This window comes from Cucumis sativus, chromosome 3 (assembly GCF_000004075.3).
Source record: "Cucumis sativus cultivar 9930 chromosome 3, Cucumber_9930_V3, whole genome shotgun sequence".
NCBI classification, from domain to species: Eukaryota; Viridiplantae; Streptophyta; class Magnoliopsida; order Cucurbitales; family Cucurbitaceae; genus Cucumis; species Cucumis sativus.
In genome coordinates, this window is record NC_026657.2 from 37,171,324 (window position 1) to 37,236,443 (window position 65,120).

Sequence of the window (65,120 nt, forward strand, 5' to 3'; positions counted from 1 at the left end):
TCACTCAGATCTCAAAATATGTCACTTTCATTCCCACTACTAAACTATTTTCTGCTGAGTTAACTGCACAGTTATTCTTTAAGCATGTCGTGAAGTTATGGGAAGTCCCAACAAGCATTGTGAGCGATCGGGATAATAGATTCATTGGTACCTTCTAAATTGAGTTATTTACTTTCTTGGGGATAAGCTTGAACATATTCTCAAGCTACCACCCTCAGATTGATGGCCAAATTGAACGATTCAATTGTATGCTCAAGAAATATCTATGCCATTTTGTTGATGCGAGATAAAATAATTGGGTCCAGTTATTGGATGTGACTCAATTTTGCTTTAACGCTCAAACCGGGTTGTCAACGAAGAAGAGTCCCTTTGAGATTGTAAGTGGAAGACAACCCTTACTGCCTCATATTGTTGACCATCCTTATGCAGGAAAAAATTCACAAGCACACAACTTTATGAAAGAATGAAAACAAACTACAGATATCACTCAAGCTTATTTAGAGAAAGCCTCTAAGCGTATGAGAAAGTGGGCTGATAAGAAGCAACATCCTCTCAAGTTTTGTGCAAGAGATCCTCAAACCACCTTATCTGTATGTTTTATAATTTGTTTAGTCTTTTGCTTTTCTTTTGTTGTCACTGAACTAGAGTGTGGTGTTTCGGCATTTTCATATGCAAGTATATCAAAGCTAAAAATGTTTAAAATGTACTTTAAAGGAGACATAGTAGTTGAATCCCCGACCAAGCCTTATTGTACTATTTGCAGTCTAAGCTTTCTTTGCAATTGACAGTCTTAAGTGCGTTCTTTAACGATGTTTTCAATGCTTTTCTTTCTCTCCTACATTTTATAATAAAACCAATTTCTCTCAAAACATGAAGGGAGACTACATTGTACCGTGAGTTTGTCTGCGACTTTTGAATTTCATACGGTTGACTTGTTCATTGAGTTAGAACAAGTTCACACAATTGTCAGTCTCGTGTTTGAAAAGTTGTGATTGTGACACCGTGGAGCACCAAAGCTCCACGACGCTGCAAGGCAAAAGCCAAATGGCTTTTTTTACACTTCTAGACGTCTCGGCTTGCTTCGGTATGTAGATACACTTCGCCTTGTGTCTCACGTAAGGTACGATATCTCTCCTAGTTAGTGTGCCAAATGAACTCGCGTATTGATCAGAACAACAAGTGATTAAATCGCATGGTTAAACACAAACTGAAAAACAGAAAACAGGTTAGGAAAATAGTTGAGTCACGGATCATGCTCTCTTTAAGGCGTTTCACAGCTCTGCTCTTTTTGTGCAAATAGTTTGATCGCCTCGTCGACCCCAGGATGAAACAGTCTCGTTCTTTAGTTAGCTTTGCATCCAGACTAATTGGAATTCACAACACTCAAGAAGACATTGTATTGCTCGGTATCATAAAGAGAACTTTGGGAGAGTGTAAAGTCTTTTTTTGTTTTTTAGGTGAATAATGGAACTGTATATATAGAAATGGGGAGGCAACCAACAGTAACAAAACGTAGGAGGCCATCAACGGTCACAATGTTAACGACCAATTACTTTAGAAAATAAAAACGATTTTACCAATTAATTATATAACCGTTTTGGTTTTGAAAAGTCAAAGAAAACCGTTTATAATAAAGAAAATGTATGTATTATTATTTTATTTCTCCTTTCCCCTCCTCTCCACGCCCGATGAACGCGCGACGCATCCATGTGCAGATATGGGCATATCTACATTTGTCTATCTCCTCCCTCCTCTCAAAACTTGGGTACCCGTAGGCCCAAACCCATGAATGGATCTATGAGTATACGAGGAGACTTCCACATTGCTACCGAAACAATGTAGGAATGCAAGTTTTGAATAAAATAATAATAAATATTTTCTTCATTAAATTTTTCATTAACACATGATTCTTTGGTAGACATTTATAATTGTGTGACTTCGTAATGGCCCAAATTAGCTATGAAATGACATCAACTCCAAATTACATTATAAAATGCTCCTCATAAAATATCAAAATAAAAACGTAAAATCACTCAGCAAACTTGCATTAAGCAAAAATAGATAACATATTTCACATTATTGCTTACCTTTTAGGAGTGTCTCTTTAAAAATTGAAACACCCAACAAAAAGAATAATTAGCTAATGATTCATACATATGTGCATTGAAAGTAGGAAAATTGTGATAAAGAAAAAAAAAGTGGGAAGAAACATAAACACAATTTTCAAAAATAAAAAACAAAAAAATCAAATAGCTACTAAAAAAACGTCTACATTTTTTTAATATATTTTCAAATTTATTAGATTATGAACGCTACTTTTATCCACACGTTTCTATGTTTGTTATTTACATACTGCTGCGTTGTTTTCAAAAATTCAAATAAAAGGATCCTATGCTACCACTTCCTAATTATTCTATCTTTCTTACTTTGCTATTTTTATTGTTTGCTAAAATATTTTTCCTGTCTCTTAATTTAAGAACACACATAACAGTTATATATGAATATTCATTGGATAAACTAAATCAATTGATGAGAGAAGGAGAGTCAGTTTTCATATTTCCATTTCCTATGTAATTTTTCTTTTGAGAGAGACGTACGTATTTTCCTACCCTTTCTTGATTTGAGCTGGCATGACTACTGAATTAGGGAATGTCAATCTTATCTTACATATAGTGAGATATAATCTAGAGATATACTTGAGGCCTATGATCCTCATATTTTGAAGGTTATTAGTATGCTTCAACCTTTAGACCTTGATGTTTTAGACCATGTGCAGAACAGAGAAAGCTAATTCAGCTAAAAGCACATCTGACAAACCCTCTTGAGAATAAAAAATCGTAGAAAATAATTTATAAAAGGGTTGTTAGTCTAATTTATAGATTAAAAAGAAAGAATAATTATGACCTGAAATAATTAGTAAAAGTGTAAGGAAGCGCACCTAAAGAAGAAATGAAAGTGTGATCGACGGAGAAGTTAGGAGAGGAATGAGATTATCTATTTTAGAGGGGTCATTTTCCAATCAAAACGGTGGTGTCCAACCCTAAAGATTGATTCAATTCATACATTTTAATAAGCCATTTAGTAGAATTTTCATTAATTTTTTTTGGTTAAACTATCATTTTGTTTTCTATACCTTGGAGTAGGTTTAATTTGAGACCTATCTTTAATATTTATCCAATTTTAATTTCTACACTGTATAATACTTAAATTTAATCTTTAATAATATTTTTTTGGGTTAATTTTTTTATTTATAGCACTTTTATTATAAATTTTAAAAATATATTAAAATATTATATTATATTGTATGAAAATTATTATTATTGTTTAATTAATTTTAATAAAAATTAACTTGAATAGACTAAATTTAAAATTTAGTTAGAGTATACTAAAACTGAAACGATTAAAAGAATACAAACTAAAATTAAACCAAAAATAGTATTTTTTTAACCTAATTTTATCATGTTTATCATCCTTAAATGTATATTTTTAGTCTGAAAACTAGGCAGATTTCTAGAACATTTACTAAACTGAAATATACATGCAAGACCACAAAGTATGGGCAATTTTAGAACTTCACTCGAGTAATGTTATGTGTAAAATTGCGTTAGAAATAAAGTTCAAAACTACAAGTTACTTTACAATAATCTAAACAATTGTCACTACATAAAGGTTCAAGTCAAGAGACACATCTACTTAAGCATAACATTATATAAGTAGAACATTATATTAAATAGACACTGTTCAATGAAAATGTTTTCAAAATTTTCAAGTGGAGGATTGATAGTAAAGAAATTTCAAGTGGGGAATTGTTGAATGAAAAATTATTTATGCAAGAATACCAAACTATGAGTTATTCTTTATGCGATGCAAGAATACTAAACTATGTGATAGCTATGTTTCAAATAATATGTGAATGAAATCTTCAGAGTCTTTCGTGTTTTAGTTTTCAACCATGTAAAATTGATATGACCTTGCGATAATATGAGATATGCGAGAGAGAGTTATATGAAACGTCTTAAAGAAAGCGTGATCCACGACTCAACCATTACTTAACTATTCTTTGTTTTCCAGCTTTGCATTATGACCACTAAGCGTTTTGTCTACTTTACGAGACAACCAGTACGCGACTTGATTACGCAAGAAACAATACCTTAAGCAAGATACCGGGTAACGTACAACAACAGAAAATGCCATAGAATTTAATTGTGACAATATAAATGCAACTGAATTTGTTAAAAAAATTAATCAGGAATATAAAGAAGTGTTGATACTAAATAACTACTTTCTACCCACTACTTTCATGTTAAGTTAGTTTTAGCCTTTCATGACTAAAACTAGTGTGTGGTATCTACTAACAATCTAAATATAATGTACCTCACTAAGGGTCTGTTTGAGTTGAATTAAGAAAAAAATATTTTTTAAAAACTTATTTTTGTTTAAACTTTTTAAGATATTTTGAATGACTTCCAAACACTTAATTTTTTTTCAAAATAACTTAAAAATGTAATTCAAGCACACTATAAATTGGAGATCAATTTATTTTTGCATAAAAGAAAGATAAATACCTCCAATTTACTTTAGAATGCCGGTTGAATTGAGGACAAAATAAAAATAAGATCGTAAAAAATAAAATTTAATTAAAAACTATAGAAAGAAAATAAATTTAAAATTAGGATTTAAACCAAAAAGGTTGCATCAAAATTTAAATTATATTAGAATGCATATTTCAAATTAGACGTTTAAAGAAAAACGAGTGATGTAAAGAAAGCATGTGGCACACTCGTGTAGCATACAACTTGTGTTCGTGGGAGAATCAAAACAATCTGCCCGACGTAAACGGAACGGAAATCTAGCGAAGATCGCTAATTCCCAAATGCGACATTTTCCCAACGTCATTGGGCAAGGAATGGAGAAACAAACGGCGTAAGAACGGCGTCCATTAAACATATTTTCTTTGCACGCTACGCAATTTGCCCTTTAAGCAACCAACTATTGTCGAAGATACTCATGTTTTTCTTAACCAAAATTCTAATTGCTTCTGTTTTGTTATTAATTATTTTCGTTAATTACAAATTATTTCATTTCTCATGTTTAATATATATAAAAAGAAATTTCAATTTTATCGTATTTAATGCTCCCATTTTCGTAAAACTTATAGAATTGTTTTAAATTCTGGTATATGTATGCACCATCCTTCTTAATTTAATCTAATTTATTTAAAAAAAATCAATTTTGATTCTAAAACTTGTTATGTTTGGGTTAATTTGAATAAAAGTTTAAGGTCAAAATAGATTTTTTTAAAAAGGAGCATATTTTAGTAACATATTTTACACAAAGCAAAAAAGAAAATTAATAAAATTTATTTTGTGTATTGGACTTAATGTAAAAAAATAAGAAAATCAAACCTACCGTAGAAATGAAGAAAAAAATCACTTTTGAAAGTGCATTAGGTGCATGTTACAAGTAAAAAAAATATTTATACAAAATCAACAAAAAAAAATCAATGCAATTTTTGTGTGTATTTGGGTTAAGGTACAACTTAACTAAAAAAAATAAATTTGAATATAATTTTTTATTGTTGAGGCTTACAAACAACAAAAGTTTACACAAATGTAAAGAAATATTAGCACATTTTTCATTTTGTATTGGGTTTACGAAAAAAAATTCATACCCATGAAAAAAATTTCCTCATATTGGGGTTAACGTACAAAAAAAATTACACAGATGAAAAAAAACAAATTTTTTTGTCATAATCATTCCTCCAAACAAGGATTATAAATAATTTCTCATATTTCTCCCACTTAATCCTTCTCCAAAACCAGGATTGTAATAATTCTTTCATTCATGATCTCCATTCCCAAAGCTAGTCATATATATTGTATCATTATTCTTTTTTAGGGTTAATCGCTTTCATGGAAAAAATGTGTATTGAATGTTTTGAGCTTAGGGTTTGTTTAAGCCACAACTTTCATGTATTAATATTGAAAATTCTTATGCTTGTCGCTGAGACTTTTGATTCAGTAGCTATTGTAGAACTTGAGAGGAGTTCAATATTGATATTGTATTTAGGGGGAGTCTAAATATAGGTGAATGTGAGTGGATCTCACTCCTAGAGGAAGCCTAAGCACATTGTATTGAGAGGATCTCATATTGAGTTTGAAGAAGCATTTTTGTGAAAGTGAGGGGAAGTTTAAATTCAAGGAGAGCCTAAATTTAAACGTTGAAGAGCAAGTTGTATGAAAGTCACTGAACAGGGAGTTTGTTCGATAAGTATTTTTATTGTAATTGCTAAACTCTTTATATAGTGCAGTTTTATTCCATCGGGCACACTACACTCCATACGTGATTTTGTGCCGAATTGGGTTATCAATAATTGTGTCATTACTTTTATGGTTGTTTTTCTAAACAATATCTTATCAGATATACTGCCTATGACAACATGCTTAATATTCTGTCTTATGTCAAATTTACCTATTATTTTTTCACAAACAATCTCACAAAGTGACATATTATCTTAAAAAATCTTTTCCCTAAAACCATCAAAGCCACCAGACATAAAAGGAAGAATGGACCTAAAACACTCCACCAATCTTCGAGAAGGAAATAGTCCATGAGACATTAATCACAAATCATTTTTCATATAATTAAAGGATATTCTTACCGTATTTGTAGAACATTTTAACTGACAGAATGACAAATAGCAAATGACACAAGCCACACCAACTTAAAAAAATAAATGTTGAATCTCTAACATATTGAGTTAACTAAGCATGTAAAAGATGGTTAAAGTTCTCATTTGGAGTTTACTTATTTTTTGTTGTCTGTGGTTGTCAAATGAAGTTATTTATAAGATTATTCTTCAAATACTCATATGAGGTTAAAACCTAACGTCAACTATACCAAGAATGATTGAGGCCCTCAAGGTTGTGAAATGTTATTTTATATATAGTTGGTATAATTTCTTCAACTCAACCGGTCAACTTGAAACTCGGAAGTCGAATTTTTTCTGTTTTAATTTTCCCTGGGCTTTAGAGCCTCTTCGTAGACTTCATACCTTGCTTCAAGAAGCTCCACAATGTTAAAGTTAAATCTTGAGGACTAATTTATCAATAATTCAAATTGGTCTGATATTTCTTTTAATGTCGAAGGTTTGGTAGTCACCATAAAATTGTTGCATAAAAGAAAGAGAGTAGATTTTCCACCTGGAGTCGTCACTTTCAAAAGCTTTGATAATTTAGAAGTACAAAATCAAAGGTTGGAGATGAACCCAAAGTGTCCCTTCTTGCAAAGAAAATTATGTATTGTATTTATGTTATGTCTTTTCTAATAATTAATGGCTGATAGATACAGGATTACATTCAATTAATTTTAAAATTGTATCATTTTAAAGTACAGTGTAAAATAAAGTGGAATATGTACAAAGATCCAAATAAATTACTATCAAAATAAAAAATGATTTCGAAGCACTAAATTGAGAAAATTTGAAAGAATAATGAGGAAAATAATATTTAATAATTTGGCATTATGAATTGTTTAATGCATTTTGGAATGGATGAGACGCTGGGAGTGGGCTATCCAACAGCCAGGACAGCCGGAGGATGACAAGGCGAAAAGGTGGGGACATCGGCCACATGCAACCAATAAACTTCCTCCAATAATTCATCGTGACGCTACCAAATCATTAAATTAATATTATCCTTATCATCAAACTTTTAATCACTCTCTCCTCACTTTTCTTTCCCACATTTTTTCTCCTCTCCAACATAACGTAACACACGACGCTGGATTCAACCTTATAACCAAAAAAAGAAGAAGAAGAAGAAGAAGAAGTAGTAGTACCCTCCCCTTTGAGAATTTATATTGTTTACATTTGAAGATGCCAAAAATGAATATTTTGAGACAAGGGTAAAAGTGGGGAAATTAAATGCAAAGTTACTTTTCTGCCCTTTACTTTTCTCTCACCTTTTCAACATCTCTGCAACCAGTCACTTCCCTTTCTTTGTAGTTCTTTTTGTCTTGCATGATTCACTGAGAGAGTAAGGAAGAAGAAAAGGAGTTTAAAAAATGGGGTTTCTTAAGGAAGATGAAGAGATGAGAAAAGTGAACAAGATGAAGATCATAACGATTTAACAAGTAGTCTACATGCATTCTTCAAAGGTAAATTTTTTTTATTCAACATTCAATTTGAAAGTAGATTCAAGACAAAATATGAACATATTTTTTGATTTACTTCTCCATTAATTTATTCGATACATTTTAAGATAGTTCATCAACAAATTTTTCTATCTAATAGAAACATGAACGTGGGATATATTAGGTAAGTTTATTTTCTGGACGGGGGCACATGCTTAGATGAACAAGTAGCAATGCACAGTGGGTAAGATGTCACATTCAAAATGAATTTCTTTCTTCTTCTTTTTTTTTTTTTGTTGAATTATGAATTGAAAACGAATGAAAAGAAAAAAAAAGACTAAAATAGTTTTGCACTAAAGATCTACAAATATAAAAAACATTATAAAGATTAAAATAGAATCTTGGGAAAATTAATTACACCGGTAGTAGTTTTTTTAATATTAGTTTCAGAAATAGTAAATTGATATTAAATCATCAAAACATATAATAATCTGCATTGAGTTATTAATGAAGTGTAGAGTTAAATAATTATAGTCTTTTATGTTTTAAAATCAAATAATTAATTTGGTAAGATTCGTCAGTGATCTTACATTAAAAAACAACTGTCTTTTCCAGCTCTGATTGGGTGCATGAAAGTTAATTAGACAGTTGTTATAACGAAATTTATTCATTAAATAAAAAATTAATCCATATAATTTAAAAAAGATTAAAATTTAATGAAACTTATTTTCAAAATCAAACCTCCTTAAATTCAATTTAATAAATAATAGAGGTCGAAAATCTACAAATAAAGAAAACGATTTAGGGCATTCTTCGTCCACGGGTGAAGAACAATATTAAACGACACGTCTTCAAGCTAATTTGTAAATTTAATCAAAACGATTTTATGTAATCCATTTTTTATTTCATCCGAAAAAAGCTCATACGCTGTAGCTGAGCTGAAAAATAGGCACATTTATAAGCAAACTGATAATGCTACTGCTCACAATTCTCATTTATACACACACACACACAATAGTCGTAGCTTTTTGTAGTTGATAGGTTGTGACTTGTGAGTCTGACCATTTTTGGTGAAACGTTCACTTCAGGCTTACGCTTACAATTCAATGATTAATTCTTCTCCTTTTTCGGATTTCAACTACTAGCTACCATTAAACCACTGGAGTAGATCAACATTCCCATTTCAGTTTCTAGCTTGAAGAGTAAATTAAATCCATGGAAACTTTCTCGGTTTCCAGTTTCCTGTTCTTTGTTTTCTTGGCTGCATTGCTTGGTTTTCGATCCACACAATGCACTACTGTGACTTATGATAAGAAAGCCATTCTCATCAATGGCCAAAGGCGAATTCTCATTTCTGGTTCCATTCACTACCCTAGAAGCACTCCTGAAGTAAGTATCTCTCTTCTAATTTTGAACTCATTCTGCAATCGTTTAAGCGTTTCACTCATATTTAGCTTCTCTTTTCTTCGATTTGGTACTGGTAGATGTGGGATGATCTTATGCAGAAGGCGAAGGATGGGGGATTGGACGTAGTTGATACTTATGTCTTTTGGAATGTTCACGAACCTTCTCCTGGCAATGTACTATCTCATAACTCATTTTATGGATCCAAAATTTGGTAAATTTTGTGGTTAATTTGTTTGCTCTCACTTGACTTAGTATGATTTTGAGGGGAGGTACGATCTCGTACGTTTCATAAAGACGGCGCAGAGAGTGGGTCTTTATGTTCATCTCCGTATAGGACCTTATGTTTGTGCAGAGTGGAATTTTGGGTACACTAAACTTCTCCCCTTGTTTTTTATTGTCAGTTTATGAAGTAAATGATTGAAATCAGATGCAGTATTCTTTTCATCTCTCTGTTATTTCACTTTGTGATAAATGATACTGACATAGTATTTATTATTGATGACACTTGACAATTTTTTGTTTATATTTTATTGTATAGTGGATTTCCCGTTTGGTTAAAGTATGTTCCTGGAATTAGCTTTAGAACTGATAATGGACCTTTCAAGGTTAATTTTTCTCCATTTATTATTAGCTGATTCTTAAAATTGTTCATGGAAATTACTTGGGACTTTCACTAGCAGCTGATGAAGTTTACAGTTCGTGGTTCTTTTTTGGCTTTTTGTTTCTAGATGGCAATGCAAGGGTTTACCCAGAAAATTGTACAAATGATGAAGAGCGAAAAGCTATTTGCCTCACAAGGTGGCCCTATTATCCTTTCGCAGGTATGGTCGAGAACCTTTAGTGACATCTCCATCTAGGGTGATTACAATCAATGCTATGGATGCCGTTTATAAGTGAGCACAATAAAGTGTATTTGGCTGAGAAAGGGTCCCCAGAATAAAGAGCTACTCTGCTGTGAAGACGATTGGAATTGAATTTTGTTTAAGAAATTAACTAGCTTAGTTGGATAATTGTTTGATTTTTTTAAGATTGGACTTATAAACACTGCTTCTATCTATGAGTTTCTATTTTTTGGTATTTATAATGTTTTCAAAATTCATACCAAGTTCTAAAATCTAAAAAATATTTTTGTTTTAAAATTTTGGTTAATAATTCAAATTTTCTTTATGAGAAATGAAAATAGAAATTGAAACACTAAAAATAAAATAGAAAGCTAAAATAAAGCAGAGCTAATATTTACAATTCAATTTTGCTTTCTTAGATTGAAAACGAGTATGGGCCACAAAGTAAAGCTCTTGGAGCTGCTGGTCATGCCTATATGAATTGGGCGGCAAAAATGGCTGTTGGACTGAATACAGGAGTGCCTTGGGTGATGTGCAAGGAAGATGATGCTCCTGATCCTGTGGTAAGTCATCTCTTTCTTGTTTAACGACACATAAATTTTTCTTTAAACCTCACTCCAAAATTTTGGGTATTATATTCTCCATTTTTTGGTGACAGATAAATTCGTGCAATGGTTTTTATTGTGACTACTTCTCGCCTAATAAGCCTTACAAGCCTACATTATGGACAGAGGCTTGGAGTGGCTGGTATATATTTTATTTCTTAATCCTCTGGGATATCCAATCCACCAATGGAATTACTATTATAATCCTTCTATCTTAACAACTTACCATGTAATTCAAGGTTTACAGAGTTTGGTGGTCCTGTTTATGGTCGGCCAGTCCAAGATTTGGCATTTGCAGTTGCACGCTTTGTACAAAAGGGTGGTTCACTTTTTAACTATTACATGGTTGGTCAGCTTGCTCAACTAACTTGACTGCTTTAATGGACTTGATATGCCTGACATAAAACTGAATCCACTTTACTTGTTTGTGACTAATGGAAGTATCACGGAGGAACCAACTTTGGACGCACTGCTGGAGGCCCATTCATTACAACTAGTTATGACTACGATGCGCCACTCGATGAATATGGTGAGAAGGCTGAACATATCACAAAATAAATTGGACTTCATTTTAAAGACGAGGAATTTTTTTGTTCTTATAACTGTTTATTCCCTGAACATTTGACACACATCTTGAAGTATATTTCTTGACATTATTGATGAAAAATCAACTGCAATTCTATTTCTGCTACTAGAAAGTGAAGACACTTGCTTAATTACGTTTAGGTATGCTCAGACAACCAAAATATGGCCATCTGAAGAACCTCCATAGGGCCATTAAGTTATGTGAGCATGCTTTAGTATCTTCAGATCCTACAGTTACCTCACTAGGAGCCTATGAGCAGGTTGGCCTTTTTGTTTAATGTTTATTCAATCGTTTTCTTCCTAAATTGTGATGATGTTTCATAGCTTAACTGTGGTAATTTTCCAGGCTCATGTTTTCTCTTCGGGACCTGGAAGGTGTGCGGCTTTTCTTGCAAATTACCATACAAATTCTGCAGCTACAGTGGTGTTCAACAACATGCGTTATGCTTTGCCTGCATGGTCAATAAGCATCCTTCCCGACTGTAAGCGTGTTGTGTTCAATACTGCACAGGTATAAATTATACGGGTCGTTCTATGAAGATTTACTCTTGAAATTTAGGAAATCTTTTCTAGTACACGTACATTTTCTTCTCCTATGTTTTAAGAATTCAGATTGTTCTGTGCTTATCAAGGTTGGAGTTCATATTGCACAAACCCAAATGTTGCCAACAATTTCCAAGTTGTCATGGGAAACTTATAATGAAGATACATATTCCTTAGGAGGCAGTTCAAGAATGACCGTTGCTGGACTCTTGGAGCAGATAAATGTCACTAGAGATACCAGTGACTATCTTTGGTACATGACAAGGTGAGCCTGAAACTATATGGTATCTTCAGCTGCCTAGTTTATAGTATTATATGAAAGCTTTCTTATCAATATAGATTGAATGGCATCTATACATGGTAACTGGATTATTGCACGTCTACACCATATTGCATAAGGAATGCAAGTTACTTCAGAATGTAGTGAATGGTACTAAAGTACTTGTGATAGTCCTTAGTAGGAAACTCGTATAGAATACTTGTTCATTTAGAATTGATAGAATTGGAGGTGGGAGGTGAGATGTAATAGATAGGCCTAAATAATATTGTATGACGTTCTTTTGCATTGACAATAAATTTGCATTATATCTAGTGTTGGCATCAGTTCATCAGAGGCATTTCTTAGAGGAGGACAAAAGCCTACTTTATCTGTGCGATCAGCTGGTCATGCTGTCCATGTTTTTATCAATGGACAGTTCTCAGGTATGCCTACAATCCTTCATACTTCCTCTTCAATGTGGTGATTGAGATTATGTTATTAGTTGTTTAATTTTCTTGAATTTTAGAAGTAGCGTACTTTCACTCGGAAATTCCAACCAAATTATAGTGAAGTTTTATTGTAACATATAATACAGGGTCGGCTTATGGAAGTAGGGAACATCCAGCATTTACATATACAGGCCCTATCAACTTACGAGCTGGAATGAACAAAATTGCTCTACTTAGCATTGCTGTCGGCTTACCGGTTACTTCTTCACCATAAATCCACCTTTAAGTTTTGAAACAAGCAACTTGACTTTGCCTTAACTATAGTTTTAGGTGTACATAGTTGATTACATTTTTAACTGTAGTGAGCTAATTTAATCAGGTTAACTGATTGCGGATTTTCATTTGTTGTTAGAATGTTGGGTTGCATTTTGAGAAATGGCAAACGGGTATTCTCGGTCCGATTTCAATAAGTGGGCTTAATGGGGGAAAGAAAGATTTGACTTGGCAGAAATGGAGTTACCAGGTAAAATTACTCAAAACATGTACCAATCAGATGACCGGGGTTTCCCATTTTGTTGATTCAGTCTAATACTCTTTACTGGCAATAGGTAGGCTTGAAAGGAGAGGCAATGAATTTGGTCTCTCCAACCGAAGCTACGTCTGTAGATTGGATAAAAGGATCTCTTTTACAAGGTCAGCGGCCATTGACATGGTACAAGGTAAAATCTCTAAGAAAAGTGGAAACAGGTACAAATTGAATTAGCCCCTCAAATGATAAATTTTTTGTAACTAATTGGATTGCAGGCTAGTTTCAATGCTCCAAGAGGGAACGAGCCATTAGCTTTGGACTTGAGAAGCATGGGCAAGGGCCAGGCATGGATTAATGGACAGAGTATTGGGAGATATTGGATGGCTTATGCAAAAGGTGGTTGCAGTAGGTGTACTTATGCTGGGACATATAGACCTCCCACGTGTGAAAATGGTTGTGGGCAGCCTACCCAAAGATGGTAACTCTGTATACCAGAATAAAATTCTACTCTTTGTATGAGTTTAGATGATTCGTTGACTTTCACAAGCTGATTCCCCTCATTTATTTTATATTCTTGCAGGTATCACGTACCTCGATCCTGGTTAAAGCCAACTAACAATGTATTGGTGTTATTTGAAGAACTTGGTGGGGACGCATCCAAAATATCACTTATGAGGAGGTCTGTAACTGGTCTTTGTGGCGAGGCGGTTGAATACCATGCTAAGAATGATAGTTACATCATCGAAAGCAATGAGGAACTAGATTCTCTTCACCTGCAATGTAATCCTGGGCAGGTCATATCAGCCATAAAATTTGCAAGTTTTGGAACTCCTTCTGGAACTTGTGGAAGTTACCAAAAAGGAACTTGCCATGCACCAGATTCTCATGCCATAATCGAGAAGGTCCTTTCTTATCTAAACAATCTTAAGACTAACGTTCATATAAAGTTTTTGAAGGCCATTTTAAAACTAACAGTTCATAATTTAAAATATTTCTACAGAAATGCATTGGGCTGAAAAGTTGCTCAGTATCAACAACCAGAGATAACTTTGGAGTAGACCCATGTCCTAATGAATTGAAACAATTATTAGTTGAAGTTGATTGTGGCATAACAGATATCAATGGACACGGTTCATAAAAACATTTCAACAACCAACATCCTTGCTCCTTACCAGCATGTTATTTCATGTTGTGAAGCCAAGGAGATTTCAACTTACAAATTGAAGATAAATTTCATAGATCATATGCTGTATTACGCATTATATATGATAGATATGTGTAAGTTATCATTTGTGAACTCATAATCCCTATAAATGGGAAGGCTCAAGCTCATTACATTGTTTTCTTGAAAGATCATGGTAGTCATTTGCCCCATAGCCTCTATTCTCTAGGCATTGTATTAACTAAATGGTATAAGTTTAAGTTATAAAGGAGCATGTATTCATTATTCAAATTCTTCTCTTTTGGATTAGTATTTTAGCATCATCTTGGCTGCAAACTGATAAAGAACCTTATGAAACTGTAAATAGGTGCTGATTTTTATTCAAGAAAATAATAGATGCTCATTCATTACACAACAAGTCTGATAGCCTCTAGAAATAGTAAAAATGACTTAAAAACAATCCTAAACAAGAAAAATAAAAGTTGTGCTAACTAAAAAGCATCAATTTATAGCAACTCACAAAAGTTGCATAAACCTTTTTCTGGTTCTGATAGAAATCCAAGAAAAAAGAAAGGTGGTGGTTATCTCCTCAGCATAGAGTTTCCCCATTAGATTAGGCATGGTGTGATACGAGCTTCCGCAATGCATCTTTTCTTGCACCTACAAACCTATCCACCATCTTCCCATTCTTCAAGAACATGAAACAAGGTAATGCACTCACTCCCCACTCCGCAGCAACAGTCTGCACAAAAGATTTCCATTATTTGTTTGTAGTCTTAACAATATCACTCAACTAACGATACAATAGTTTTGTAGGGTAGAGATCACCCATTCTAGAGGCATTAATGCAGAATGGCTCAATCATGATACATTTTGGACAATTATCAATTGATGCTGCTAAGATTGAGTCATTCGTACAGACATCTAGAAAGCTTGAATTGAATCAACTTACAGTCAATTTATCAACGTCGACCTTCAAGAAAATGACATTACTCATCTTCTCAGCCAGCTCTACAAAAACCGGAGCAATGGCACGGCAGGGACCGCACCATGCAGCGGTGAAGTCCACGACAATCTGTAGAATTAAAATTGTTTAAAAAGAGGAAGAGAAGAGGAAGAACACATGAAGAAACCAATAGATTTGGATCAAGCAATACCAATTTATCAAATTGTTTCCCTTTGAGAAGCTGCTGCTTCCATGATTCAACGGTATGGCACGCAATCACTTGGCTCTTTTCCGCCATGTTCAATCTTAAATTACAAGAGCAAAGAGAGTAATAACTTGGAATTGGTTTTCCCTGTAAGACCGTCGTCCGACAGGGAAATTGAATTGAAGTAATAAAAATGTGAATGAGTCCATTTATAGGAAGAAGAGAAGGAAAGGAAGGAGTAATTGGAAAGCCTTATTAGCGGTGGATATGAAATGGAACCAATTGAGAAAGCTGGGAGAGCTCCGACTTTTTGATGTTGAAGAATCGGAACAATGGGAGTGCGTTAGGAGAGAACAAATTCAAGGAAGGTATAATAAGCAAAGCAAAATGAGAAGAGCATCAGATTTTGCGGCTTACACTACGCGGTACGCAACTAGGTAAGCATCGATCGCACCTCCCAATCTTGGCTAAATTACATACCTATGATATATTAGTCTACATCTACATTGATAGTATATACAAAACCATACAAAGGGATCTAATAATGTCTGTTTACCATATTGCCCTTCCATTTAAAAAATATCTATTATACCGCTTAAACATTAGTTGCTACCTAGTGCCTTCCATTATTTCGAGGAAAGCTGGGGTACTCTCTTGAATATACGTATCTTGCTACATTTTGAAGTATAATACAATAAAATGTAGATGTAGATGTATCTTGGTACTCTGAAATCACCACGTCCACGACCTTGATTTCTTTTTCTAGGTTGTCTTTCTTGTCTTTTAATTTCAAATTTGACTGAAAAAGTTGTTCAATCCTCTGCTTGTTCTTCTTAAAAAGTCTCTTAACTTGATCTACTCCTTTATACACATTCTTCAAAATTTTCCATGCTTGATGTGTAGAAGTTACTCCATAAATTTTCTCAAAATTTGAATCATCGATGACTTGATAAATGATGGTGAAAGTTTTTTTTTTTTAATCTCTTTTCCTTGTATTTTGTAAAGTTTTTCATTGAGCTTGATTCAAAGCTGCATCACTTCTTGGTTATTCGTGGTCATTATTAACAATGTCTCACACATCTTGTAAAACAAGTAGATCTTTCATTCAAATACACCAATTGCTATAATTTTCTTTTGTAAGTCGAGGTACTTTGCAAAAACAATTTTTTTAAACTCCAGACTCAAGCTTTGATACCACTTTGTTCTCCAAATCAATAATCACCATATAAAATATTTGAGATGAAATAATAAAAGAAAACTGATTGGATGACATTAACTCCTTTTATGTATATTCTACTTCAGACTTGCATACAATACAAAACAACCTACCAATCCTATTTATGAGATTGTCTACATCCATAACTTCACATAACAATTGATTTTATACTTAATTAATGAATGTATCTAATTTAAACAATATAATGTTGCCAACTATTTATCAATTAATTGTATATAACTTTCATACGAACCAAAAAGTAGTGATTCTAATTTAAAATTTTGGTTAAACATTCAACTATTTGAATAAAACAAAATGAAAATCATAATTAAAAATTAAAAATGTGTGATAAACCAGCACAACTTTTAGAACTAAAATTATCACACTAAATTGTTATTAAGCAATTGTTTCTTTTATGCTAATTTACAGACTCGTCTTTTATTTTTTTAAATTAAATTTCTTCTCTTCTTTTCGAGTATGAAGGGATATTGCTTGTATTGATATTGAAAAAGAGTTCTTTCTTTCTGGTGATGCTATCTTTCTTGAGTAGATCTATTCTTTTCATTCAAAATACTCCACAAGATCATGATCTCTAGTTGATTTGTTTCCTAATCTTACCTTGTCTACCATCAGTCATATTGTCTATACTATTTTGCATTCTAATTTGGCTACTATTCAATGTGATGGACATAGTTTTTGAATAGGATCGAACATATGGTTGAGTATTTGTCTTTAGGATGTGAATGTTCCTTTACATAATGTTGTTGGAAGTAATTCTTCTTATTCCAGTCCAACAGCTAAAGTTGCTAACAATGTCAACAAACATAGATCGTGTATTGTAAGTTCAGAGTATTGATTACAAAGTTGTTAGGCTCTGCTGTCACAAATTTTGTTGAAGTTTAGGCTCTTCATCATTTCACTCGATCTTCCAGGCCTCCTTTATACTTGAAGTATTTTCGTTGCAGCTTGTTACAATCACAACCTTTGGTTTCTCTAATATTTAAGTGTCATTTATAAAGATATTTATGGATTATAACAAACTTCCTCCTTTGTATAGAAGTCTTTGTCTTGACAATTTTGTCAACTTTTGAACCTAATTTTTTTAATCATCGGGATGCTCCATATGAGCATGAAAGATGAGTTGAAAGTTACCGAAACTAATGTCACTTGATCTATTGTAAAGTGAAGTTCAAGAGCAATGATACAATTTAGTTGCCAAGGGTTGTACTCAAGAGGAAGATTTTGATTATGTTGATCAAATTGATTTCTTTTCATGTTGCGAAGCTTATAACTGTTAAAAGACTCAAGTGTAACTTAATTAATATGGTTACTTTTTTGAATTGAACTTTAGTTCAGTTGGACGTGGATACTGCTTTTTTACATGGTGATCTTGTTGAAAAAGTGTATATGGATCTATCGGTAGGTTATAAACAAAATTGTGTGTTGTGCATTTAGGGTGTGACAATCCCGAGCACTTGTATCAAACCAAAAAAAATAAAGGTGTGTTTAACACAAATATCCCACCTCCAAAAATTCCTTTCCAACGATAGGGATTTCTTTTAGGAAGGCTGAAGGAGGTGGGGTGTTGGATTTATTTTATGAAAGAAGTTGAAAGTTAAACTTAAAGAGCATAGAATGTGAAAAAGTTTGGTTCCGTGTAAATACTTTGGTGAAATAATGAATAAATGTGGGAAGATGTGCTTATTACTATTGTGATTGTAGGCTTAAGGTTCTTAGTTATTGTTTCACTTTCCCATTTGTCTTTTATTTTTCTTAGGATTTCATGAGAAATGCTGATGAGAGAGAGTGAGTTTGAAAATAAACCGAATCTGAGTTGCCTCCAAATGACGAATTTGGTTATATTTTGTAAATGGTTTCTATATTTTACCATTTTTAAAAATATTTATTGATAATTAAAAAGAAAAAGCAGTATCCACCCAACCGAACCCAAATTTAAAATGGGTTGCTTTGATTTTTCAAGGTTGGTGACGGACCGTAAACCAACCCAATCAGTGAACTAATTGGGCCTGGAGGTATATGCATTATTGGGCTTAAGAGCGAATACTAAACCTAATGAGCCCAATGAGAAAAAGTATTTTGAGAGTGGTATCGTATGGTATCAGCAGAATGTTGATTGTTCCGTTTCAAATCGCCCGTTGGGAATTCTGAATCCACATATTTTGACAGACTTAACATTCTCAATCTCAAATTATTTCCTCTCTCTCTCTCCATATTATCCACAATCTGAATTGGAGTTTGGCCTCTCCTTAAAACCACCAGATTTTTGTTTGATTGGAGAGAGACGAAAGAAAAAGAAGAAAAGAAGAAAAGAAGAAAAGAGATAGAGAGAAGTAAATAAATATTTTTAATTTCTGGGAGAGTTTTTGATATTTTTTTATTTTGTGAGGTAGAGAGCTCAGAACACAGTCTCTCTAACAAACAAGCAAACAATTTTGCTTCTCCTTTATCTATAACACTTTTTATTTTTGTGAGAACACTGGCACCTTTTCAATGGCTCTCCCTCAGCTCATTCCTTCTTCTTCCTCTTCCTCTTTATCCCATAAACCCATTTTAAACCCCAACTCCATTTCCTCTTCCTTAATTCCTAGCCCTAGATTCTTCTCTCCCGCCTCCTCCTCCTCCGCCGCCTCCCTTTTTCGCCACCGCCACCACAAACCTAATTCTCTCAAGTGTTCTGCTTCCTCTTTCCCCGAAAAACATCACACCGGCTCTCCTAAGTCAGACGATGTTGTTGAGCTTCCGCTTTTTCCCCTTCCTCTCGTTCTCTTCCCTGGCGCTATTCTTCCTCTGCAGATCTTTGAGTTTCGTTACAGGATGATGATGCACACTGTACTCCAAACCGATCTTCGCTTTGGAGTTATTTACACTGATCCAGTTTCCGGTACCACGGATGTCGGATGTGTTGGTGAGATTGTTAAACATGAGCGACTCGTTGACGATCGATTCTTCCTTATTTGTAAAGGCCAAGAGCGGTTTCGAGTCACTAATCTTGTTCGGACGAAACCGTATCTTGTTGCTGAAGTTACATGGCTTGAGGACCGGCCATCCGGGAATGGTGAAGAGGATTTGGATACGTTGGCGAATGAGGTAGAATCGTACATGAAGGACGTGATTCGATTGTCGAATAAGTTGAGTGGTAAGCCAGAGAAAGAGGTTCAGGATTTGAGAAGGAATTTATTCCCAACTCCTTTCTCGTTTTTCGTTGGAAGCACGTTTGAAGGGGCGCCGAGAGAACAACAAGCGTTGCTTGAATTGGAGGATACGGCGGCGAGGTTGAAAAGGGAGAAAGAGACATTGAGAAACACTCTTAATTACTTGACCGCTGCTTCTGCTGTTAAAGATGTATTTCCTTCGAACAGTTGAAAGGCAAGTTTGAGAGGTTTCTATGGAAATTCCAAACAGATTGAGCTAGATCGTTGAAGCCTAAAGAAGCAAATTGAAGGTAATGCTTAAGTTTTGCTTGCCTTTACAAGTACTTTATACAAGGGATGGATGTTATTAAAGCTGTAAATTTTGATATATAATTGAATTTGCTTCATCTGGTGTACCGATGCTTACATACTTGATATAGAAATTGCACATGATCTGAAGGTTTTAGGTGGATTACTTGTGTTCTTGGCTTTCATTCTTTCTTGTCAAATCAGATTTTGGTTGCACTTGGAAATTTATCTAGAGTTTTATGACTTTCAAAGTTATCTAGAATCTAGAGATGTTCACATTTAGGATCAGAGTCAGATATTTGTCTTTGATTGTATGGAATCATTTCCTGTACCTGTTAGCTCTTGTGGGTAATGCCAAGGTGGAGGGAAATAGCAGTACATTGTGTTGGAACATTGGATGGTTAAATTTCTTTATGTTCTGTTTTGTGATGATGGGTATTGTTCTATTAGTTCATTCACTGATTCCCATTGCAATTTAGCCCTACACAACTAGTTTGCTCCTTTAGACCTCAACCTACATCCATCTTCTAAACTACCACAACTTGCTTTGCACTAACCCCCATGAGTTTTGAAGGAAGTTCACAAGATCTTGAATTTGATATGTGCTTCAATTAGATTATTATTATCGAGGTCGTGGAGGTGGGGGACGAATCTGTTTGGTTTTGCAGTCGAATGTATGGTGTATGGTGAAATTCTTGACTTCACCATGACTTCCTCGTATAAGCCCTAAAGGTTGTACAGTATCATTTCCTCAAAGGTTTAGGGCAATACGAGGATTTGTTTCATAATCACGTGGTCTGTTCCGTTCATTTTTTGGTTATGACAGGAAAAGCAACTTCAGGCAAGAACATAAAAACTTAGAGTTGATTGTTTATAATGTTTCTATCTAATACGCATTTATGTTTTTTCAATTTTCCCATTGTCTGGATGCGAGTTTGGCTCAGTCTACTGACTACTCTACTGCTTTGCATGAGTTCTTCATGCTGGAAGTTTCAAATATTATGCTTGTAAAACTGTATCATTGTACTAAAGATCCTCCATGGTGAGCCATTAAAATGCACTGGAATGTGAATCTTGGTGATTTTTTATGAGTCAAACTAATTGAGATTTCACTATAAAGAGGGGCATGAACAAGCCGTACATCAATTCTTGTGGAGCGCTCTGCCTCTCCCTTTTTTTCAAGTTCCCTTCAGTCAAGTTGATATGAATTCGGGCTAACCCAATGTTTAGGTTGAGGAGGTTTTATTGATTGAGAATTAGTTATCATCCCAATAGGATTTCTGATTCCAATTTGTTAGGATTTTTGTATCATTTGTCGTCTTTTAATCTTGTATAGCCTTGTGCAATTCTGCCTCTTTCTTTTAAGTATAACATTAAGATTGATCGGATATGCAAATATTTATAATATATGATGTAGTTTTAATAATGGAATTGTATGAAAGGACCATCTATAGAAGTTTCTTGGTTTCACTTGTATTTGTATTACTAATAGTCCAATAGACTTTGGATTCCACAGAATAAGAGCATCAAATTACGTATGACCAATTCACCCCCAATCAATGAAAATTTTTAGGCTACATTACAAAATAATAATACTAATTAAAACACGCCCACACAACATTATTGATTGTTTTAAAATTACCGTTAAGGGTAAAAAATGGGTTAAAATTTTGGACAATAGCTGAGACTAAGAATATCCAATGACCAAAACATAAATTTAATCCTAAAAGTCATGTCACCATCAAACAAATCTCATTTTTTTCTTCAACGCTAATGAATTTCCGATCCAAAATTAGTTTTGAAAAGTTCATGAAATACCATGGAAAATAGTGCAACTAATGAAAAAACTATTTAGGTATATTATGTAATTTAGCATTATTCTAATATCTGAATTGGCAAACATACTAAAAAATGGATCATGCTGCCATGATTGAAAATGATGTAACATTGTGAATTTCAATATCCAATGTGAAGACCCCAAACATGGAGCAGTGACACTATATATGAGGAAAATGAGAGTAAAAAGGTAACCCACTCGATAGCTAGATTTGATTATCAAATTGTTTTCTAGAAGAATTATAAATAATCAGTAAATATCTTCAAACGTTTATGGGTAGTTAATTGGTCGAGGTTCTTACCGAAAATAACAAAAGGAAAAAAAGTTAATTGGTTTTACTTAAAAAAGTTAAAAAAAAGGAAAGATTGACGCCGTAACTTCTACTTTTATCCGGAAGTTTTCGCCGGAGCGCGTGAACAAAACTTGCGGTAAAAAAAAAAAAAAAAGAAAACTAAGCATCGGGCTGCAAAACCAAAATTTCCGATACCGAGTCGGAACATTTTCATTTTCGTACCGCGCAAGTCCAAGACGAAGATGGCCGATTAGAGAGATCGAACTCCATGAAACTTCTTCCTCCTCATCGCAACGCCCACTCCCGAATCGTACTCCTCTCCTCCTCCTCCTCCTCCTCCTCTGCCGCCGCTCTCTTAACTTAGCCTCTCAATCACTTCAACTCCTTTATTTCTCGCCGGCCGACGACCAATCATGGACGTCGATCCTCGTCACTACGACAACATCGTGAGTTCCTTTTTCTCTCAATTTTCGTTATTGAATTCTTTCAACTTTTCCTCTTTAAATTACTGAAACCACTTGCTCATTTCTCTTCTGTTTACTCGCCATTGCTCGATTACTTTGTTTCCCTTTATCTTTTGTCAATTTGTGAAGTTGTAATTAGACCCTGGCCGTTCCTTACGGTATTTCACTTACTTTCATAAACACATTTTTCTGATGGTGTTTCTCTTTATCTCTTTCTTCAGAGGAGGATTAATCGATCAATTGAAATTGCAGTTCGTAGTTCACTTCTCTTCTTGTTGATATTTCTCTGCTTGTTTAAAGAAATCGGATATTGGACAATCATTTTCTGTTTACGTCTGGATAATTTCTATTACGTTAATGCCCAACGTTTTAGTGATGTATTGGTTACTTGTTTACATGGTGATAAATATGGAATTGGATAGACTTCAAAGTATTGTTATTGAGTTCAGATGGCACGAAGTTGGTTGCTTCTATGTGATAAATTCCCTTGTCTGGTTCGTTTTGGGTGTGGAATAATACTTAATTTCTAATTTCATTTTTCCTTGTGGGTTCATCCTTTGAAACTTCATTATAGGTGAATAAGAAATGGATGTTGGTTACCGCCATAGTTTTGACCTGTTTGATTCTTGTTAAATTGTTAATCTTATTAACTTGTCCTTCATTTTAAGGACTTCATTTTTCTCATATTTCGTTACAGGCTGTGAATGATGGTGATATCCAGAACATTGTTCTATCGTACCTTGTTCATAATTGTTATAAAGAAACTGCAGAGTCGTTCACTACCTGTACTGGGCTTAAGCACCACACGGATTATCTTGTTGACATGGCAAAAAGAAAAAGTTGGTGAAATTTCTCTCTTTCTAATTGGGAATTCTGATACTGTTTTTTGTGTGCGAATATAGATCTACATCTAATTGCCAAATTGCCCAACCCTCTCAAATGAACTGAATAATTTAGATTTAGTCGTTTGCCTCTCAGTACATGGACTCTTCTGGTATGAATTGTGATTTATTTTAGAACTCTCTTGTAAGGAATAATGATCTATTTCCACTGTCTTACGTGTCCCCAAGTTGAGGAATAAATTCATGCAAAGGAACGCAGCCTGGACACTGAATTCCATCAAACAATCTGAATGATATGCATTTTATAATATTTGAGCTCTGTGTTAATTTAAATTTGTTTGTGTGCACTACATCTGCTTTTATATTCCCGAAAAATTCAATCCAACTTTCCTTAATCTTTTTGTTCTTTCAGGAATTTATGATTTTGCAGTAGAAGGGAATGCACTTAAGGCCATTGAGTTAACAGAAGAGGTGGCACCTGGTCTACTTGAGAAGATTGAGGACCTTCATTTTGATCTTTTAAGCCTTCATTTTGTTGAACTTGTTTGCTCTAGGAAATGGTGAGCCCCCTGCCATCATCACAATTTTATACCTTCCTTAACCTTAAAACTAGTCTCTGATGGTCAGATGGGGCATTCTGTTTTACAGCTTATAACTTTTGATTCTTATTCTTGTTTGTTTACATGGCAGCACAGAGGCCCTGGAATTTGCTCAGGTCAAGCTTGCTCCTTTTGGGAAGTTGCATAAATATGTGGAAAAACTTGAAGTGCGTAGCTGGTAGCTTGACTTTGATATCCTCCATCTTTTCTGGCATTCTACTCTATTTCCTCATTCCTCTGTTGGGCAGGCTGAACCAGCTTGCATAAATATGTTGAGAAATTTGAAATACTAATCATTATGTCGTTGTAGGATTTCATGGCCCTCCTTGCCTATGAAGAACCAGAGAAGTCTCCAATGTTTCATCTCCTTAGCGTGGATTACCGGCAAAGAGTAGCAGAAAGTCTAAATCGAGCAATTCTTGGTTTGTTCCTTTTTTTCGTTATGTGATTTTACTCTAACCCCCTATATTGTGCCATCAACTCTTGTTCGTGTGGTCTTGGTTGATATTAGCGCATGGAAATTTGCCAAGCTATACAGCAATGGAAAGGCTGATAAAGCAGGTGACTGTAGTTAGACAGTCTTTGAGCCAAGAGCTGGGCAAGGTAAGCTGCACATTCCAAATTCGTTTCCTTTCAGTTTGTAATTAATCAGTGCTTGAGCTAAGAGCTACAAGGCCGGTGCAATTACATGTGTGCATTTATTGTCAATTCTTTCAATGTGCCAGCTATTTCAGTAATGTCAAGAGACGGCCCTGATGAAAATATTGATTTGTAAATCCGCATTATGTTTTCCACTGATGCTAATTGTGCCATACAAGTAATTTTATTCAAGGAACGTTTTTTTTGTCCGAACAAATGATATTTCCAGATTATTCCTTGAACCTAAAATTGGTTATCTTTAGGAAAAGAGACATTGAAGTCAGTAACTGCTTGCTTCAATTACTAGATGTTTTATAAATGATTATTACTCAATATAGACCATTTAGTTGTGCTTGCTGACTAGAGCGATGTTCTTTTGATAATTGAGAATCCTCCATCGGCTTTTCAAAGAGAGGAAGTTTGTTATGCTCGTCGGGGTGAATGCACTATTGTGGGATCTTTGCGTTGGGGGTGGGGGCAAACAATGATGTGTTTAGAGGGGTGAATAAGGTCCCTGGCAAGGTTTGGCCTTCATAGTTTCCTGTTAAGCACTCGAGCACCTTGGAGAACCACTCCCCAAAACCAGCTATGGGAGTGGAGAACCATTTAAGTACTACATTGGTCATCCCATTCTAACCAATGTGGGACAAAGGCGTCCCATATTACCTTACTTTTTAAAAGTTCTATGTCTCTTTTTGGGTTTAATTGTTGAAAACTATATTATTCCTTGGGTAAGGAAGCTCTTTCTCTAGGGTTTTTGCAGGCTTGATCTTTTTAGTTTTTTTGTTTGTTTGTTTAGCAGCCCATGTTAAGATTAAAGAGCGATGTTGGAAACTAATCTTACATATTTGTTTATATCTCTGGATTTCCAGGATGGGTTTCAATCATTTTCTTTGAGGGATTTTCTGAAAAGCTAATCCAAAGAGTTCGTTTAGGCTCACAGCACTGAGATACAACCAGCTCCAAATCTTGTTGCCACCCATGGCTGGGTATGGAAGATTGTTGCTCTCTTCACATGCCTTAGGTGCCGTGTAGGGCCCTAAACTGAGTCATCTAGGTCCCTCGAGCAAAAGTTCGTTTCTTTTCAGTTTGGTGACCTCGTTGTGCCAGTGGCTTGCTTTGTATTGTGATTGTACATGCTGTCTCTAATTTTGCTGCTTGCCCTATTTTCCCCCTTTTCTTTTATTTTTCAAAATTTTAATGTATGGAGACATCGAGATATTGGCTACATTATTTTGTCATAGTCATGGTACGGTTTTGGCACGGAGGAACTATACTTTGTTATTTAAGTATTTTTTTACCAGAAAATCTGCATATCCAATTATATAGTATTGTCTCATGGCTAAAATATGTATGTTCTTAGATATTGGGACCCAATAATTTGACTTCGTAGAGAACAAGAATTGTCCTTTTTATTCATTAGTCGGTGTTCAAAAGAGGAGGATGCATTAGCTACTATGAGAAATTAACATTTCATTTTTTCACGAGTTAGGTTTTGCATTTCGCCTACAAAATAAACATTACTGGAAGAATGTATTCCTTTTTAGTAATACTTCATATTCTCTTGGTTATCCGGGGTGAATAGCAACCATCAATCGTGATAAAAGAGTGATTTCATCATCTCATTGATTCATTGGACAAATAGGAAGTGATGCAATCGCTAATATTGGAACTTGATCAATTTCTATTCTCTTTCAAATATTTGTAAGAGTAGAGTCAATCTTCATAATGTTTGGCAGGTATTTGATGAAATAGATTGGAAGAAGAATCTCAAAGAAAATACGTTAAATTGAATGTCAAAAGGTTGAGTTTTAACTTCAGTTGAGAAACATTTTACAATGGATTTTTAGCTTTCAAGAACCGTTAAAAGAATTGATAAAACTGTAGTTCGATAACTATATACAGATTATCTCAAGGTTGATTAGAATATAATTCTATGTAGATATATAATTACTTAAGAACTCATTGGAATTCAACCTCAAAAGAAAGATTAACCGTCATCAGAGGACATAAGTCAATACCAAACAACTTTGAAGGCATGAGTTAAGTCATGGTGATCATTCATAATTTAATATTTGATGGTTTCTCTTTTGTAAGTTAGTATTGTAGGATTGCAGCCCGATTGAGTTAGATTAAAAGTAAATTATGGACTAATCCAAATTTTCAGATTGACAAAAAGTAAATAATCCATAATTTTCGGATTGAGTCACTGAGTTAAGAAAGAGAATGATTGTGGTGATTCGAAAAGATTGGAGTAGAGACTGATGTGTGGGGATGATTGTGGTGATTCGAAGAGATTGGAATAGAGACCGATGATGTGCGAGGTTGGCTGGTTGAGAAAGAGGGGTGATAGATGTAATACCAAAAAAAATTAAGGTAATTTTGATACTTAGTTGTCTTCAATAATTTATGATTAGATTATTATAGATGTTAGATTAATTGAAATTGAAAGTTAAAGAATTTTTTTTTGGTGTAATCTCATTAATTATATAAATGTATAATTTTGAAATTTGCTGGAGAATGATATTAATTATATAGTTTTGTTTATATAATTAATGGACACTTGCAAAAATGGTAAATAATAAATTATAATAATTAAGTTCATAGCAAACTTTATTATTTGCGAAAATGACAAAAATGAAGCCCAACCCACATATTAAGAGATAAAATGTCACAAATGTTATTGTTACTTATATACGTTTGACACACCTTATACACGTTTGATACACCTGATACTTCTTGATACACTCGATACATTTGATTGATACACTTGATGCACCTGATACTCTTTGATACATTCGATACCTTTTGATACACACCTGAAACATTATTAATATATGTTTGATACACCTAATACACCGCAGATACATTTAATATTCTTCACTTATACAATTGATTGATTAAATGCACTTAATATGCTTGAAGTCCTACTTATACACTTGATATACTATTGATATACACTTGTAAACTTGACTCATATATTTGATAATGAGTTTGTAAAGTGAGTTCTAGGAATGGGAAGACCCTTCCACTGCTTTGTAGAAAGCTTACATATGGTGTAAAAATGTCGTCTACGGTATGGGTCATGTAAAAGAATACCATTGGGAGCAACGGACCAAATAATAGCATTAGAACCTGGGAGGAAACTCATTGACAAATAAGTTGGGTAGTGGAGAAACAAAAGATAATGATAAACTATTGAATCCAAGGATTCTGTGAGGAAGAAACTGTCGATGTCAAGCTGACGTTGGTCAGCTAACTCTTTAAAATAATAAGAGTTATGACTAGCCTTAACCTAGGATATTGAGAGATCAGTTTGTGTTTTTTAAGCTTTGTCAACTAGAAATCGACTCAAGGTCTTCAATACAGCATCCTCATAAACATTCATTCTTAACGTTGTGCAAGAACAACTATAAATATATATATGAAAGGATTTGTAGTCAAAAGATAAATATAAGTAATCTGTTAGACAAATGAATGAATGTAAAATAAAAAGGTATAAAGTTGATTTACATCTTACAAACTTTCTACTTACTTTTGATCAAAGAGAAAAAAAAGGAGACTTTTTTTTTATTAAGAACTTTGTTTACCACTAAGTTTAAATTAATGGTAAACGTGGAAAAAAAAAGTATTTCTTATCCTATTGTTATTGTTTTGGAAAAATGAATTATTGGGAAAGATTCTATTTTATGCTTAAAATTAAAAAGGAAAGTCTGTTAAAATTAAAATATATTTTAATTTTCAAAGGATCATATTTTAAACTTAATTCAAAAAAAAATATTAATAGACCAACTACTCAAAAACACAAAATTCATTTAATCACTAAATAATCACAAAATTCATATATATATTTATTATGTCAAATGTTATTTTTTTAAAGTTAGTGGAATTTTTGTGTGTGCGCCTAAGAAATAGAGTAGAGTTTGGGCCTAAAGATAATATTTGTTGGGCCTTGTTCATAAACGTGGGCCTTGCTTATCGGTGGACAGGCACTTCAATGTTGTTCATGATTTTGCAGAAAATTTGAAGTCCCAACTGTGAATCATTTCCGTTTTTCGCGATAATGGTATCAGTTCTTTCTCTTCCATCTTCTTCCTCGTATTTTGTTCATGACAGGAGTTTCTCCTTTAGCTTCTTCCCCAAGAGGTTTGATTCTACTCTCGGTTACTCTTCAATTTCTGCTCAACAATCAATTTTCTTCATCTCATATTCCTGTTCTTCCGTTGTAGTCACAACGTTCAGTTAATTGTGCACATACTGAACCTGTTTTACCATTTCTTATACAAACTTCTACATTTGTTTGACAATACCTCATTAATTTTGTTATCCATAGGTGTTGCCAAAACAGAGGTTTCCCTGGTAATTCGAGCTACTGCACAATTAAGTGCAAATTAGCTAGGGTCGTGGATTCTTCCGCTAACCCAGCTACATTGACAAAGGAAGCTCACAAGTATTTTGATCAGGCTATTATAACAGTTCGTTCAGGAGATGGAGGCCATGGTACAGTTCTTAGCATGCCTAATCAACAAACGAGCAAGTCCCAAGGAAGAAATGGGAAGGAGAAGGAGAAGGCGAAGAAGAAAAGTTTGTACAAAAGGGACTTTGATGGGTCTCTAATTCTTCCCATGGGTGGCCGTGGTGGAGACGTGGTAATTTATGCCGATGAGGGGAAAGACTCGCTGCTGGAGTTTCATACCAAAAGCCGGTATAATGCAAAACGTGGTGGCAATGTTGATGCAATGGGCGTTTTGACCTCCCAATTGCATAATGGATTTGCTGCCCCTACTCTGCGTATTCCGGTTCCTATAGGTTTGTTTAACGCATTGTTGATTTGGGTTCAAACTTGATAATGAATGCAAAGAGATGGGATAAATTGAATTAGTTCTTGAAATTCATAGATGTTACTTTTCACTTATTTCTTTCCATTTTTTGCATTATGATTTGCGGGTGAAATAATTACACATACAATTGCAGTTTTATTCTAACTGTGTGAGTGGGTTTTTATATTATAGGTACTGTTGTAAAACGTAAAAGAGGAAAATTGTTGGCTGATCTGGTTCATCCAGGCGACGAGATTCTTGTAGCTAGAGGAGGACAAGGAGGGGTATGATTATGATGAACCTTTTTTGTTTGTTCACTTTTTACTAATCTGAATTTGATTTTTTAAAAATAAAGCTTTAATATAGTTTTGGTTTATTAAAAGTTTCCAGTCTTAATTTGGTTCTTGAAGTTTAAGAACGTTATTTCACTCCCTCAAGTTTTAAGAAACTTTAATGTAGTCATTGGGATTAAATATGAGTTGAATAATCTGTCACTGCTTTCTGGAAATTCAAGAGATTAAATAGAACTTTTTGAACTTCAGGGACCAAATTTGTAACGGTTGAGCTTCACAGACCAAATCTTTCTAACAATGGTTGATTATCTTCCTGTATTTGACGACATTCTATTTTTTTATGTTACTGAAAATTCCTTGAATGGGACATGTATCTGTAAGACTCTTGAAGGCTGATAACTCAAGAATAAAATAGTATTATTATTTACAGACATGCTCAATTTTATTTAACTTTTTGTACAGATAAGCCTGATTGATACACCGGAGAACAGAAAGAAAAAGATGATGTCCCTGACCTCCAATGTCATGAGAGATGAAAGTGATAAGGTTAAGTTAAGATTGTGAACATTTATATATTTGTATTAATTATGTGAGATCTTAACAAGTTCCCTACCTTGATAAAGAAACAAAAAATTCATAGGAGAATTAGTTAAAATGCAACGATTCTTCCAATAGCAAACTGTCTCATAGGTTTGATGTTTTTCTTAAATTGCTGTGCTGTCTAAATCTTTGTTCACTTATTAATCGGAAATAATTTATTTTTAGGTCCTGGTATTTGGTCAACCTGGGGAAGAGGTCAGTTTGGAGTTGATTCTTCGAGTAGTTGCCGATGTCGGTCTGGTGGTGAGTACATCCAGTTAATTTTTTATTTTCTTCCTTTTTTCTATCTTTCTGCAGGGTACGTATCTCTGTAATTTCACTTGTAAATCCAATACAACTCTTACCCTCTTCAATGACTACATTTCAGAAATGAAAGGGTGGTTTGTCAAATCATTTGTGAGGATCTGAGTCATGAGTTTGAACTAGTTGTTACAGTTTTTAGTTATCTAACAGATGTTTATTTTGCTTTTGATTGTTGTAGGGACTTCCCAATGCTGGAAAATCAACACTTCTTGCAGCCATTACGCTTGCAAAACCTGATATTGCAGACTATCCTTTCACTACTTTAATTCCAAACCTTGGACGCCTTGATGGCGATCCCAGTTTAGGAGCAGGAATGTATCAATCTGAAGCTACTTTAGCTGATTTACCAGGTCTTATAGAGGGTGCTCATTTGGGTAAGGTATTGCAATGGTTTGTTTTGTTTTTTTTGTTTTCTCGAACAAAGTTTGTTTGGAAGCTTCAAATTTCCAACCTATCATATTCTTAGGGCCTTGGTCGCAACTTTCTGAGACATCTGAGAAGGACCCGGCTGTTGGTTCATGTTGTTGATGCAGCTGCACAGAACCCTGTCGATGATTATAGGACTGTGAGAGAAGTAAGTTTTCATATTTGTTTTGTTATTGAAAATTGCCCTGCCGCCTGTGTTAATGATGCTTTTTGGTTCATTCCTCAGTCTTCTCAAGATTGTAATGTCTTGTTGTATATTGTCTTATTGTTATCGATCAATGTTGTTGGTCGGTTAATCATATGATGGCAAGGCCGCATTATTGAATAAGATTTATCATTTATGTATTTCTTTGATGAAGTGTAAGTAAATATTCTATAGGAATTGCGGATGTACAATCCTAATTATCTTGGAAGACCATACGTTGTGGTGCTAAATAAGATTGACCTTCCTGAGGTTTGTGCTTTCAATAATCTTCTACCACTTGTACTTGGAAAGTTGGATGTTCGATGGATACTACAGTTTTTATTTGTAACTAACTTTTAAGCCACGCTATAAATGTTTAATTACCCATTTCAGGCCAAGAATAGGCTTCCATCTGTAACTGAAGAAATCTTGAGAATTGGAACTGACGATCGCTATCCTGAGCAAATGGGATCTGAAAACAGTGTACAATCTTCAGTTCTAGAAGACGATCTTGCAACAGTTCCGTCTTTGGAAATTCCAGTTGCTGATGAAAAGGATAAAGAGATTGAAGACTATCCTCGTCCTCTTTCAGTCGTAGGCGTTAGTGTTCTGTAAGTTCAACTCAGCTTATTTAGTCTTCATACATGATCACATCATTCCGTTGTGACAATACATTTTCTTTATACTTTTGTATTCTTCTAATGCCATTCTTCCAACAAGCAGGATCTGCAAAACTCTCCCCCAATGACCGATTAACACCTTAAAATTCTGCATTCATGTCACCATGCTGTTTGAGTTCTTGTTCATTTTCCCTTTTGACCAATTAGTTATCACGTCTTAAACCTTAAACATGTTTGTTTGGGCATTGTGATGCTTTACATCTCAACTTGGGTGTGTATATATTTTTAGCGGAGCACAATTTTAGATACCATGAGTGCTTTGAGGCATGTACAAGAAAGGATGTTTCAGATATGGTACAATGGCAACCCATCTTTAGAACAAATGGGGACTGCACCTGATGAAGTATTTGGAGGAGTTATGTTTTCCTTGGTTCATGGGTTTGCTTTTCAACTCATTACAAATTCTCTACTTTATGGAGTTCTTAGGAAAAGGCTTACAAAGGATTGTGATTGAATCCGTGTTCTAGGTTTCAACTATTAAGTACAATGGTTGAAACTCAAACTAATTGCTAAACCTGTCATGTTCGGTCTCATGTCATTCATACCTATCATAAACTTATAAGTAGGACTTGGGAGACTGTTGATTATTTTTGCAACATCTTCATTCTTCTCTGCTGCTTTCATTCTGTCCTGAAAAAGTAACATTTCCATTTGCAGGAAAGGTATCAATATAAGTTTAATGTTGAAAGAGATTCGAGCAGCATTGAGGAAGTGCAGAGATTCTGATGGCATGTCGATGAATTCAGGTGGTTAACTAAAGTCAGAAAAAACTACAGGTTAGATCAAGAATAACTGAGCTTCCTCATAATACATGCTATATGAAATTACACTCAATTTCTTGGTGTTCAATGAGAATGTGGCACATGATTTCACTTGGGATATCAGGTAATTGGGTGGAATATTAACATTTTTGAAGGCAGCTGCTTGATATATCATATATGATGTGGTTCAACCCTAGTAGATAGCATTGTCTTTTTCTTTACCCCATAAAAGTGATACCCTGATTTAAAGATTTGTAAGTTCTAATTTCTTAAATATAAAATATTATATATATGTGCGTGTATATATTTGGAGAAAATATCTAATCTATATTCTATTCTATTTTATATATAAAAGCCCTAATGTGGAGAAATGTTCTCTCCATTATACTCTTAGGTTTAGTTTTGTATTTCAACAATTCACTTTTTGTTTTATGGTAAATTTGTTTTCAATATTACTTTTTTTGTATTATAATTAATTACGGAAGATTCACTCTTTGTCAGTACTCTTAGAATTTCACGCTTTTCTCTTTCTCCACTAATATGTAAATTAAGAAAAACATCGGAGGCGTGTAAATTAAAAAAAAAAAAAAGAAAAAACCTTAAAAAGTATGTCAATTGTGAAAAGTTGGAAGGTAAATAGTTTTTTATTTACTTTTTAAAAATTAACGAATTCACATTAATTCTTATTAATAATAAACTTTAAAACTTCAAAAGATTTTATAACATTCTTTAACTTCACTACTATACTACTATGTGAAGGACTTTCTTGATTTTTTTAGTATCTTATTCAATTAGTTTGTTATTATTTTTCCCTCAAGTTTTTCTATAAAAGTTCAATATTTAGCATTTGGATGGAAATTCATTTGAAGAAGATCGAGGGTACATAAAGATAGGGTGAATATTTGATCATTCCTTGACGTCCATGATTCAACTAGCCATGTATACTGAAAAGAGAGAGAACACATACTAAAAAAAGATACAACCTTATGTATTACTTCTTTTAATAGAGGAAAAAGAAGGTGATGGAATGTGTTGGCTCAATTGTAAGTTTTAGTTTGAATTTTAAGCATAATTGCAAAGGAAAAAATGCTTATAAAATTATATAGACATGCTAATCTTTCTTATAAATGTCCAATATAATTTAACGAACATTAGTTTATAATAGAATATTAAGATTTTTATATATATAAATCAAGTCAAATGAGTACTACCTTGCACAAACTTTTAGAATAACAATAATGTGTATTACAAATGGCTCTCTTAAGGGTTGGAATGAAGCCCTAAATCATGTTACATTTATTGTGATAGTATTTTGACTGATTTTGATTAGGGGTTGTAATTTCATATTTAAATTATTCAAACTTGATTGAAAATGTACGAATATTATAAAGTGCATTATAACGTATATATATTAAAGTGTTGACCATTTGTTTCTATATGTATGTATTATAACATCATTGTCATTCAAATGGTTCGTGTAATAGCGAAGTGACAAGGAGAATAAGGAAAAACAGTAGTAATTGAGAAATTTGCAACATGAATTAAATGTCATAATATATAAATTTGTTACACTCTATAATTGTCGTCAATATTAAAATAATGACATTTTTGTTATAAAAACAATCACGATTGTCCTATATTTGACAGAAAAAAAAATGTCGTCAATAGCAAATAATGACGTTTAATTTTCTAAAAAAAAACAGTCACGATTGACATATATTTGACAAGAAAAATGGTTATAAAATACGAATTCGTAACATTTTTAAATTGTCGTCAATTTCGAAAAGATGACATGTATTTTTAAAAAAACTGTCAAGATTGACATATCCTTGACATTTAAAAAATGTCATATTAAACAAATTTATGAGATTGGTACTCGATAACCGTTAGAAATATCACTTATACATGCTACGTTTATGAGGTTGCTTTGATATACCATAGAATAACTAAGAAGATGGTAACAAAGAAATGTTTTTTGCTTGATTATTCTATGATAAGGTATTGGTATTGATGCATGTTACATGCAAATATATATGGTAAAAATTACAATACAAGATTGATTAAAGATAACCATAGGTGGAGAAGGAGATTATGGAGCAATTGAGAATATTGGAATATTCAGCTACGAGAAAAATATATATTTTTAAAAATCCTATTCTGGCCTTGTGTAGAAATGTGTCTTGGCCTTGCCTACTTTTTGGACTTAATACTCGTTTTCATTTCAAAGGAGAGAAAATAAAAAAAGAGAGGGACAAATTCTCCATTTTCATCTTTTAATTCCAAATATAATAAAATGTCATTGTTTAGGATTGATATACAATTATATATGTTTAGTGTGATACATATAAATATAAATAGGAGCATGTTTTAGTCTATTCCATACACTTGGAAATGATTTGATTTTGAAACCTTTTGTTACGCTCGAAAACATAAATGTTAGTTAAAGCTAAGTTCATTTTGACCTCAATTAATTAATTATATTTATTTTTTAATTCAACTACGTTGGGAGCATAGATTTAAATAGAACTATAAATTTATTTATTTATTTGATTCATTAATTAAAAAAGTTTGAATGAACAATTTAGCACTTCTCATGGTTGGTTTCATTTTCTTAGGAGTGATTTCAATGAAAGGTTTATTTATGTTTACACTTATACATTCCATAAAATAAAATTATCACAAAGTTATCTTAACATAATTTTTAGTAAATAATTCCTCCATATTTTAATATTAAATAAAATTATAACTCTTATTCAATTTCATTTCGTAACATTGATCGTATTAAATTTCACAATATAGTATATATCTCAACATATTCTATAAATATAAATGTGTGGTGGGTTTACTAGATCCATTACAATTAAAATCGATTGTTATTTTTTCATTTTTCTCTTTCTCTTGGTTGTCTTATTTTGCTTTATTGATATTATTGTGGATATTGTCTTTATTTTATAACAAAACAATATTTTCAAAAGTGATTTTGTAAAAATAAAATGAAAAAGAAACTTATATGCCATGTCAAGATGCCAAATAAAATATAAGAAATTAGAAATTATCAACCAAATATATAATAGAAAAGAAAAAGGATGCGATGAAAGAGAGTATGTACAGAGGATGTGAGAACAATTAATTAAATGGGAATCCTTCAATGAACAGAAAAATGTATTAAATGGATACAAAGAACGGATGATATATATCTCTGAATTCGTATCCAATTTCTACATTTACTTTCCATACAAGAAAACAAAAAAACAAACAAAAAACAAACAAAAAACAAACAACAAATAATTAATAATTTCGAAAGTCCTATCATTATGGGTCCCACCTTTCCTTCCTTTTGATGCCACGCTGTTTTCTCTATTTACTCTTCTCTCTTTGACTACATATTACTTACACCTAAAAGGCACAGTCCTTTGTATTGATATTACATACACCCAAAACCAAATATTTCTTAATATCTAACTTACATTTCTTTGCAATATTTACAACTACTCCTACCTTTAAATTATATTGTTACTCATTAACATGTCTAACATTAAATATGTGTGCTAGTTTAAAACAAATACTAACCAACTATCACCCATGGTTAAATTGTTGCTTAAAAGAAAATAACATAGATTTCATTACCTATGTTTGGTTAGGTTATCGGCGATAGAAGTTTTCTAAATAAAGAGTATACCTCGGCTTTTAAGCGTTGGATATAGCATCTATTTACTTACCCTTTTTTTACTTTGGATTGGAGATTGTTTAATAGTTTAGGTTTAATTAAACTATATTTATGTGAATTATTTTACTTAATTTAATAACGTATGCATGAATCCATTAATACATACGTTGGAAAGCTCTTTAGTTGGAAAGCTCTTTAGTTTTGTAATTAAACACATGTAGTTGAAAATTTATGAGTTATTTACAATTTTAATTTAAGGTTTAGAGGAGTGTAATATATAAATTCTCTGAATTTAGTGGTGTTGTATTTTTTATATTATGAAAAAATCTCTTTAGTAACCTTCTACCACGTTGACTTAGTTAACACACTGTTAGTGAATCACGTATAACACTATATCGATCTTTATACGTCTTTTTGTATTTCTTAATTGTTGATTTCGTAATAACACATATTCAAAAGGACTATATTAATTTTAAAAATAATCTATTACACATTTGACAACAAACGAACTTATCTTTGTCACTGTATGCGTTAGAGTTGAACTATGTTCATATTTACTATTCTACTTAGACTAATTATCAGTAGAAGCAGTTGATCATAAACTAATTGAAAAATCAGACAAGATTCTAGCATCAGCTTAGTTAGTCTCAATGTGATCATCCATCAATCCACTAACACATAGTATGTTCAAAAGACTTATCGCTCTAATCATTTGTTTAACAATAAAAAAAAATCAAAGGAAGACCATAAGTAATTTTTACAAGGTCAATCAAAACAATGTTCATCCTAGTCCTTTTACTTACTTCAAACTAGAATGAATTCACTAATATACACAAACTTCAAATACTTATCTCCCTAGCCATTATTTGTTGAAAGGTATCAAATTACAACCCTTTTAAAAATAGGTCAATTAAGACCTAAAATGCAAAATATCAACACGACTTAAATTCAAAAGTCAAGAAAAGAGTTTGATTTAAAATCGAGTGATTCACACGTTTTTAGGGATAAAAGAAGGAAAGAAGAATTAGAATTAAGCAAATAGAAAAGCCAAGTGTATGCTTCATAACACACCACACACTCCACTTGGTGACACGATCCCACCGATTCGTCATCCCTCAACTAATAGACTTTCTTTCACTTCTAGCCACGTCTCTCTCTCTTTCCATTATCTATAAATATTTATCTATATATAATCCATTATATTTCCCGCCCATAATTATAATATTATCACCCAAAAATTCATTCCAATGGATAGAAAGTCCAGAACTAATAACAACGTTGCTCAAGCCAGCTCCCGCAAGGGCTGCATGAGAGGCAAAGGCGGACCAGACAACGCTGCTTGCACTTTCAAAGGCGTCCGCCAGCGTACTTGGGGCAAATGGGTCGCTGAAATTCGCGAACCCAACCGTGGTGCTCGTCTCTGGCTTGGCACCTTCGACACTGCCCATGAAGCCGCTCTTGCTTACGATGCTGCTGCTCGTAAACTCTACGGCTCCGAAGCTAAGCTTAATCTCCCCCAAACTACTACTACTTCTCATGAATTACCTCAATTGGAACATGGCGGCCAATCTCCTTCTAATAATAATATTATTGCTTCTCCCTCTCCAACCGGTACGACAACAACGGTGTCCTCATCTCCGATTGAGCGGATTGGCGGGCTGTGGGAAAATGAGAACGTGAATTTTGATGAGTCAATATGGAGAGAGGCTGTGATGTCTTTAGATTTTCCTATTATCGAAAATGATCAAGGGATTTTCTTCGACGGGGCTGGAAGTTGGGACGCTTTGCAGTGGTGCATGTGATCTTAATTTCATATATATGATTCTGTAGATACGTAGAGAGAATTATAGTGTGTAAAAAAAAATATATATATAGTTTGCTTTTTTTATATATACATAAAAAATATATATGAACACACATATGCTATATGTGTGTGTATATATATATATGTGTGATTAAATTATGGGGTAATTATTGTGGGTGTGTATTATAAATGTATATGCTACCTGGGGAAATAAAGAAAAGAAACCTATTCCTATTCCTAGCTAGGTTTTAATGGAGCTTTCTCCATCTTCATATTACTTGGTATCGGTATGCTTTCTATTACTTATTATTATAATTACTGTTTTTCTTTCATTAAAGCTTTATATATATATATATATATATATTAAGTTGCATGTATGTAAAAATAATTAATAAATACATATTTTCTCTTCATTTTTTTCCACTCTAGGAGTTTAATGATGCCATAAGTTGAGCCAGTATATGAAAAAGGCTATATCTTTTCCATGAAGAAACAAGAATTGGTGGTAGGTTGAAAAGATTTTGATATTATGTTCATAAATTGAGGGATTGTTTTCCCTACGTAACGCTCCGTTGAGATAATTATTTCATGCTTAGGATACCAACCAAATGTCAAAATGATCGATCACTCCATAGTTATTTTTATTGACTATATTTAGGTTACCCCAATTAAATGTTAACGACCTATATAAATTATCGCCAGTTCAGGGAGTTATGTAACGTAAGATCCTTGAGTTATTATTTTCTTCTTTCTTTTTTTCCTTTAAATAATAGGATGTTCTTAGTAATTTCCTTATAATTATTTCTTCTTCTTTTTTTCTTACTATACAATATTATCAGCCAAAAGAGCTCATTTGGGTCGTTCTTTTAAGAGAAATTAGAGAATTTAATAGATATTGTGATATAGAAAGATAATTAAATAGGCACCCACGGTTTGAGGGTTTATATATTTGTGGGTTTGTTGAGCTGTCGTTGTGTTTGTAATTTTTAGGGAGGTGTTATGATTTGAAGGCTACATGTGTACCAACGATATAATTACCATCACTTCATTATTGTTAAAGTGAAACTGAGTTTAAAGTGAAGGCTAATTATATTGGTAGATGTTAACTTATTTTATGCATGGTGTGGTGTTCTATTATTTAATCAACTTTTAATTGGAAACCATCAATTGGAAACAACAATGGAAGAGTTGAATACAAGAATTTTGTAAATATAAGGCTTTTGTATTTACAAAAGGCTTTCGCAAAAGCTCGAAAGCTTAAGTTAGTGTTTCTGTATTCAGCCGATACTTTCGTAAGAGTAGTTGAAGGCAAATTGAAATACATGTCTTTTTGGACCATCAATTTAAGATCATCAATTCATCGATAAGCTTAAGTTAGTGATAAGCTTAAGTTAGTGGTTGAAGACAAATTTAAGTGATAATTATATATGTGTATATATCATAAATGACAATAGTTTATCAAATATTTATTTATAATAGACCACAACATTTTGCTATATGAAAAGACAAACCCTTAAAATAATCTTTTTGCTATATGAAAAGACAAACCCTTAAAATAATCTTCAACTATAATAAATGAGACATCTCAACATTGAGAGAAATACAACTCATTCCATCCAACTCATTCCAAACGCCTCTTATAGATTTGATGTATGTTTGGCATTAGTTTAAAATAATTTTTTAAAAAATGAGATTATAAAATAAATCATTTTAGAGAAAATATATTCAACCAATTTTAGAATAAATGTTTATTTGGTGTTTAACGAGAAATATCTCCAAATATCTATTTTTATTCATTTCTATTCATTTTCACTATCTATTTCGTTCTTTTTGTTTTTATTTTTAAATGTTTTTGAATATTTTTTTCAATGTGTGTTCATATTATACATTTAAATATAAGAATTTGTAAATGTTCCTCTTTCAGCAAAATTTATTATGATTTAACATCTGTAAAAGAAACTATGAGGACATCAATGAAATGAAGATGAATGAAAAATATAATCGAATTGCATTTTTTTGTCTAATTAATATTATATTGTCTCGAAAAAACTATTTATCTTATTTATATTTTATTGTTGGAAATCAATTATTTTTTTATGGTTATGTATTTATATTTCAAGATATTTGTGCTCTTAAAATAGAATTGTCTAAAAAAAATTAATATAAAAAGATGAGAGTAATGTTTAGTTTCAAGTAACTAAAAAACTAATATTTTCAAGATATTGTGTGGTTAATTTTAAAATATATTTTTTTAAAAAAAAAATCAAAATGTGTGTATTTCTTTATAAAATTAATTCATAATTTGATAGTCTTTTATGATAATTTGACCTAAATATATATAAACATGGTTAGTATATGACAAATCAAACACAATTTTGCATATAAACATTTATAAATAGGTCAAGCCAAATATTGATAGGCAATTCGGACATACACTAAATATCCGTCTAAAATATTTTATGTAAACTCTACTTTTCCCCTTTAGATCTTTTGGATTTTGTTTCCAACCTCTTTATCTCTTTTTTTCTTTTCCTTTTCCAAAAATTAAAGTGCAAAGAAAGTAATCTTTCTTCTTACTAAGTTCTTCTACGCTTCTTTTTTCTTCCTTCCTTTTTCTGTTTTTGTTTATTCTCTTCTTTTATCACGTGGATTTATTGGGTATGAAGTTATTTAGTTGAAGCTAAATAGTTAATACTGATTCCAAATAAAATTCTCAATTATTTAAAAAAAAAAAACAGAATTACACAATTTAACCTTTTTTTTTTTTTTTGTTTAAGAAAAACTTAAAACCTAAAATAGAATTGTGTTAAAAAAACATTGCATTACTTAACATTAACATGAAATGGAATAAATTAAAATTTCCACCGTATCGCAAAAACGTAAAAAAATGTGTGTGTGGTTGAATATAACGAAAATAATTAGATTAATAAAGAAACGTTTTAATTTGTTTAATGAGCTTCCTGTTTATATAATCTATAAAAAGAAAAATTAAACATCAATTGAATCAACATGTTAGCGATATTTCTTTTGACACTTCATGCTAAAACATACATTAACATCACGAACACTATTAGGGTGAAAGAATTGCAATTTTTGTTATTGTTACATAAATCAAATGTGTTTAAGCTCAAATAATCATGGTCGAACTAAAATAAGTAACCATTTGGCAAACCAGGATGTCTATGATTCAACTTTCCATGTACATTTTGTTCTAAAAAAAATTCTAATATGTGTACTCTTATTAGTTTAATCTACCAAAATTTGAAGCATTTATGTTAAAATCAGACCTTTCCACAATACATATACACTAATTAGTTTTGTACTACAGCCTTAATTTTAAAACCAAACGCTACATAATTGAAACTTCTCGACTAAGAATTAGTTAAACTCAAACCTCCCAATTACTAAAAGGTTCAGACAACTGATCAACATTAAAATAGAAACTTTTTCTTAAAATTTTCTGTAAGAAATGTGTTGATGGGATTACATATATATATTAGACATGAGAGGTAACGTCGATGGATGAAAATAATACAATGGACAATCAATTTTCTTTACATATATACGAATGTGAAAAATAAGGCTTTTGTGAGCTTTATATCCCTTGTGTTTTTCAAAAGAAATATATTGATAATGTAAGTCGTCTCTCTTAATCACTATTATATGTTAATTTTTCTCTGGTGTTACATGTAATATTGTAAAATAGCAGGTACTTTGGGACGACACTCTCTTTTCAAATAATTCGTCTTGGTGGGGATTTTGAAAACGACTAATTATACAAAGGAATCTTCTTTGTCAGCTTTGGAGGGATTGCAAATTACACACCTTTTACAAAGAGATTGCATTCCCAATTTCTATAAAGAGAATTATATGAGAGGCAGAATTTTCAATGGCATTGGGCATGCAGGCCCCTTTTAACTTTATGATAATTTTTTTCTTGGTTGGGATGCCCTCTATTGCTACTTAAATTGGACCTTTGGGCCATCTTCTTTTATCAATCATTTCAATCAGCTCAATGCTCATGGATGATTTCTCACTCCCATCAACCTACAAAATCCCAATTGATCATCGAGAGAGAGAAAGAAAGAAAGTCCTATCTTTACCTCTTAAATGTTAGGAGTTAAATGTATGTTTTTAAAACAAAATACTTAGAGGTAATAAACAGGAACTGGAATATTATTTCAACTAAACTGACATATCCTTAGTACCTGAAAACTAGCAGTAATGCATTTAATAAAAGAGATAAGATTTGATATTGCGTAGAGAGGTAGAAACCAACTCAACATAAAAGAGAACGTGTAAAAATGTTGTTGAAAGGGTTAAAAACTATAGTAGAAATATCATGATTGCAAAAAATGCTTGATTTGTTGCACTTTGGAGGATTGCCAACAATATATGATAGGAAAAAGAAAGAGTTTGTTAGTAACAGCAGACCTCAGTATATTTCCACTCATTGTTTTGCTTTTAATTTCACTCCAATAAGGCATATCTTACATTTAGAGATAATTGTCCTTTCTTATAAACCTTGGATCATTCTCTTACATAATGAATCCAATTCTCACTAAATTAATATGATTATTCACATCAATTACCTCAAGTTTTATTGTATTATCAACTTAAAATTAATATGATTATTCAGATCAATTACCTCAAGTTTTATTGTATTATCAACTTAAAAGATAGTATATATATATATATATAAAACCTTAGTAGCTAGCCGTAAGATATATATATATGAAAATATATATTTTTCTTTCTTAGATGTTTTAAAACTGTAAATTAAGTTTTCTTGAGAAAACGTAAACTTCACTCTTTAATATTAAGAAGCTTGTAGGTCATACTGCATAAAACATTAATTTTATACTGGTAAACTTTTTTACACTTGCGGTCTAGAAGTTCACAACGGTTAAGGGCAAGACTTCTTACTATTCCACTCTTGCCCAACACCATTTTCTCGAGAATTTTCCAACACAATGTCAAAGAACAAGTTAGGCAAAAAAAAGGGTAAACCAAGAATAATAATTAATCTGATTTAAATCACAGTCTGTGATCTATTCAAAATTGATAAATGAAGTAGGTAATAAGGAGAGATTAGGAAAGATCGTATGATGGTAAAGAATTAAGATCAAAAGGAGAAAATTGTGATGGGATTTTTTTGTCCAGATATTAAATTTATGTTTTCAATCTAATACCAAAAAGAATAACTATAATTTATATTGCCTCACTTTCTCCTACCATGAAAACCTTTCCGGACGCAAAAACACGCCGGAAAAAACACAAAATGCATTGGGGAAGGTATTTTTGGCATCGGATGCAACGTCAGCATGAACGTCGGGGAAATAATTTTGGGGACACCTTCTCTGACGCACGTGATGCAAACGTCCATGTAACGTTCACCAGCGCAGAAGTTTGACGTCGAAAAAGGAAATCCCGACGTGATGTCAGCAAGTCGACGAAGTCTTTTTTCGACAAAACGTCTTCCCCAACGTCAATGTGAAACAGCAGGGTTTGGCCCTTTCCCCAATGTATATTGCACGTCGGGGAAGGATTTTATTTATTTTTTATTTTTTTCTTATCGTAAATTATCAATCACCAAACTGAGCGCCCACTGCCGCCTACTCAGAAGAGTTGTGGTTGCAAATGCATGCTCTCATGACTTTGATGATAATTATTTGGAAGATGATGGTGGAACCAAGGATAGGAATAAACACATAGTTATCAAGTATGCCTTTGAACACATCGATTTTGTTCATCTCCCTTGAACTTATTTTGTTGAAAATCTGCTAGAAGGAAAATTCAAAGTTAATCGAGTAGATGGATTTCGATAATGTAGTAAATAGATTCAAAAAGTGGTTGGGATTTGATCATATCATCAATCATCTCCCCATAATAACATAAATGCAAAAGGTTAGAAACAGTAACTGTGTTTACTCGACAAAACACGAATGAATTGAAGATGGTGGCGGCGACACAGATGGCAACGGCAAAGACGGGCGATATGAACAACAAGCTCTCTCCTCTCTCTTAGCCGTCTTTTTCCTTTTCTTTTCTCTCTGTGTTTGTGTTCTCGTCTGTGTTGAAGGAGGAAAAAATAGAACTGAAAATCTCCGACGTCTTCGAAGTCGTCGAGATAAGTGACCTTTCCCCAACGCCATAAGTGACACATTGAAAAGAGTTCACAATTCAAATTTATTTATATGCTTTGACGTCTTCGAAGTCGTCGAGATAAGTGACCTTTCCCCAACGCCATAAGTGACACATTGAAAAGAGTTCACAATTCAAATTTATTTATATGCTTTGACGTCTTCGAAGTCGTCGAGATAAGTGACATTTTCCCAACGGCATAAGTGACACATTGAAAAGAGTTCACAATTCAAATTTATATATATGCTTTCCTCCGACATGGTCAACGCAACGTCAGTCAAAAGGGGACTTAATAATTGTGACCAACATTCTTCGACATGGATCTGACAGACGTCGGAAAAAGTATAAATATTAATTAAATATTTACACGTGGAGGAACATCTTCGAAGCCGATACAAACAATCTTGCATCAACGTTGGGTGGTCAATGCCGACACTTTCTTTTTCGACGTCTTTTCTCAAGTTCAAATTACTCCGACTTCTTGTAGTACATAATAGTTTAGAAATTAATTTATGAGTGATTAATCACCATGGATTGAACCCATGACCTTTTAATTAGATATTGAGACTGTTTTCCACTTTTTATGAATAGACCAACCTATAAGTGTTAAAAATAGATATTATTAATGTTTGTGATTAGATTTGCCATCTTTCTAATTTTATTGGGTTTATAAAAGTATATAAACAGACATGTATATTTGAAAAATATAAAGAAGAAATTTGGATTGCCTATCAAAGAGATTCAAGTATTGTTAAAAAATCATTTTAGATATACACCAGAACCATTGCACAATACATTTACGTAGAACTTGAAAACTGTAACTAATGAAATAAAATTTGTTAAGATGTGACCAAAGTTTTATATCAGATAAGAAAAAGCTCACAGGTTTATAAGAGTTTATGGAATGAGGAAGATATTCGAAGATAAATCATCACGCCTTACGAAGTAATGGTTTGTTGGCAATTAGTTGTTGTTACAAATCTCATTATGTATATTTATCAATATTGACCAAAATTGAGTGCAAATATTTTGCTACCAACTTATAGCTTCTTAGGTATCCTAATCTATGATGTGAATTTGTTTGTCTAGAAGATAATGTTAACGTCCGATTTTCTTTTGGCCATGTAAGATTACTTTTTCATTTTGAGATAGGAGAGGCCCGGCCCCCACATAATGTGTGTACGACACTAAAAATCAAAAATAAAAAGAACAGTGTTATTTTAAAGAGGAGTGTTTTTCATTCATTAATTATTTTTTCTCTCTTAATTATATATCAAAATTTCCTACTCAATTGATATTAACAATACCAACTGGTGGCTCACCGCTGTATATGGGCCGGCAAGCAGAAATAACAGAGGTGATTTTTGGGTCGAGCTTGATGTGATAAAATCTATTTGCTTTCCAAAGTGGCTTATGGGAGGGGACTTCAATGTAGTTAGATGACATTCTAAAACCACGGCAAAAAACACAGCTACTTCAAGCATGAAACAATTCAATGTTTTTATAAATGGTTGATCCCCCATTAATAAATGCAAAGTATACTTGGTCCAATCTCATAAATCAGCTCATTCTATCAAGACTTGATAGATTTCTATAGAATCCTTTCTAGAGTTACTTCAGATCATTTCCCCATTGTCCTTGAATCCAATAGCTTAAAATGGGGTCCCTCCCCTTTTAGATTCACAAATCTCTCATCAAACAGGCTTCTTTTAAACAAAACATTGAATGTTGGTAGAACAACATTGATCAAGAAGGATATCCAGGCTATTCATTTATGCGGAGGCTCAAACAACTATCTAACACCATCAGAAGATGAAACAAAGACCTCAAAGAATCAAATGAAGAGGAAAGGAAGGCCTGGATAAAGGAGATTGATCTCTTTGATAAAATGGAAGCTAACAACAGTATTACAGACCTCCACATCTATTGTAGAACTGCGATCAAATCCGACCTCAACCAGCTAGCTCTCAAGGATGCACAAACATGGGCTTAAAAATGTAAAAGGTTATGGAATTTGGAAGGGGGTGAAAACACTGCCTTCTTTCATAAAATTTGCTCTCCAAGACAAAGAAGAAGCTTCATTACAAGTATTTCCACTGCACAAGAGATTCTCTGCACAACTGAAGAGGGGATTGAAAAAACCTTCATTGATCATTTCAGAGACATTTATATTGATTAGGATAGAGAACTATGGTTTATAGATAATCTTCCATGGATCTCCATTACAAAGAATGCACAAGGCGCCCTTTGCATTCCGTTTACGGTCGAATTCGCCCAACGCACTTAAATCTTTCTCGAATAATAAATCCCCTAGTCCTGATGGATTTACTATGGAATTTATAAAAGCTATTTGGAAATTAACCAAAGGAAATATACTGGAAATTCACCATTGGGTTCGTAATTAAGCTTGACATTGAGAAGACATTTGATAAAATAAACTGAAATTTCATTGATTTGCTCCTGAAGAAAGGGTTTCCCCCAAAATGGTGAAAATGGATCAAAGCATGTATCTCAAGCGTTCAATACTCTATCCTTATTAATGGTAGGCCCATAGGAAAAATTCAACCTACTAGAGGCATACGGAAAGGGGACCCTATTTCACCCTTCATTTTTCTTCTAGCCATGGACTATCTCAGTATTCTTCTGGAGGTACAAAACAAGATCAAGGACGTGAGGTTTCATGGGGAACAAAATCTCACCCATCTCTTATTTGTAGATGATATATTACTATTTGTGGAAGATGATGAATCAATTGATAATATGAGAAATGTCATCCACCTCTTTGAACTGGCTTCCGAGATCAACATGAATCCCAACAAATCCACCGTATCATATCACCCATCAATTTTGATGCCCAAAGAACAAATTGTTTTGAAAAAAAATGGGGTATATCCACAAAATTCCTTCTCACTCAATACTTGGAGTGTAATTGGGGAGCAAACCTCTCTCAAAAAATTTCTAGTATGAGATTAAAGATAATATACACAAGAAAATCAACAACTGGAAATACTCCTGTCTTTCCAAATGTGGCAAAATTGCACTCATTAATGCTACACTATCCACTATTCCAAACTACCATTTATCTGTGTTCAAAGCTCTCATATCAGTCTGCAATGAGATATTGAGAAAATTTGGAGGAACTTTCTATGGAGAAACACCTATGAGAAGAAAAACATCCACCTCATCAAATGGCCGATTGTTATGTCTCCCATTATTAAGGGAGGCATTGGCATCAACAATGTTTCAAATACAAACTTTGCTTTCTTGTGTAAATGGCTATAGAGATTTCATGAGGAAAAGAATCCTCTCTCGAAACGCATTATTATAGCAAAGTATGAACAACCGTATTTGAGAGAAATTCCTACAAAAGGTAAATTCAACAGCTCCAAAGCCCCTTGAAGATCCATCATTAAAGGAGTCGATTGGTTTCTACCACATGCATATCAATTGAAAAATAAAGAGTGGTGATTCCCTCTCATTTTGGCATAGTCTTTGGCATGAACACAGTCCTCTCTCACAACACAATCCAAGATTGTATGCTCTCACCACCAAAAATGGAACTCTATAAAAGTTATGTGGAATGCTGAAAACTCGGAATGAGACCTTTATCCTAGAAGACCGTTGAGAAGTGTGGAATCAACTTTTTGGGATGAAATGAAAATATCCCTCCACCCCCGACTGATATCGGACAGGACATTCTTGTGTGGAAATTGAATATCAATGGTTGCTTCACGGTTACTTCCATTAAATGTGCTCTTCATGACAGGTACCACTTAGAACAAAATAATTCTAATCCACGGATTTACCAAAATTTATGGAAGTCAACCATTCCAAAAAGGGGTAAATTTTTCATTTGGTCTCTCCTACATGAGTATATTAACACAGTTGATATGTTACAAAGAAGACTCCAACCATGGAACTTAAAACCTTCTCAGTGTGTTTTATGTAAAGCTGTTGAGGAAGACAAGAATCATTTGTTCATCTTTTGCCCCATATCAACTTAGTTATGGAAAAAAGTTGGTGCTCTGCTTAATAGATCTTTCTCCTCCAATAATATTACCATCCTTTGCAAAAACATATGTAGCTCAAAGGCTAAAACAAAGAAGCAAATTATTCTGTTCAATGTTGGAATGAAAGAAACAGGAGGATTTTGAATGAGGAAGAAAGATCCCTCGGTACGATTTGGGAAGACATCCAAGCTTTAACAAATTTTTAGACTAGTCAATCTCCTCTTCTCAGAAACTACTCGACCAGTAGTATCGCTTTAAATCTTAATGATTTCTAATTTATTGGGTCCATGAGGCTTCTCTAGCCCTTTTTGTACATCCATGTTTCGTGTACTTGACCCTTATTTATTAATGAAGCAGAAATGATCAGAGTGCTAAAGAGGTGTCTACCTAGTGAAGATGTTAGGATGCACCTACTAATCCAAAGTATATTTAAAAAAAAAATCAACAAAAAAACACTTCAAATTGTATTTGATCTTTTTCGTGGGTGCAGATAGAATTAAATTTTGCATATGGATGGAGATGACAACTTACACTAGGCCTTTGAATTTTATATCATTACTTTAATCCTCAAAAGTTGGTAAATCTTGTATTTTGTTGCTCACTCTGAAGTAATTACCTTGTGACTTTCTTTCAATTTTTTATTAGGCAACCAAATCATCATGATATATATAAGTATGGGTAGTAGCTACCATTAAGGTTTTGTTAAATTATTGGCCACGACTTTGTTTGATTTGAATGTATATGAAAACAATTTGGTTAATTATTACGTTTTAAATTCAAGGTTTCAAAGACCAAAATAGAAAAAAAAAAAGTAATAATGATAGTATTTAAAAAAATTTACCATCTTCTTATGACCTTTGGCATCGTCAAAAAATCATAGAATTTCCAACGTTATTATACACTCGTTAGAATGGTCCGCCGACGAATATTTTTCGACAAAACTTTCAACAATGTTCTTGTAGTCAGGAATTCAATTCCCAATGCATTTTTGTTACTTATTTTTTATGATTTCATGCATTAGGAAAATTGTGTTTTCTTGTAATGTAGTAATAGAATTTAAAAAAATTTTATACTTTGTAAATATTTTCATCATGTTTCTTACGAGTCAATCTACTTTTTTTCCCATTCTTTTGGTTGAGCTACTATATTCAAAATTTGGATATAATAAAAAGATATAATAAATATTATTTTCAAAATTTGTAAAATATATGTTAAAATGAGATAGTCCAAAAATCATATTTCTCAAAAACATAATCTCGATTATTTATCAAACACATTTGTTGAACTCGTTAAATTTAAAAAAAAAAAAGAATCCTGATTCTATGACCAGCAGGCTCTTAAGATTTTGAGTCTCTTACTCCTACAAGTTACTGAACTTCGGGAAAAAATGGCATGATATATACATCTAAAAAAATCAATCTAATTAAAAAGACTATAAATGTGTGATGCAAAACCTTAACCTAATCCAAAGAACTACTCATTCTCTCTCTCTCTTTTGTTGTTTTTAAAATAATATATTAATTGAAAAAATTGAATTTCTAAGTTCAAGGTTGATAGTTCAATTATCTATGTCATTTTGATGTTTATTTTTTTGTGTATTTATTTTCAGTAAATAGTGTCATATTGGCCTGGCCCAGAAAATGTCCTCCAACACTCAGTGTTGGCATGCAACAAATTGATGGTTTTGGAAAGGATGGTGAAATTTTGAGGGAACACAAGACATCAAAAGGCAAAATAAAACTCAATGTTTGTTTCCACTTTGATATTTGAGAGCACCATCATTGATCGTAAAGTAGGAGGAAATCACTTCAACTATCTACGCTATGTAATTAAGTGTATTATTATTATTATTATTATTATTATTATATATATTATTTATTTATATATTCTTATATTATTCAAAAACAAAAACGAGGATTCCAACTTTTAACATTTTGATTGAAGATATATATAAATACACACATATCACATATTGAACATTATAATAAGAGCTTTAAACTTTTGTTAGAGAATTGATATTGGATATACTTGTTTAAGGTTGGTTGATTTTTATCCTTTAAGCCGTGTTTTATTGATTGTCTTTGAAATTATGTTGCAGGATGTCTCACTGTGTCATGCAATCAAATTCTGTAAATTATATTTTTTTTAAAATAAAAAAGTCATGTATTATTATTTTTGATCACGATTAATCGTGATCAAGAATAATAATACATGACTTTTGATTGGGGTCGTTTTTCATTTTTCCACCGTGTAAACGTAGACTTGTTTAAAATCGAGATTAAAGATATGTTTGAGAAAATTGTTTAGAATTAATTAAAGTAGGTAGTCATCAATATGGACTTTTTTTTTTTTTTATCTTCTCTTATTTGTCTGCTTGTATAGGTAGAGTCATGTGGGATAATTGATTTTGCTATTTAATAAAAATTTTGAAGATGAATAATATTATTTGATTAATTTTTAGCTCAATTTAAATGACACGTAAAAGGACTTTATTTTCTTTTTTATTTTAAGTTCAACTCTTATTAGAAGTTCAAATAAATTAGTTTTAAAATTGTCTAAAGAAAAAGAGATTCACGAAGTTATAAGACATTAATTTATCTTTATTTGTTTGAAAATGATAATCAAATATTAAAAAATTAAAAGAGCAATATCATATGATTGTAGTCTTGTAGAAATATATATATATAAATTGGGGAAGATTTTGTCATTCATTTAACAAGGAGAAGAGAGTTTGAGTTAATTAATGGAGGAAGACAGGTTTTTGTATGAAATATTAGGTCATACCTAACTTTGATTTCAATCAATCTCTTAATCATTAAAAAAACACATACATATAGAAAAAGAAAAAGGGAGAATTAAATTGGATTGAAATATATATGAAATAATAAAGATAAATATATAGACAAAATTGATGACTGTTATTAACGTAATCAAAACGAAAAATTTTGACAAGTCAAAAAGAAAGAAACAAATTGGGAGGCGTTGATTGTTTAAGCATGGAATGCACATACTAATCAATCTTTATTAACCTTCATTATTACAAGAACCCATCTAATCATATCCTTGCCAATTAAAAAAGCAAACCCAAAGCACATTTTCCTTTTTTTTTAAAAAAAAAAAAAGGTCTCTCGAGAGATTGATCGTGTAAAAAAAAAAGTGTATATTTTTGGTGGGTGGAATAACTTTATATTCCACATCTTCCAAACAAAAGCTATAAAAAATCTCAAGTGGGTTTATGAAGAAACTAGTGAAAACTCAAAAACAGCCAACAAAATGAAGGCTTGAAAGATGAAGCCAAAAAACATAAAAGAAAAAAATGGCGTGTGGACAATGGACACACACATGGGCTTTCTGAATAATTCAAGGATTCAAGAATTCTATTGTATTCTACAAAGTATAGAAGTTAGATATCTTCTTAGGGAATGGGGATGAAGCATTAGTTTAACTGCTTCTTGTAAATTTTAGCATATAAATCGCCAAACCATGTCCAACCAAAAAATGTGCCAAATCTTCTTTTAACTTTGGAAGTTTGTGTAAAAGAGTATATGCTCTCTCAATATTTTTACGATGGTATAATATGATCACATTTTGAACATTGGTATGGAAGATTTTAGATTGTTGGAGGAATATAGAAGTGATAAAATAAAAAAGATAAAAAAAGTTAACAAGATAATTAAGGCAAAAATAAGTGATAGAGAGGGTTGCCTTAAGCCTTGGCCAAAGACAATATGTTTGACCTTGGTCGCAGTTGAGGTCATGCATAACGAGGCATGGTTATGCCTAAGAACATTATCCTGGGATCAAAATGGGTACATGATTTGAGGAGGTGCAAGCCTTCAACCATGGTTAAGGCTCAACCTAGCTAGCAAAATAGTCAATAAAGTATCTTTGTTGCATGTCACTACTTGAGGAGACGAAATGATTATTCTAATATAGAATCAAGCCTCTAAGAACAATAACCTAGGTTAACTATTCCTGTAAATATATTATTTATAGTCTCAAACAAACCAAGTCAATACTCACTTTTTTAAATCCTCAAACTTTCAGAGTTTTTCACTACTTGACTTGAATATTAAAGTGTGTATATAATAAGCACTATACGTAGATGTGCAAGTTTTCTTTATTTTGTATGTCATTTTCTTCTCTTCTCTAAACAAATTTATCTTTGTTTCTATGTAAATGGTTGGAGTCTTTTTTCTTTTCAAATTTTGACATATTAATAGACATAAACCCTTTCAATCGATTTTATAATCTTTGTAACTATTCCAAAAGGTCTTACTTAAATGAAGATTGTTATATCACTTGTATACTATGAATCTTCACTGCACCCATCTAACCAATGAATCTTCACTATATCTAACCCAAAGATCACACTTACTTGAAATATGGAATAATTCAATGTTGAACTGAGAGCTAAAATACGAAGATAGAGAATATGAAAAGAAGGGAAATTTGTGAAATGACACATTTTCTTTTCTTGAGTTGATATCTCTGCAAAGGGGAAGAGGAAAGGAATTGTACAATTTTTGATTCCCTTTGTGGGTGTGGGTGTGGGTGTGATGATTTGTTTGTGCAGTTGAAGCATCATATCTTTGTCCAATGGGTTGCCGTACAATCTATAATCTTTGCCCATTGTTCATTGCTTCAGAGTGTGGGGTTTACATAAATATATCTGATAAATCTTTTTTAGAAAAGAAAAAACACAAACACACACTAATTAGATCATGAATAATGAATATAATGTCATTTGGTCTTTGCACACTATGCCCCAAACACACGCAAACCATTTACTTATTATTTCATTTTTCTTCATAATTGCTCGAATGCATATGAGCTTTGATATTTTCTGTCTTCCTCTGCTCTCTCTAAACTTTAAAATATCTCTCATTTTAAATAAATTGTGATCTCATAGTTTATATTCATCTAACTTTTTTAAACTTTCATCTCATTAACCACATAATTCAAAATATTAGGTATATATTTATAACAATAATGAGAAAATGCCTTACTTCATTCTCGTTTGAGTCTTCGCTTTTTTTTGTTCAAGAGATTTTTTGAATTACCTAAAATTGACATTATTTACCTTAATGTAACTTTTTCTCTTTTTATTTTTTATTGTATGTTTCTCACATAACAATACATGCTCAATAAAGCCCATAAACTAAAACGAAAATTTTGTCAAAATCTAGAGAGATTAATGTTAAGAACTAAAATAAAACAAAATTTAAAACTTGAGGAGCACACCAGGATTTAAATCTATAAATTGGATTAAAGTGTCTATTATGTCAAAAAATTCTTGGTGGGATTTGAAATCTTCAAGTTAGAAACTCCAGTATACATCTTAATTCCTTTTTACAATTTAAACTGAGAAAAATCAAATTTAGGACAATTAACTCCATGCAATATGCTGCACACAACCAACTTTTGGTAATTATATATATGCCTGACATTTACGAGGAATCTTAACATTTTTAGTAAAAGAAAGATAAATAATAACAATAAGTAAATAAATAAATAAGATAAAATAATGTTTAGGTGATTTTCTAAACTAAAGAATGCATAGGATATCATCTTCAGATTTTAAAAAAATCTTCTACAGATTTGAGCCCACCTAGATTAACCATCAAGACTAACTTAATAATCATTCATTGAGCTTCTTCATCCAATAAAAAAAAGTATTATATATTCTTATTCCTAATTCTTACTATAGTTTTGAGATCTTTTCCCTTCTATATTATTGGAGTTTGACCAGCTACCTCTCAACAATATAGAGCTAAAAATAAATATTGATAAATAATACAATACATCTCCCTCCAATGATACACCTTTCTTGCTTTTTATATATTATTCTAGATTGGGCTGTTCCCCCTCTTCTTTGACAATTAAAAAGCCCCAAATATATATTTTTTAGAGAAAAAAAACTTCTTAATCTCCATTTTTTTGAATGCAAGAGTGAAGGAAAAATTATTTAAAAAAATTGTTGCATGTACAATTCAAAATGAACTCATTTGTTTTTAATTTAATTTGATGTGAGTATTAATGTAAAAGGCAGGTGAGAGGTTACAAATGTTAGGCTGAAACACCAGACAACATATTTCTGATTACAAGAGAGGGATTCATATATACAAAGAACCATTATTAATGGATAAGCTTTGAATGCGACACAACAAAGCAAGATGCAATTTGTGATATCCCAACAGCCTTGTCTTTGCAACTCATTTTGTATGGTAAGTTTTCGACATTTTGTCAAGTCTTGAATCAGACGACTCAGTGTAAATACTAACCATCTTCTTACTTAAACTAATTCCTATCCTTTCAATAATTATTAACATCCTTAATTTCAATAACATATATGTGTGTGTGTGTGTATATATATATATAATGTTTTTTTTTTGTCACCACGTGGTTCAAAAATTCAAAACAAAAAGTGTCATTTTTATTTAATTTGGTAGTAATTTAACCAGCTAGCTAGCTGCACCCACACTCATAATGAGATCAAGAGAGATAGTGATTTCAGCACTCGATTCATTTTATTTTTCCAACCAACCAACCAACAAAAATTCACCTCTTTTGAGAAATAATTCATCACCCACCGAAAGCTCTTCCGATCTTCCTGTTATTCTTTTTTTATGGGTTATTACAATAGTGCTAATTACAACTACTTGTCAACATCAATATAACGATCCAATTCCATTTATTTTTTCACTGACCTATGCTATCATAAGAACTTCTAATCTCCAACTTCATTAACACCTGCTGTTGGGAGTAGCTTATATATTTCATAAAGATATATCATATGTTTGATTTTAGTTTATGTTCCAATATTTTAAATTTGTTATTTTGTGCCTTTTTAAGTGTATCACATAAACTTTCAAACTCTTAGCACATATGAAATTCTGCTAGTAAATTACATAAATCTATTTTAATCAAATTTCTAAAATTTACTTTGATGGTTCATTTCTTAACCGATGAATATAGATCTATAGAATATGATTTAATAAGTTTGAAAATTTTGTATTTTCTACCACATACACATTACTAGAAAGTAGTCTGTTTGAAGTTGGTTATGATTGTATCACTAATACATTCCTCTACTCAACAGTTTTTTTTGGTTGGTTCCATTCTTCATTTAACACATATATTTTGAAATTTTGTGGGAGAGAGAAAAAATAATAATAAAAGTGGAAATTGATTAGGTTAAATATATAAAAGATAATGAAAGCTTAACTATTGTTTTCCGTCTTAGAGTTGACTGATCAAATATGGGATGGGGAAAGCGGTAAAGGGATAGATACTGCTTTTGTAAAATGTTGATTAAATGGGATAGGTATAATTGCTTTTGTAAAATGTTGATTAAATGGGAAGGAATTTAAGAAGAAGAAGAAGATGACGACGACGATGATGATGATGAAGAAAGAGTAAAACTGCTGACTAGAGGATCCAATTTTCTGTACAACAAAATCTTATGTGTGGCCAAATTGGCAGTGAAAAGCAAGAAGAAACGACTCCTATAATTTCAATATGCCACGTGCACTTCACATGTCACATGTGGCCGGCCATCCCACCACCCAAAACCCCCTTTAGCTTTTTGAATAAATTAATAAACTACACTCCTCAGTACTCACCTTATAAGATATTAAATTAGATACTTTTATGAATATAACCACATCTTTTTTAATTTACTTCAACATAGCTTTAGTTGGACGAGGAAATTCAAATATAAAATAAAACCGATGATTCAAAGAAGTACAATAATTCTACCAAATCGGTATGAATATTTGGTTTCTGGGTGGGTTTTGGTTGAATTCAAACAAATAAAAATTTTATAGATTGATTGATTGGTTGTGTAGTGATTAACTTTCACCTACTATATACAACAATACATACATTGATAAGTTTAGCTTAGTAGTAATTTACCCATGATCTGTTTTACTTGAAGTTGAAAATTTCATCTCCACACGTCATTAAAGATAATGGTAAACTTGGGATGAAAAATAATATATATTGAAATCATATGTACCAAGTCCAACATGGATTAAGAATAGTAATGTAGTATTAAATAACAAGTAATAGATTATATAAAGGTAAAAAGTATGAGCTTTTACAGAAAGCAGTAGAAAATCTTAGGTTTAAAGTTGAAGGATAGGTTTTAGGTAACCTTTAACGGTAGAAAAGGGAAAAATGCTAAGGCTAGCTGTTCTTTCTTTCTGCTTTTAGTTTAAGTCTATTTTTTTGCATAATTTTTAATTTTTGCTTTCGTTTCTTAAAAGACTAACGTAAGATATGGAAAGAGAGAATAATTTTGAAAATTTAAAAAACAAAACTTCTAAGACTTCCTATGATAAACATTTCAAATTTTGATTTTTATTTTGTCTGTTTTAAATTTTTCATAAAAAATATAAACAATATACATTTGGCAACTAATTTATTTTCTGTTTTACAAAATGTACTTTTTCAAAGCTTTTTTTTTCTTCATTTTCAATCTTTCAGTTTGAATAATTTGCAAAACACACTCATTTTTTAGTTTTGATTTTAAAAAACAAATGAGTTATCCAGTAGAACCTAAATAATTATAAAACCAAATCTAAAGAATTTAAGTCATGTTTATTAATTAGCAATCAAAATTGGTATAATCACAATGCGATTTTATTGATAAATTAACCATAATGGACTTCAATTACAAAAGTAATTAGATTTGATCAGATTTACTCGAATAACATAATTTGATTAAAATTGAGATTGTTTAAGTTATTTTGTCTCGTACATCATTATCTTTTTTTACCAAGTCAATTGGTAAAGATAATAGTAACAAACACAGTGACAATTTTATAACCCTCCTAACAATAATTAATTTGATTTCACTTTAACTTTCAAATGCATTGATACATACTACGCTCTACCATCAGATTTTATTTATTGTAAATTTTATATCTCATCAGGACCGTAGGATTCAGCAAGCAAACAAATCTTATCAAATTAAACTCCCTGAAGAAAGTGGAACAGTAGTGGTGGTGACAGGGGAGAGTAAGAGTGAGTTCATTGTTTGTTCATTGCTGGAGAAAAGAAAACCAAAAACCAGAGTTTAGCAGTATATATATATATAAGACGTCATAATTACAAAGCATGACCCCTCAAGACTTTTAAACCCTAAATATATTCTTCTTCCTCATCAGCCATTAAATATTGTCTAAGAAAATTTGGAACTAATGATGGCTGTTTCATTCAAGGGGAGCATTATGTCTCAACCTTTTAAAAAAAGAACTCCTCCTTCTCGAGTTGCCCTTTCAATGGAAACATTAAATTAATAGACTATATATAAAAAGTAGGGAAATTAAGAGAATAAATTAAAAAGGGTGGAAGTTTTTTCTACACTTCCGGCAAGGTGTGCAAAAACACCCTACCTGTAACTGACACATCTTACAGTTTCCGATGTGCGATTCCTCTTTGGTTTTTGACAAAATTCTCATTCACTCCTTCGGCTTCAGTTGATTTTTATAGTCGATGAAATTCATATAAACCAGTAACAGTGGATGTTTGGAGTATGGCCTATTTTACTTTTGACTGAAATAGTTTATAAATTATTTTTGTTGGGATAAAAGTAATAAATACTATAACAAAAAAGAAAAAGAGAAGTGAAAAACAGTAAATATTGTAGCATTTTAAAATAGTATTTAATATATTTAATTATAGATTATTGTTGGGTATCTAAATTAATTGAGTTAACTCACTCCACTAACTTTTATTTGCAGTCCAAAACGACTCCTAACTTTAATTATTCAAGTTCTTCTAATATATGTCTTAAACGAAGATAGATCAAATATTGTATTATCGATAAATTTATTGATGTTTTATTTGATAACTATTCAATTTATTTTTTGTTTTCTTGTTTTGTAGACTAAAACTATATTTTCCCTTATTCTTGTAACAGTATGCATAATTGTAAGTATAAGAGTTGAAATCTTATTCAAATTATCTTAAAATGTTGTAATATATTCAAATCTTAGTCTATCATTATAGATTTTGTTATATGTTTATAATTATCTTTAAAATGTTGTAATATTCAATTACGGGTCATAAATATATTTTTCGTTATAACTATTTTTTTTATTAAACATGTAGCATAGAAGAATCAAACTACTAATCTCAAAGTGTTCAAAGTCCATATTTACACACAAGGATTAAGAGTGATGGGAGTAAAGTTATTAAGTTCTTGGCTCTTTATTTAGCTGCTCCTAAAGAGTGGGTAACCCTTAACACACACCCCTGATACAATAATTTGATGACTTAACAATGATGAAACAACACTGTATTGTTTTCTCGAAATTACATATCTAAAGTAACATGACTCATTGTCTCGTACTCTTAGAAATAATGTTTTTAATTTTGAAAAAGAAAAAGAAAAGAAATATTGATGATAATAATTAGGGAAGTTGGGTTGGGGGTCGTGCGCGTTATGTTTATGTGTAATGGCGGCTGAGGGCCTGGGTGTGTGTTTCTTCATCATTAGTCGCATGCTGCCAAACACACACATCCCTCTTTTTTATTAATTATTAATTTCAATCTAAACTTTTCCAAACTTATCTTCCAAAAGTAAAACCATTTTCTATTAAAATTAAATACTCTTGCTTTTAATTTCAAATTATTACACCTACAAAATATCCACTTTAATTAATTTCACCTCTAATTTTATCCTACTCATTGAATAAATCCTTTTTTTCTTTTTTTTTGTTCTTAAAGTTGCATCAATTTGTAATTATTCCTTAAAAAAATACTTAGTTGAGTTCAATTACAAATTTTCATGTAGGAGATTGGTTTTTTTTTTTAACAAAAAAATTGTTTAGATTAAACTGAGTTTTTCTCTAAAACAAATGGACGTGTTCACTATCCATTAGATTTTAATAAATAAAACTAAATACTTGAAATTTCTTCAAGGTCAATATTTGAATAAAAAAAAATGTAACTTTATTTTTACATGAAATCATTGCTCCCCAACTTACAATTATGATACTAAATAGTGCTTTCCTCTGCTTTTTTTTTTCTTCTATAAATCCCCTACAAACTGACTGACAAAAGTGTAAACAAATATAGGGTTTTTTTTCTTTTATGAAAAGTGTATATGGTTTTTTTTTATAAAAAAAATATGATGGATCAGTGGAGTCTTCGAACATTTCCACTAAATGGAACGCAGGACACTTCATAGCACCTTCATCATTTTCGTTTTATTGAAAATATATACAATTTTCATACAAGAGAAAAAGTGTGTATACTTTTTAGTTTTACCTTAATACAACTTTTTATTATTATTGAAGCTGAAGTATCAACCTTTCTAACATTGTAAAATTCAAAGAAAAGAATATCAATAATCTCTTTTTATTGACAAATTAGTATATGTAACTTAAAAATACATTTAGTCTTTTAGTTGTAAACTTATTTCTCTACAACTAGGATTCTCTATTTTCTCAATTATAAAAAGTAATTAAATTTTGATTGTGCAAAAAATTCCTTACACTTTTTTTTAAAAGAATAATACATAACGAGTAAATAAGGCATCCATATTTCTCTACCAGATACTAATTATTAGCATCCTACCATCTCACTCGTTACACTTTGTTCTAAGATTCTATTAGCATCAATCTTTTCCTAACCATCATACAACAAATTTCTCTTGAAAAATTCTAAAATGTGTTTGAGAAAACACCATTGCATCGGCTCCATAATGGAAAGACAAATCTTTTCTCTTTATAAACAATTACTCTCAATTTTGCTTACAGAGATATAGGTATGTATCCCTTACATATACTTTGACCCTATTTTTATCCATTTGTGTACATTCAGGAACGTTCATTACACATGAACAAACAAAAAAAAAATTAAAATAATTAAAAACTTAAATTAAAAGTAGTAAACTGTTTTGAACCATATTTGACGTTGCTGTTATTAGTATAAATAGGAGGACATGGAGAGTGAGGAGTTTGCCACATAACCTATGTGTAAGTTAGTAATCAGCCTAAGATCATAGTAAACTAACTCGTATTTATAAGGCTAGAGCCAGAGCCTAAACCAAGATGTGCGATGGTATGTTTTTAATTTTAAAGAAAAAATGAAATGATTTAAAAGTCAAAATTTGTGGAAGATTATTTCACTACCTTTTTCTCTCTCATTTCGAAGTGTTGTAATTGAATGAGGTTGTCTAGTCAGAGCTAAGAGAAGGAAGGAAGAGAGAGAGAGAGAGAGGACGAATGTGGGAGACAACTTTCAAACATTTGAAAGCTACCAACAGTTGACACAACGTCTTTTTAGGTCTTTCCAATGGGGCCCTTAATTATTTCTCCATTTTCCCCTTTTCCTTCCAATTCTCCTATATTTATATCTCCCAATTCCTCCCCAATTCTCTTCACAAAACAAAACAAAACCCATCTTCTCTTCCTTCTCTATTCTTTTTCTTTATCAAATTCATAATCTAATTAATAATGGCTGATCATGGAGGAGGCTCAGTTTCTGGGTCGTCAAGATTTTGGTGTTCAATTCCTGAGAAACTTCAACTCCATGGCGCCATGTTGGCCTTGCAATTCGGCTATGCTGGATTTCACGTTGTCTCAAGAGCTGCCCTTAATATGGGCATTAGTAAACTTGTGTTCCTTGTTTATAGGAACATCATTGCCTTTTTCCTTCTCCTTCCCTTTGCCTATTTCCTCGAAAAGTACTTTGCAACTCCTTTTTCCTTTCTTCTTCTTCTTCTTCTTCTAATTCATTCATTTATTATGTACATCTCTTTTTGCTTTCATCATTTCTCACACAACAGTACTCATTATTTTATGTTCTCTCAGGAAGGAACGTCCTCCCATTTCTTTCAATTTTCTTCTTCAGTTCTTCCTTCTTGCCCTTGTTGGGTATGTCTCCCTAATTTATGACTATAGTACTTTTTTGTTCAATTTCTATATATATACACAGTTTTTAAAGAATTACAAATATTTCAAAATTTATCACATTTTATTTCTTTCAAACTTTTGTTAGAGATGATCATCAATAAACTCTAATAGCTGGTTTTAAATTAAGTGAGTTGTTTTTATATATATACAACCTGCATATTTTTATATATCAATTCCTATTATATTTTATTTTATCAATAAAGAAACCTCAAAAAGAAAAACTTTTACTTACTAGTGTGTAGTTAAGTATTGATACTTGTAAGACTTGAAGAGTTGATATAATTAAATTTACTATCAGTAACATATTTAACATATCTATAAATAATGATATAATTAAGTTTATCATAATAGTAGTGTATAACTTTTAATTTTTAATTTTGTATGTACCAGAATCACGGCAAACCAAGGATTCTACTTGCTAGGTTTGGAGAACACGTCACCGACGTTTGCTTCAGCGATACAAAACTCAGTTCCAGCCATAACATTCCTCATGGCTGCATTACTCCGGCAAGACATCTATAATTTACACATCCAGAACTTTTAAAAAATAATAATAATAAGATTATTGGGTGAGTACGTTTAAGTTAATTTTAATTTTATATGATTACACAGAATAGAACAAGTGAGACTAAACAGAAAAGATGGTATAGCAAAAGTGCTGGGAACAATATGCTGTGTAGCTGGGGCCACAGTGATCACTCTTTACAAAGGTCCAACAATATACAGCCCAACTCCTTCACTACAAATTGCACCCATCACCACCGCACCCATTTTCGCTTCACTTGGGGACGCATCCGGGAAAAGCTGGACCCTTGGCTGCGTCTTTTTGATCGGTCATTGTTTGTCTTGGTCTGGATGGCTTGTTTTGCAAGCACCCGTCTTGAAAAAATACCCAGCTCGTCTCTCTGTCACTTCCTACACTTGTTTCTTTGGGATAATCCAATTTGTCATCATCGCTGCCATTGCGGAGCGTGATGCTCAGGCTTGGCTCTTTCACTCTGGTGGTGAAATTTTTAGCGTCCTGTATGCGGTATGTATGTGATTTTAAGTTGATGAGTTATAATTATATATATTTTTATTTTTTTGGTTTGGTTTGGTATAGAAAGTGAGTGGGGGATATATATAATTGTGTAATGCAGGGAGTGGTAGCGTCGGGAATTGCTTTTGCTGTACAGATATGGTGTATTCAAAGGGGTGGGCCGGTGTTCGTTGCGGTTTATCAACCAGTTCAGACATTGGTTGTCGCTGTCATGGCTTCCTTCGCCTTGGGTGAACAGTTCTTCTTGGGAGGGTAGGTCCTCTTCCATTCTTACTCAATCTTCACACAACTTTGCTTTCTCCTTCAAAAGTGCATTCTTTTAAAACTACAATTTTCTGCTTTCCACCACTTAATCATTTCTCTCAAAACAAATGTGAATTCAAAATTTCATTTGATAATTTTTTAAAGAGAGACTATCAAGGTAAATACTCATTTCAGCTATTTAAACTTTAAAGAACATTTGAACCGGAGGTACTCTATTTAATGTTTGAGACTCTCATAGTATACTTAATTATTAACATCTATATCTTGCTATTTTAGTATTTTAACCTTAGACACACATTAATATAATTCATCAACTAACTGTAAGAACTAATTCTTTACAAGAGTTTAGTTTAACCCGTACTTCAACGTGCCTTTTGTATTAGAAATATCTATTTTTTCTAACTAATGTTTGCAAAATTCAAGTAAAACTTTTAAATAGTATAAAAAAAAAAAAGGAAAAAGACGAAGGGATACTTATATGTGAGATGGAATATATGAAGAAGCAAAAATCTGAGATACTTATTTAAGAAAGCTGAAACTCATATGAAAAATAATTACTGGAAAACAAATACAATTTGTAAAAGACAGATTAAAACCGAAACCAAAATTCCAAATAACCCCTGGCAAAAACAAACTTGTTTTCTTTTACAACTTGGAAAGGAAAAAAATATTTTAAATGAGACAACTTTCACGGTCTATTACGTGTAATAGACCAAAACTTTTGTTATATTTTGATTCATTTTCTTATATTTCATATTTATAATTATAAGCTTTATTTTTAAAAACTAATATATACATGTGTGTGTGATTATCAATTGGTTGAGACTTACAAAATTGCTTCATCTAATTTGACTCTTCCTTTGTAAAGAGTCCAAACACATACTTCCAAAATTATGTAATATTTCAATATTTGATTAATTCATGTATCTAAACAAATTATCCAATAAAGAAAACAGCTACAAAATTTTATCCTCACACGGTAAACTTAAGATTCACCACCCGAAATCAATCAAATTAATTCTTTAAGATGAGTTATTGGATGTTATATATATATATAAAGGAGAAGCTTAATTATATCACATTCACAAAGGTGGCGTCGTGGGTTAGACGTTCAGATCACAACTTTTAAATATTTATTTATTTAGAAAAGAATAGTAATAATAATAAATAAAACTTAACAACTTTAATCACCGATTAATTACTTTATACATAAATATATATAAAAGAAATCAATATTATTTATTTATTTATTATATGATGGTAGCTACGAAAATGATTGTTAATAATGAATGTGAGGGTGATGAACACACCACAGGATCATTGGAGCGGTATTGATCATCGCCGGTTTATACTTCGTTCTTTGGGGGAAAAGCGAAGAGAGGAAATTTGCACTTGAGAAGGCTGCCATCCTCTCTGCTCCCGACCACAGTGGTAACAATAGAACACCTCCACACATCATCAAGCCCTCCTCCATTACTCAGCCACTTCTCATCCATTCTTCAAACGACAGCAACGTTTGACGACTTTCACCAAACTCATAAATCTTTCAACTCTCACTTCTTCTTTTTTACCTTTCCAAAAGAAAAGAACAGCGCTTAATTATAAAACAAGGTTATGTGTGTATTAAGATTTTCTTTCATCTTCTTCTTTTTCTTTTGGCCATCTTTTGTTGACTTTGATTATTTTTTTTCTTTCTTTTTTCTCAATGGCTTTTGTTAATTAGAGATGGGTTGGGGAAAAGGGGGAAAGCTAAGGGGGGTTGAAAGAGAGATTCATATGTGAAGAGGGATGAACTTGTATTGATCATCAATGCCACTTTCAGTTTGTGTGGGCTCTAAACCCCATCTTCCTTTCCTTTTTTTTTTTTTTCTTCTTCTTTTTTCTTTTTTAATATCTAGGTCTCATTTAGTAATAATTTTGTTTTTATAAGTTTTGTTTGCTTTTTAACAATAACTTTATAAATACCACTATTTTGCTTTTGTATGATTGATTTGTCTACATTTTAGGGTATTTTTAAGTCTAAACTAAAATTTGAAAATTAAAAAAAGAAAAATTCAAACAACACTATATGGCCGACACGATTTAATATTTATCAAGACACATAGAAGCATAAGGTTATATGTTTAAATGGGTGACATTATTTTTCTCTACAATTAGTATTGATACTTACACCTAAAATCA

General features: G+C 32.2%; 7 protein-coding genes across 11 annotated transcripts; 6 read left to right on the forward strand and 1 right to left on the reverse strand.

Moving 5' to 3' along the window:
- Positions 1-7,751: 7,751 nt before the first annotated feature.
- On the forward strand, positions 7,752-14,799 carry LOC101219667 (beta-galactosidase 5). Of its 4 annotated transcripts, XM_031882703.1 has the most exons (21): positions 7,752-8,157; positions 8,318-8,377; positions 9,222-9,522; positions 9,618-9,713; positions 9,793-9,905; positions 10,079-10,145; positions 10,269-10,361; positions 10,802-10,945; positions 11,041-11,129; positions 11,227-11,332; positions 11,429-11,516; positions 11,714-11,832; positions 11,919-12,083; positions 12,205-12,380; positions 12,708-12,817; positions 12,970-13,079; positions 13,236-13,346; positions 13,432-13,542; positions 13,628-13,830; positions 13,933-14,254; positions 14,353-14,799. In XM_031882703.1, exons 3-21 carry the CDS (start codon positions 9,349-9,351, stop codon positions 14,488-14,490), a joined length of 2,535 nt encoding a protein of 844 aa, XP_031738563.1. In that variant the 5' UTR covers positions 7,752-8,157; positions 8,318-8,377; positions 9,222-9,348; the 3' UTR covers positions 14,491-14,799. The 4 variants fall into 4 exon arrangements, with proteins under 4 accessions (XP_031738563.1, XP_011652436.1, XP_011652437.1 ...); XM_011654134.2 differs by lacking the exon at positions 8,318-8,377; XM_011654135.2 differs by lacking the exon at positions 8,318-8,377 and having other exon boundaries at positions 9,279-9,522.
- Positions 14,800-14,868: 69 nt separating this feature from the next.
- On the reverse strand, positions 14,869-16,129 carry LOC101219430 (thioredoxin H-type). The gene is made up of 3 exons (XM_004147799.3): positions 15,672-16,129; positions 15,467-15,589; positions 14,869-15,256 (listed from the first exon to the last, which is right to left on the reverse strand). The coding sequence occupies exons 1-3, from the start codon at positions 15,756-15,758 to the stop codon at positions 15,128-15,130; spliced, it is 339 nt and encodes a 112-aa protein (XP_004147847.1). The 5' UTR covers positions 15,759-16,129; the 3' UTR covers positions 14,869-15,127.
- Positions 16,130-19,104: 2,975 nt separating this feature from the next.
- LOC101219193 (lon protease 2) lies at positions 19,105-20,771 on the forward strand. The gene has a single exon (XM_004147798.3). The coding sequence runs from the start codon at positions 19,393-19,395 to the stop codon at positions 20,263-20,265; it is 873 nt and encodes a 290-aa protein (XP_004147846.1). The 5' UTR covers positions 19,105-19,392; the 3' UTR covers positions 20,266-20,771.
- A 1,860-nt stretch (positions 20,772-22,631) lies between these two features.
- On the forward strand, positions 22,632-26,336 carry LOC101218951 (glucose-induced degradation protein 8 homolog). Its single transcript, XM_004147797.3, has 7 exons — positions 22,632-22,917; positions 23,633-23,774; positions 24,190-24,337; positions 24,468-24,543; positions 24,687-24,798; positions 24,888-24,979; positions 25,888-26,336. Exons 1-7 carry the CDS (start codon positions 22,885-22,887, stop codon positions 25,930-25,932), a joined length of 648 nt encoding a protein of 215 aa, XP_004147845.1. The 5' UTR covers positions 22,632-22,884; the 3' UTR covers positions 25,933-26,336.
- Positions 26,337-29,019: 2,683 nt separating this feature from the next.
- Positions 29,020-33,475, forward strand: LOC101218721 (probable GTP-binding protein OBGC2). Of its 2 annotated transcripts, XM_011654136.2 has the most exons (11): positions 29,020-29,161; positions 29,349-29,824; positions 30,028-30,119; positions 30,591-30,674; positions 30,894-30,971; positions 31,210-31,410; positions 31,498-31,605; positions 31,837-31,911; positions 32,035-32,252; positions 32,979-33,097; positions 33,207-33,475. In XM_011654136.2, the coding sequence occupies exons 1-10, from the start codon at positions 29,079-29,081 to the stop codon at positions 33,073-33,075; spliced, it is 1,512 nt and encodes a 503-aa protein (XP_011652438.1). In that variant the 5' UTR covers positions 29,020-29,078; the 3' UTR covers positions 33,076-33,097; positions 33,207-33,475. The 2 variants fall into 2 exon arrangements, with proteins under 2 accessions (XP_011652438.1, XP_004147844.1); XM_004147796.3 differs by having other exon boundaries at positions 32,979-33,475.
- Positions 33,476-37,996: 4,521 nt separating this feature from the next.
- Positions 37,997-38,551, forward strand: LOC101204876 (dehydration-responsive element-binding protein 2D). The gene has a single exon (XM_004147824.1). It carries the CDS (start codon positions 37,997-37,999, stop codon positions 38,549-38,551), a length of 555 nt encoding a protein of 184 aa, XP_004147872.1.
- Positions 38,552-61,087: 22,536 nt separating this feature from the next.
- LOC101218486 (protein WALLS ARE THIN 1) lies at positions 61,088-64,793 on the forward strand. Its single transcript, XM_004147795.3, has 6 exons — positions 61,088-61,407; positions 61,535-61,597; positions 62,027-62,143; positions 62,249-62,666; positions 62,776-62,927; positions 64,255-64,793. The coding sequence occupies exons 1-6, from the start codon at positions 61,178-61,180 to the stop codon at positions 64,457-64,459; spliced, it is 1,185 nt and encodes a 394-aa protein (XP_004147843.1). The 5' UTR covers positions 61,088-61,177; the 3' UTR covers positions 64,460-64,793.
- The last annotated feature ends 327 nt before the right edge of the window (positions 64,794-65,120 follow it).

Bases quoted from the DNA above. Each gene is read 5' to 3' on its own strand.
- LOC101219667 (XM_031882703.1), top strand. From the start codon at position 9,349: ATGGAAACTTTCTCGGTTTCCAGTTTCCTGTTCTTTGTTTTCTTGGCT. The intron at 11,517-11,713 runs GTGAGAAGGCTG...AATTACGTTTAG, and splicing joins TGCGCCACTCGATGAATATG to GTATGCTCAGACAACCAAAA. The intron at 13,347-13,431 runs GTAAAATTACTC...TACTGGCAATAG, and splicing joins GGCAGAAATGGAGTTACCAG to GTAGGCTTGAAAGGAGAGGC.
- LOC101219430 (XM_004147799.3), bottom strand. From the start codon at position 15,758: ATGGCGGAAAAGAGCCAAGTGATTGCGTGCCATACCGTTGAATCATGG. The intron at 15,590-15,671 runs GTATTGCTTGAT...TTAATTCTACAG, and splicing joins GGAAACAATTTGATAAATTG to ATTGTCGTGGACTTCACCGC. The intron at 15,257-15,466 runs GTAAGTTGATTC...TCTTTTGTGCAG, and splicing joins TCGACGTTGATAAATTGACT to ACTGTTGCTGCGGAGTGGGG.
- LOC101219193 (XM_004147798.3), top strand. From the start codon at position 19,393: ATGGCTCTCCCTCAGCTCATTCCTTCTTCTTCCTCTTCCTCTTTATCC.
- LOC101218951 (XM_004147797.3), top strand. From the start codon at position 22,885: ATGGACGTCGATCCTCGTCACTACGACAACATC. The intron at 24,338-24,467 runs GTGAGCCCCCTG...TTTACATGGCAG, and splicing joins CTTGTTTGCTCTAGGAAATG to CACAGAGGCCCTGGAATTTG. The intron at 24,544-24,686 runs GTGCGTAGCTGG...ATGTCGTTGTAG, and splicing joins AATATGTGGAAAAACTTGAA to GATTTCATGGCCCTCCTTGC.
- LOC101218721 (XM_004147796.3), top strand. From the start codon at position 29,079: ATGGTATCAGTTCTTTCTCTTCCATCTTCTTCCTCGTATTTTGTTCAT. The intron at 30,120-30,590 runs GTATGATTATGA...CTTTTTGTACAG, and splicing joins CTAGAGGAGGACAAGGAGGG to ATAAGCCTGATTGATACACC. The intron at 32,253-32,978 runs GTAAGTTCAACT...TTCCATTTGCAG, and splicing joins GTCGTAGGCGTTAGTGTTCT to GAAAGGTATCAATATAAGTT.
- LOC101204876 (XM_004147824.1), top strand. From the start codon at position 37,997: ATGGATAGAAAGTCCAGAACTAATAACAACGTTGCTCAAGCCAGCTCC.
- LOC101218486 (XM_004147795.3), top strand. From the start codon at position 61,178: ATGGCTGATCATGGAGGAGGCTCAGTTTCTGGGTCGTCAAGATTTTGG. The intron at 62,144-62,248 runs GCAAGACATCTA...ATGATTACACAG, and splicing joins CTCATGGCTGCATTACTCCG to AATAGAACAAGTGAGACTAA. The intron at 62,667-62,775 runs GTATGTATGTGA...TGTGTAATGCAG, and splicing joins TTTTTAGCGTCCTGTATGCG to GGAGTGGTAGCGTCGGGAAT.